General features: G+C 33.5%; 3 protein-coding genes and 1 long non-coding RNA gene across 10 annotated transcripts; all 4 read right to left on the bottom strand.

Moving 5' to 3' along the window:
- Window positions 1-21527: 21527 nt before the first annotated feature.
- LOC131641790 (uncharacterized) lies at window positions 21528-24411 on the bottom strand. Of its 2 annotated transcripts, XR_009295627.1 has the most exons (7): window positions 24254-24411; window positions 24027-24129; window positions 23866-23918; window positions 23436-23763; window positions 22943-23200; window positions 22248-22352; window positions 21528-22146 (listed from the first exon to the last, which is right to left on the bottom strand). It is a non-coding gene; the product is annotated as an uncharacterized LOC131641790 (long non-coding RNA). The 2 variants fall into 2 exon arrangements; XR_009295625.1 differs by having other exon boundaries at window positions 23436-23918.
- Window positions 24412-34702: 10291 nt separating this feature from the next.
- LOC131641794 (uncharacterized) lies at window positions 34703-35816 on the bottom strand. Its single transcript, XM_058912102.1, has 4 exons — window positions 35706-35816; window positions 35269-35619; window positions 34958-35185; window positions 34703-34768 (listed from the first exon to the last, which is right to left on the bottom strand). Exons 1-4 carry the CDS (start codon window positions 35775-35777, stop codon window positions 34703-34705), a joined length of 717 nt encoding a protein of 238 aa, XP_058768085.1. The 5' UTR covers window positions 35778-35816.
- A 1143-nt stretch (window positions 35817-36959) lies between these two features.
- On the bottom strand, window positions 36960-42181 carry LOC131641793 (uncharacterized). Its single transcript, XM_058912101.1, has 7 exons — window positions 41578-42181; window positions 41435-41492; window positions 40058-40974; window positions 38704-39971; window positions 37677-38281; window positions 37420-37487; window positions 36960-37339 (listed from the first exon to the last, which is right to left on the bottom strand). Exons 1-7 carry the CDS (start codon window positions 42179-42181, stop codon window positions 36960-36962), a joined length of 3900 nt encoding a protein of 1299 aa, XP_058768084.1.
- An 879-nt stretch (window positions 42182-43060) lies between these two features.
- On the bottom strand, window positions 43061-51720 carry LOC131641792 (uncharacterized). 6 transcript variants are annotated; one of them, XM_058912099.1, is made up of 19 exons: window positions 51505-51720; window positions 51294-51396; window positions 50919-51040; window positions 50768-50829; window positions 50265-50618; window positions 50095-50188; window positions 49435-49982; window positions 49226-49295; window positions 45760-48378; window positions 45181-45448; window positions 44987-45077; window positions 44759-44889; window positions 44575-44665; window positions 44337-44493; window positions 44091-44248; window positions 43878-43998; window positions 43576-43785; window positions 43422-43475; window positions 43061-43342 (listed from the first exon to the last, which is right to left on the bottom strand). In XM_058912099.1, exons 9-19 carry the CDS (start codon window positions 45778-45780, stop codon window positions 43163-43165), a joined length of 1482 nt encoding a protein of 493 aa, XP_058768082.1. In that variant the 5' UTR covers window positions 45781-48378; window positions 49226-49295; window positions 49435-49982; window positions 50095-50188; window positions 50265-50618; window positions 50768-50829; window positions 50919-51040; window positions 51294-51396; window positions 51505-51720; the 3' UTR covers window positions 43061-43162. The 6 variants fall into 6 exon arrangements, with proteins under 6 accessions (XP_058768082.1, XP_058768083.1, XP_058768079.1 ...); XM_058912100.1 differs by having other exon boundaries at window positions 50283-50618; XM_058912096.1 differs by having other exon boundaries at window positions 49435-50188; window positions 50265-50332; window positions 50490-50618.
- Window positions 51721-72089: the final 20369 nt, after the last annotated feature.

Raw genomic sequence — 72089 nt, 5'->3', positions numbered from 1 at the left:
ACATCATTTGTTAACAAAAATATACAAAAAGATTGTGTTTACTTGTTCCTCAAGGTAGGTGAATGATCAGGAGACTCAGAAAAATTAGGGTTTTGAGGTTCACGAAGGAGCTCAAACATTCTCATGTTCTCAAGTGATTCCCCTTATTAAAATCCAAGTCCAAGTGTGGCTCAATTCAAAGTCAACAACTTTCATTTTTATCTAGTGCACAAATTAGGGTTTTTGACTTAATTCATCTAGGAAGTTGACTTTTAATAAGGATATGACTCCATGACTCAAATCATGATTCAAGGATCTCCAATGCCTCATTATAATCCAATCACATCATTCATTTGATTGGAAGAGCTTGATTCGATTGATACTTACAAGAATGCAATTCATTTGGAAAAAGTCAACTGTTTAAGATCACCTTTGACTTTTGAGGAATTCGGTCAACCATGGACTTTTGAAGATCAAAATCATGAATATATGTTTATTGAAGTCATTTGATCAAGAAAAATTAATAAAATCAATCAAGAATCAAAAGTCAACAAAAGTCAAAGTTGGAAAATTCTAAACACTTAGAACACTCTTAAGTGTTTTATGCCTAGAAAGTTCTAACTTCATTCACAAATTACATCAAGATCTAAGCTAAATTAGAAAAATCTTCCAACATGGAAGTTGTAGATATCAATCCAAAATACAGCTTTGAGAATGAAATTTTTTCCCAACAATCAACCTTTTGAAAGATATGGGCTCATGCAGTTTCATCCAAACACTTAGAAAAATTTCAAAGTGTTTTTGTTGTACCTCAATTTTTGACCATTGAGATCCCACCATATTCCAAATAGTAAGATCATCATAATTATCATCATGCATATATCATTTGTTAACCCAAAAATACAAATAAATTATTGTTTGTTACCTGTGTCCTAAGACAGGAGACTGATCAAGAGGAGGCTGAGCAAATTATGGTTTTGAGGCCCACAAGGAAGTTCAACATTCTCCTATGATTCAAAGGGTTATCTCATAAATATCTAAGTCCAAGGGTAGCCCAATTCAATATCAACAACTCTCAAGATCACCTGATGCCCTAAATTAGGGTTTTGACCTAATTCCACTGGAGGGTTGACTTTGAATCAGGACATGGCTCCAAGGCTCAAACCATGCTTCAAGGGCATATAGATCAATATTATAATCCATTCATATCATTCATTTGAAGAGGAGAGCTTAATTCATATCGAATCCACAAAACTGCAGTTTATTTGGAAAAGTTAACTATGTGAGTTAACCTTTGACTTTTGAGAAAAATGGTCAACCATGAACTTGTAAGGATTCAAATTATCATCATATGACTATTGAAGACATTTGACCAAGAGAAATCAAGAAAATTCATCAAGAATCAAAAAGTCAACAAAAGTCAAAATTAGGGCTTTAAGTGATTTTGACCTAATTTTGGGAATTTCAAATTTTGCCTACACACTAAAAAATCTCCCAACATGAAAGTTGTAGATATTAATAAAAAAATGACTTTGTCTCTACTATAGTTTTCATCAAAAATGATTATTTTGAGAGATATAGAATTTTGAAGATTATGTTCAAAAAACTTAGAAACTTTTTAAATGTTTTCACTTGAATTTTTCCTAACTTTATGGCCATTTTTCTCCATGATTCCAAAGGAGTTTGAGAAAACTTTTAACAAGTGACTTGAAGTATGTAGCAAGGGCTTTCCAAAGAGATCAATAGCATGAAAATCCATGGCTTGAGCTATGAGATATGATTTTGTAAAGAAGCCTCCATGAACACTTGAAGAATGATGAAGAACATGAAGAACCAAATTGCAAATTTGTTCAGATCTGTTGGAATATTCAAAGTACAGCCCCTCTAACTTGTTTAAGAGGTCATAATCAGAAGATTACACACTCTTTAGGTATATGATCCAAGTGCTTAAGCCTTTAACCATTGAATCATTTCATTTTAAGCATGAAGTTCACACTTCCATTTTGAAAAAAAGGCTTTAATCCAACCACTCTTGCATTGAGCCTCTAAACATGTTTCTTCTGAAACAAAAGCACTTCGAACCTCACAAACAACCTCTCCATACTCAGAATAAAGTCATAGAAGCATGCTTGAAGTTGTACCTTGCTCTTGGAACTCCAATTTTCATATAACTTCATGAATAAGCAATGAGGTACAAGTATCACATGTGAACCCAATTTTTTGAGATTTTTCCCTCCATAAACCCTAAATTGTGCCTATAAAAATAGGGTATCACTCCCTTGATCAAACACATCAGAATTCTCCAAGTCACCTCTCACTTGAAATTCTCATTTTTCCTATCTTTGGATTTTTCTAGTGATTTTGAGTTCCATCAATTCTGGGTGTCAACCAAGATTTCAAACAACTTCTAAATACCATTTAGAAGCTATCTAACACTTCCATAACCTCCCAAAACCCCTCTAACCAAAAATCACCATTTTCACCTCCATTAAAGCTTCACAAAGGTCTTAATTTACCAAAACTCAAACCAAACACAAATCTACCAAACCAGGCGTTCAAACACTTTCTATATACCTTATAGAAACTATCCATCATCTCCAAACACTTACCAAACACCTCAAACACAAAATCACTTTTCAACCTCCATTAAAGTACACCTTTGAGCCATGGACTGAGATTTTTCATTTGGCTCGTGTGTTTTCAGACTTTTTGTTTCAGATACCTTTTATATCACATATAGAAGCTATCCAAACACTTAATCCAATTCTGTAACACCTTGGATCAAGAGTTGCAGTCATAAATTTTTCATTGTGTAGGTACTATCAAGTTTGAAATTGCAGAGGTGATCAAAGCATTCTAAGCATTCAAACAGCATCCTTGGAGGTCCCTGAAGCTTTCGAGATACTTGCAGCACTTCTGTAGCACCTCTAAGCAAGGATTCAACCTCCATTTTCAGAGGTATTAAACTCAAACTCGAGTATACTTATTTTGGCATCAAATTGATTGAAACTTGTTACCAATCTGTTTAAAATCATGTAGGAAGTAAAAGCCACAATGTTTTAAGGCTTAATTGTTTGATCTGAGAATTTAATTTGAAAATTGATTTTTAGGGTTCATACGTGTTTTCTAGAAATTCATGAGTTCTAGTTTGAATTAATTTTTAAAAGCTATGTGGTTGAATTCGTGGTACTGTGCTGATCATGTTAGAGTCTTAGTTTGTTAAATTTGATTAAGTTTTAATGATGTTCAAAGTTGGCGCCATTGTTGTTGCTGAAGGAAGAAGATGAAGTTTGAAATTCCATTCATGAAATGTTTTAAAATATAATGTATTGGAGTTATTCACTTAACGAATTCATCGTTACAACTCACTTGGTCACCAACGTGTTCTTAGTCCTTTCATGCCCAGGGTCTGGGGTTCGAATCCCCTTCGCCCCAGACCTTTTTATTTCTTTTATTTTTCAATGTTTTCTAACTTGTTTTATATTATATTGAACTGGACTCACTCTTCTTTCACCTATAGCGCGATGGCCCAGTGGTAAGCTTTTGTGCGTTGAGTTAAAAGGCCTGGGTTCAAACCCTTCTAGGGACAAAACCCAATTTTTTTATCACTTATTTATTTCGTTTTCTTCACAACTTTGAAAATCCATTAATAATAGAAAAATCAACCTTTTTGACTTGTTCTTTTTTGTATGATTGTTTATGTTGTCTATTTTAATGTCATCAATTAAAAAATCCAAAAATATTTATTTTTATCTCATTTAAAAATTAATCAAAAACAAGTCTTTTTATGTATAAAAAATCAATCAAAAAAATATTTTATTTTGAATATTTCTTCAAAGTAGCTTTGTATATTTTTGTAAATATTTGTTTAGGGTTAGGATATCATGTCTCTGATTTCTCCATGTACCCTTAGACCAATTCTCTTTAAGAATTTGGTATTTAATCATTAAAATCAAAAACCCTAGGTTTAAAACCCTAATCCAAAAAGAAACATGTTGATCTTTGCTTATTGATGAACTTGTTACTTTGTACATATACTTTTTGATTTCAATCCTTGTGTTTTTTGTACTTATTTGTTTACCTTAACCATTATCCTTTGTACATATACTTGTTGATTTTTATCCTTGTATTTTTGTACTTATTATCCATTGTATTATCATTTGTATATGCTTTGTTTATCTAACCCACATGCATGAGTTTCATATTCATCATCCATCATTCATTCATATATGAATCCATCCAAAGGTATAAACATCCTTGTTCATTATCATTGATGGTTGTTATACTTACTTGTTTGTCTTTTGTGACACATGTTATCACACACACACACACACACACACACTTGAAGTATCCATTGATTGTTTGCTTAAGTTGTTTGTTGAAAATCCAAAGGCATGGGAATGGTATTGATTAAAATTGTCAAGGTACTCAAACTCTTTTCCAATCTCTTTTATTTAGTGTTAAAGTATTGTTAAAGCTTTTCACTTGTTTTATGGTTTTTTATTGTTAAAGCTTAACCAAACCCTTATGTTTTTAAACCTTGGTACTAAGAGGAGAATTATTCCCAGTGAAACTACTCTTAGTCCATTGACCCTGTATTGTTAAAGCTTGGGCTTTTATTTTATGGTTTTGTATTGTTAAAGCTCAACCACCATTTTTTTGTTTTTAAACCTTGGTACTAAGAGAAGAATTGGTCCCTTTTTATTAAAAACTTGTTAAGTATTGTTAAAGCTTAACCTTTTAAAACTTGTTAAGTATTGTTAAAGCTCACATCCAAAAAGATTTTGGCCAATTCGGGCCCTTTATTTTCCTTTTAAGATGAACTACAAAAGCTCTGACTTCTCTTTTCTTTAAAAGGGGTATGTAGGCCTTAGATGCGGTGTCTTATCGAGCTCACTTTTAAAAACTTATTTTCCCATCCCCACATTCTTTTTAAAACAAGTTCACATATGCTTTTCAAAATACATGTACACAAAAACAATAACATTTTCAAAGAGGTTCCCATGGGATACCATGGATATGAGGGGTGCTTAAAACCTTCCCCTTGTATAACAAACCCTCCGTACCCAAATCTCTGATAAGTTTATTAGTTTTGATTTTAAAAACTTAGGCAAAGTACCCTTTTTGGTCCCTTATGTTAACCTCGGGGTTCATTTTGGTCCCTTAACTTCAAAAAGTATCACATTGGTCCCTTAACTCTTCAAAAGGTGTCATTTTAGTCCTTTTTGTCACATTAGCGACGGAAAAACTCAAAAATCGGTCGCTATTTCCGCCGCTAATATGACAAAAAGGACTAAAATGACACACTTTGAAGAGTTAAGGGACCAATATGACACTTTTTGAAGTTAAGGGACCAAAATGAATCCCGAGGTTAACATAAGGGGCCAAAAAGGATATTTTGCCAAAAACTTATGTGGGTTTTATTCACTCTTTCTCCCATTCCTTTGGGAAACAATAAAGCGCGGTGACGACTCTGTTTAAAACAAATGAGCTAAGTCTTTCTCATGGCTTTAGTCTCACGAATTTCACCGCTACAGTTTTAACCTAATTTTCTTCCGACTTTATGCGCACTTATGCTAAGATGGAAGTTGAATTTGAGGAAACACCAGACATGAAATTTATAGAGCATGATTAGGGTTGTCCAAAGAGTACTAGAACACCTCATAGCATTTATGAGCTAGGATTTTCGAAGGCTTGAAGTTATGAACAAGAAGAAACCAAGTTACAAATTCAATTCAAACTCATCAAATCTGCAATAACAGGTCCATTAACTTGTGAAACTTGCCCTAATCATAGGATTACACACTCTTTTGAGTCATTGTCCAAGTATTTTGAGCATTGTCCAAGTGATCACTCCATTTCAAGGCTAAAGTTAACACTTACATTCTTGAAAAGCTAGTTTAATCACCAACAACTCCTTCTTGGAGCTTCCAACCTGTTTGTTCTGCACTAAAAGTTTTCAAATACAACAAGAAACCACCAGTTCTGCAGAGGAGCCTCCCTAAGTTATGTTTAAAGCTTTGCAAGTACCATTGGAATCATGATTTTCAAGGTTTCTTCACAAAGAAGCAAAACAAGTCAACTTGAGTTTGAAGCAACCTCTTAATTTGATTTTTCCCCCACAAACCAAAAATTGTGCCCATCAATAGAGGCCTTTGCTTCTGAAATCAAACACACAAAAAATCTCATTTTCACTACCTCACTTGAAAGCTCCAAATTTTCAACTTGTACAAACTTGTGCATTTTGAACTCTAAGCAATTTCTGTGTCAAACAAACATCCAAACACTTTTCATACAACTCATAGAAGCTGTAGCAACACTCATATTATATACTTAACAGCTTGATCATCATCCTTCATTTTCACTTATGCCATTTGCAAGTGGATTCGAGTAGAGCAGTTTAAGGTGAAGTAAGCATTCAAATAGATTCATCAAGGTCCAAAGAAGCTATCCAGATCATCAAAGCACTTCTGGAAGTACATTTAAGCACCCTTCGATCTCTAGTTTCAGAGGTATGTTCTCAAACTTGAACTCTCTCATTTGTGCATCCTTTTCAATAAAACTCGATTCTATGATGCTCAGCACAATGTGAGGATCAAAAGCCCTCAACTGGTTGCCATTTATTCTTTGTATAGATCATTTAATTTCATTTTGAAAAATTAGGTTTCTTGAGGTTTTCTGAGAAATTATTGAGTTACAAATTATATAAATTATTGAATGATACATGTCTGAATCGTGATTAAATTCTGAACAACTTTCATGTTTACACATACCAAAATGGTTGAGTTTTGAGTGTGATGCTTTTCTGAGAATCCACGGGCTAGAGGTTGAAGAGTTTTAACTGATTTTAGAACACTTATTTTATTATATATTGATGCGTGTAATTGGTTAACAGTCTTAGCGCATTGGTTCAATGGTAACCCTAAGGGCGTGGGTTCAACACTTATCAAGGCCACAGTTAATTTTTTACCACTAGTTTATTTTGTTTATTTTAGCAACTTTGATAATTTATTTAAAATACCAAATCAACTTATTTTTAATTGATTTTTTGTACACTTCTTGTTTAAATGGTATACTTTGTGAATATATATTTTCAAAAGTCCAAAAATATTTTATTTTGATTAACTTTTAATTAACTCAAAAATGGCATTTGAATACCTTTAAAAAAATGTTCTCCTTCAAGATATTTTCAAATCTGTTTGTCCATTGACTTGTATGCTTTTGTGAATCAAATAGAATTAGGGTAAACTTACCTTGAGATCTTAACATATTCCCTTAGTTAAAACACCTAGGGTTTTGTTTAAATCATATTTAAAAATGGTTAGGTTTAGGTGCACATAACTAAAAACCTTAAAACCCTAATCCTTGATCTTTAATCTTTTTGATCATTTAGCAAAATTATGTTAATACAACTTATTGCTATGATAAATCCTTGTTTATACCCTTGTACATAAACTTGTTAATTTACATCCTTGTACATGTATACTTTGGTTAAGTTATTATCTTTGTGCATATATATATATATATATATATATATATATATATATATATATATATATATATATATATATATATATATATATATATATATATATATATATATATATACACATTGTTTACTAACCCACATGCATAAACTGATTTTGCACCAAGTCAAGACGACTTTCCGATCGGAAGTTACGAATTTTGCACTTGCACCGCAAAAACTATTTTTTTTTTATCTGAACTGTCTCAAAGCAACGGAAACTCTTGATTTTTTCTGCAATTCAAAGCACATTGGAGTGTGAGGACGCTTGCTATGGTAGGGATTTGATTGGTCCTTGATAAGAGAGCTTAATAAAATATGAGGACCGTATCCGAGCTTCAAGAAACTTGAATTCTTGCTCACTGTATCGACTAACAGTCACTTGCTGTAACTCTTGAGAGATGAAACCTTGATCCCGGTGATCAGAGAGCCAATGGCATGTATGCATGCATATGATATAATGCGAAGCGTAAGCCATTTAGAAAGAGATAGGAGTTCAAATTTTGGGGTGCAATATGCCCTCAAATTCTCCTCCCTAGGAATTTGTCTTATCTCAAACTCTAAGAACGTTTTTGACAAACTGAGCACTAGCATTATATGAAGGTATTTCGTCAGCTCTGAATCCTTAGTCTGATATTCTCCTTTTACCTGTTCCATAACAAACTGTGAATCTGTTTTAACCGTCAGGTGAGTTACCCTGACTTCTTTAGTCAACTTATTCATGCGACCAAGGCCTCATATTCAGCCTGATTATTGCTAGCCAGGAAATTGAACCCCAAAGAATATTCCAGTATGAAGTCCTGGGGCCCTTCGAATACAATCCCCGCCCCACTTCCTTTGAGGTTTGACGATTCGTCCACATGAAGGACCCAGGTGCATTCCTCCGGGATATGGGCCGCTTAACTCCACCAAGAAATTGGTCAACACCTGCGATTTAATGTTGGTTCTCGGGTTGAACTATATGTCATATTCGGAAAGCTCCACCTCCCAAGTAACCATTCTTCCATCCAAGTCTGGTTTTTTCAATATTTGCCTTATCGAATAACTGGTATTCACAATTATAAAGTGACCCTGGAAGTAGTGCCTTAACTTCCGAGCTGTGATTACCCATGCCAGTACCAACCTTTTAATCTTCTGATAACACTGCTCCACCCCTTACAAGACCTTGCTAACAAAGTATACGGGCCTTTCTCCTTCATCTCCTTCTTCTTAGACTAGAACAGAGCTCATGGCCCTGTTAGATACGACCAGGTATAGGATCAAAGGCATGTTCTCCCGCGGTCTCGCCAAGATAGGAGGCAAAGAAAAAAATCATTTCAGACCTTGAAAGGCTTCCTCACAGGCTTCAGTCTATTCAAAGTTGGCTGATTTTCTGAACGCCGCAAAGAAATGAATAACATTATCTCTCGTGCATGCCAAAAAATGTGACAGGGCGGCTAGCCTACCCTTAAGTTGATGAACTTCCTTCTTCCAGTCTAGACTTTGCATATCTATGATCGCGTGGCACTTGTCATGATTGGCCTATATTCCCCTGGTTTTGAGCATGAACCTTAAAAATTTTCTTACCTGCACTCTGAAGATACACTCCTCTGAGTTTAATCTCGTATTGTAACTTCTGATGGACGCGAACGTCTCTGCTAGATCTTCTATGTGTCTTCGCTTCTGTTTGGTCTTGACCACCATGTCATCCACATATACCTCTAAATTTCTTCCAATTTGCGTGGCAAACACTTTGTCCATCAACCTATAGTAAGTCGCCCCTTGCATTCTTTAGGCCAAACGACATTACCTCATAGTAATAATTACTCCAATAACTCATAAAAGAAGTCTTGGGTGTGTCTGTCCGGTGCATGCAGATTTGATTATACCCAGAGTAGACATCCTTAAAACTGAGAAGCTTGTACCCAGAGGCCCTGTCGATAAGTTGATCATTCGGTGGCAATAGGTATGCATCCTTGGGACACGCTTTATTAAGGTCCGTAAAGTCGACGCACATGCGCCACTTTGCGAATTTCTTTTTAACCATCACCACGTGGGATACTTGATCTCCCGAATAAACTTAACATCAAGTAACTTCTAGACTTCCTCCCTTATCACCTTCCTGTTTTCCTCACCCCATTTTTGCTTCCTTTGCGATATCGGCCTAGTCTCGAGATTTAACGCAAAATGATGGCTCAAAATGATTGGGTCAATCCCGGACATGTCTGAAGGTTTCCAAGAGAACAAATATACATTCTTTTTCAGTGTTTCCACAATCTCCTCTTCCCTTTTAGGGGATAAGTTGACACCGATGTACGTGGTTTTTGATGGTATCTTCCCGATCTGGATTTCCTTGGTCTTATCGTGTGGGGACAAACTGTCCTTCAGAGGATCATCTCGGGGATCTATGTCGACCAGGTTGACCTTATGTGTGCCCCCTGACTGTCTCCCTCTGACTAACTTTTCTTCTTCAACTTTAAACTATCCTTGTAGCATCTCCTTGCGAGCCCATGGTCTCCTTTTACCACTCATACCCGGCCTTCCCCCAGCAGATACTTCATTATGAGGTACATGGTTGAGAGTGCAGCCTCTAAAGCATTAAAAGATGGTCTTCCTATTATGACATTGTAATGAGGCGCAAGATTGATGATTAGATACCTGACTCAAACTGTTTTTGCATTGGTCCCGCTCCCAAAGGTAGTCAACACAGGTAAGTGCCCCAATACTTGTATCTGTTCTCTAGAGAATTCGATCAAAGTTCCATTGAAAGGAAATAAATCGGTTGTATCAAAATTTATTCCCTTGAATGCGTCCCAATAAATTACGTCAACGGAGCTCCCAAGGTCGACCATGACTCGCTTCACACTCAGATCATTCTCATGAGTGAGGATCCCCATAACATCCTGTTTGGAAAAGCTGATTAGGTGCGGGTCATCCTCATGACTCTAGGCCGAATCCTCAGAGACGTGCATCACCACCCGGGTATACCTTTTCCTTGCCGAGCTAATTTCTCTACCACCACCAAATTCCCCATCGATGGTGTTGAGTATATATCAGGTTGTCTTGGTCTCATGTATCTCCCCGACGCCTTTGCCCTTCTTCTAACGCTGTTTTTCCTAGTCAAGGTTGCCTTTAGGGGCTTCCCTTTTCCCATATTGACTTTCGACATCCCTTACATACATCAAGAGATGCCCCATTCATATTAGTGCTTCAATTTCCATTTTTAGTTGATGACAATCATCTGTGTGGGTACCCCAGATTCGATGATAATTACACCAAGCCCCAGTTTCACTTCCCATCATAACATTCATATATTTTGGACGCCTGGGTTCCGGCAGAAGATTCAGATGGCCAACTTCCTAAAGGATGCCCCCCCTCTGAGTGTTCAAGGGTGTCAAGTCGTCCTCTAAAGGAAAGGGTCGGAAGAACGCTCACAGAAGGGGTCGATGACGGGATGGGGGGTCAAGGTTGCTCCTTTCTCTGTCCCAACCCTTCCTTTTTAACTTTATGCTTCTCATTGTTATCTTAGGAGCACTTTTCTTGGTTGCTCTCGTCACCTTTGATATATCATTTAGCATGATTGATGTTTTCATTCATACTAGAGGTCGGCTTTTGGGCCAGGGATTCGTTGAATTGCACGGCCCGTAGGCCATGCTGGAACGCGCCAATAAACATCTCCTAATTAGGGTGAGAGACTTTATGGTTTCTCCATTGAACTTGGCCAAGTATTTCCGCAGAGAATCTCATTGCCCTTGCCGAACATTGAACAACGTAGTCATCGAGACCTTCCGATGTCTATTTGTTGAGAAACATTGCACTATTTTTTTGGTCAAGTCTGCATAGCTTTTGATAGACAGGCACAATAAGCTCATGTACCATCTCAGGGCCACGTCTTTGAAATTTTCTTCCATGAGCTTACACATAAGCGAATAGGTGGGAGCAATTACTTCCACTTGATTGCTAATAACAATAACATGCTCCTGAGGATCAGTTTTGTCGTCGTACGATGCGAGCGACGGGGCCTTGAAGTTCTCGGGAACCTCATCGTCCCAGATGGTTTATGAAAGCGACTAGGGTTCCAGAAGCTCATTTTTGGATTGTCGTCCCCTTGGCTTCATAGTTGTATAGTGGTTACACTGTCCTACAAGGTTTCATTATGTTGCTTGAGGGCCTCCACCAAGGTCAGTAGTTGTGCCATGTCTAGGGGATCGCCTTCAAACGACATTCTTTCGAATGTAGTTTCTATGTGGCCTAGGCTAGTTTTACCAAAGCCCCACGTGGGTGCCAAATATTGTTGTGAAAAACACTAAACTAGGTGACTTCCCTATAGGAATAGGGTGAGCCTCTATGTGATGGATTTCTATGATATTCTGGGGGATTTGGGTGCTACTATGAGTGTAGTATTGACCCAAGAAGATTTCTTGCTTATCCCTCTGTCGGGAGCCCCTTGTATAACTTTGATCATAAAGAGCCTTATTTAAGAGGCACATATTAGATTCCCCTCCGTTATGCTATGATTAGCAACGTCCGCTGTCAGCCTTAAAGTGGCTTCAACGAACCATCGTGCAACGTCTACATTAATGCTCTGACCACTGACTTCTATACTTCCTTCAATACTAGGCCGCGTTATCCCCATACGAACTAGGGTGCGTATATGTGCCTATCTGGGCTGGGGTACCTTTGTTTACCATTCGGGTAGGCCCAACTACCCGGCCAAGCACAACTTAAACTCTAATTTCATTCCTTAATCTCTCTCTGACTTTAATTCTGCCGGCCATAGGACCCGACCCAACAGAATATTTTTCGAGATGTACATAGGGGGTGTAGCATTGGCAACTATAGTGGATTTAATCAATATTTATCCTTCTATTTTTCCTTCTATTCCAGTTGACAAGCAATTTATTAGAAGTCATAATGTGATATTTATTTATACCAAACTAGTGAAGATTTTGATAAAATAGAGAAGCAAAAATTTGATGCTAGAAGTTACATTGATGTTGTGCCTAAACCTTCTGTTGGAAATTTTGTTGATGTGGGAAATATAGAGGTTGAAGATCTTTACGTGAAGACTTATTTTCTTCGTGGTGATTCAAATTAAGAGATCTATATGGATCAACATGAGGGTTTCGAAGAAAAGTGTAAAGAAGAATTTGTTTGTAGATTAAAGAAATTTTTGAATGGCCTCAAGCAAGCTCTACGACAATGGTACAAAAAGTTTGATTCTTTCATGGAAATAAATGTTTTTGGTAAAAAATACTACAAATCATTGCGTGCTTGTGAAGAAATTCTCTATCAGTGAGTATACTATTCTCTTATTATATGTTGATGACATATTAATTTTTTTATCATGACACTAAAAAAATTCAAAGCTTAAAGAAGAAGTTAAGCAAGTCCATTAAAATGAAGGACTTGGGTAATGCACAATAAATCTTTAGCATTAGAATTTATCATGACATGAATAAAGTTAAATTATGGTTGTCTCAACATGATTACATTGATAAGGTGTTAGAAAGGTTTAACATGAGAAATTCAAAATATGTGAGTACTTGGCTTACAAGTGAAGAAGACAAAGAAGCTACGAAGAATGTTTATTATGCATCTACGATTGGTATTTTGGTGTATGTTATGGAATGCACAAGACCAAATAATGCTTATGATGTTGGTGTTATTAGTCAGTTTCTATCTAATTCTGGTAAGGATCGTTGGCAAGCAATGTAGTGGATTTTCATATATCATATATGTACTTCCAAAGTGTGCTTATGTTTTAGGATCAATTATCCAATATCATATGGCTACATAGATGCAGGCATGACCGTTGATTTTGATTCCAGAAAATTCACCTATGAAAGATGACTTTTGTAGGGGATGTGGTGTCTTGGCAATCAAGGTTTACATAAGTGTGTTTCTTTATCTACTACAGAGGTTGGGTATATTGCAGCAACTAAAGCTTCTAAAAAATTTTTATGGATAAATAAATTCCTAGAAGAGTTAGGTGTTGAGAAAGAGTATCATAAGTGTGTTGTTCTGTGACAAGAAAATTGCAATTAGTCTTGGTAAGATCCCGATGTATCATTCCATATCAAAGCACATTGAGGTGGAGTATCATTCAATGCGAGATATATTGGAGCTAAAGTTATTTTCACTTGAGAAGATTCATACTGACAAGAATGGTTCATATATGATTATAAAGACTTTGTCTGTGACAAAGATGATTAACTGCAGAAAGAAGGTGGACATGATGGAGAAGTCCTTCCCACTTGAGTCGTGAGAGGGAGATTTGCATGGTGAACTCACTCTTAAAATGAGTCTCGCCATTTATTTAGAAAAAGTAAAAAAAAAAAGAAACAAAATAAAATAAAAATTATGTGTATTGTTTATTTAGGCGATATTTGGGAGTTTGGAGGGGAGGGGAGTGAGGGCTTCGAGTATTGATTTTTTTTTTTAAAATAATATAGAGAAATTTTTAACATTTAAAAAAAAAGATTTTGTTTAGAATGATAAAATAGTGTTTATCGTTAATGTATTTTTACTTTTTGAAATATTACAACAACAAAAATTATATTTGAACATTTTGTCTAAGCCATTCAAAACCCTCCTTTAATACAAATTTCGAGTTCTCCCAAATTAGGGGGTTTTTGGTGTTATGAAGAAAACCAAACCCTCCAAACTAAAATCTTTCTATTCTTTTCCCCAATCCTTCATATTTTTCAAAGCTTTCCCCTTCCTTCTCCTCCAAACTCTCAAGTATAGCCTTAGGCAAATCTATTTGGCAAGTGGTTAAAAGGAATTTTTAATCCTAAATCAATGCAACAAAAAAGCAACTAAACAAGAATTTTAGAGAACAACAAAAATATAGAAGAGGAAAAGGCACGCTAGTTGTGAGATTAGAAGAGAAAATTGACTCCGAGTGATAGAGATGGTAAACAAATTTTATTAGCTTGAACTACAAATTTGATATGTTGTTCCTATCACTTAGTTAATTTTATTTATATTTCTCTTATACCCACATTTTCAAATTTAGATCCTCTCCAATTTATTAGCTCCTTCTACCCCTCTCCTACAATATATATCTTTGGATTAGTCTCCCTTTTCAGAGTTGTTGTTTGCAATGTGTTTTTCATATTTATAGTTTATCAATGAAGATTGTTAATGGGCCTGTTTGTTTCAAAACCGTTTATCAATGAATTTTTTCTTTGTATTTTTGAAAATAGATTTTCCAAAACCGTTTTTCAAAATGTTATAAATTTTTTAATATTCATTTTTTCTAAAATGAAACACTAATTTTAACATCCTAGAACATAAACATAGATTATTGAAGACTAAAACTTAGTCAAAATCGCAATTTTTTCAAAAAGTTGTATTTCAAAAATGATTTTTATGAAAATCTATTTGAAATAGCTTAAAAATTAAGTGATTTTTTGAAATTTTGATATCCAAATTTTTTTGCCATAAATAGATGAAATACCTAAAATCACATTTTAAGAAAAACTATTCAAACAAAATTTTCATTTGAAGCTTTTATAAAAAGTTTCTTCGTAAAAAATATTTTCACAAAATTTTGTAACACTATTAAAATTATTTTTAAAAAAATCCAAAACAAACGGGTCCATTATCTAGTGTAATTTAGAAGACTTATATATATATATATATATATATATATATATATATATATATATATATATATATATATATATATATATATAGGAGGGTTATATTTACTCCAGGAGTAAGTTATTATAACTTACTCCAAATCTAGACCATTGATTCTTTTCAATCTAGTGGTTAAAAATAATAAGTAATTAAATGTTGAGAGAGAAAACTATTACTTATTATTTTTAACGATTAGATAGAGAAGAATCAATGGTTTAAATTTGGAGTAAGTTATAATAACTTACTTATGGAGTAAATATAACCCTCCTATATATATATATATACTAGTAAAAGACCCGTGCTCCCGCACGGGTAATTTAATTATGATATTGTTTAAATAACTAAAAAATATATAGGTAGTAATTTAAAATTTTCAAATATTTGTTAATCTGATAATATATGAATGAGTCTTAATGTCATAACATTTAGATAATATCAAATACAAATGTAAGATTTTAGATATAATATAAATTTTGAAATGATTTATTTTTTAAAAAATGAACAGTAATCATATCGATTTAATTATATTAAATAATCATACACAAAGAAGAAAAAATATAATTACGAGATGGAGAAAAAAACAATATTTAAAAATAAAAATTTTGTCTCTTAAATTAAAATAATAATCAATTAAACTAAAATAAATATTGTCTTGTTAGTGACCCGTGCTTCCTCACGGATAAATTTATTTTAATGTTGTATCAATATTTTCTTTAGATATACATATGAAAAACTCATTTTAATTGAGAAATCCAATATATTTAATAACTATAAATATTTATAAATATTACTGATAAGTAATAACTATAAATATTTACAAATATTATATTGATTAAAATAAAAAAAAATTGTGGTATTAGCGACATGTGAAAATAGTAAGTTTTAGTGATAAAATTCATAGGAGTGGCATTACAAATTATAAAATTCATCAAATACCAAAGTTTAGTAGCTATGAGATTTTCCATATCTCTTTAATTATTTTTCCATCTCAACTGCAACTAACCAATATAATTAAGCAAAATTTTCAATATTAAAAAAAAATAAAAATATAATCTCTTTGATTTTACGCCCTTGATTTGAAATTTTTTGTAGTTCTATTTCTTAATTTTGATTTCTATTTTGTAGGAACTTACACTATAATAACCTCATTATTTCATATCCACCTTTTGTCCCAAACTGCTCTGCACTGTTACCAACTTTCAGCGCAAAGTAAACTCGCTGAAACCACACCATCTCGATCCACACAGTGCCAAAACCAACTCAGAAACCCCCGACAACAATTCCAGAAATATGAATTTGAATTAACTAAACTCCAACCAATCAAATTGACTTAATTATGACCATGCAAAGGCAAAAAAAAAGGACCAGGATAGCGCCTACGTCGCATACCCTAACCTAACTGAAACAGAGGAAACTATACTGTTACAAAATGCACCAGGGGCTGTAATCTCAACAAAAATGCATAGTTTGTTAAATTTAATTAGATAAATACTTTAAGTTTCGCATACATTCAATAAAAGGTGAGAAGGGAAAAACATAAGAAGCTATGTACGGTTATCGTATTATGAATGACTTCATAGCACAACAACTAATTTAGAAACACGAATACCCCTGTTCGGTGGTTTTCTTGGCAAGGAGCTCAACCTGATTCACTGAGTTGCAGAACTGATTTATTTGTAGTTAGAAAAGAAACTACTATTATTAGCATCATAATATTCACATATGGCATATAAGAAAATCAAGAGGACAAAGAAAAATCAAACCTTAGAAAAGAGAGTATTTAAGCAGTGGATTTTCTGTCTCTTCCACAAATACATAAAATTGTGTAATACTCTTCAGAGTGAGCTCATCTGTAAGTCCTTCACAGTAACATGATATATTGCTGAAAACATCAGGATTTGACAGTTAGTTGGAAGAAAATGAATCAGTTGCTTAATCGAATGCTAGAACTCTGGGGAGAGAAGCTTATGAGCCTGAGAAACACATAAAGCCATGAAAAACTGCAGAGTGATAAATGCCAATCCATACAAATGCTAGGCTATAACTTAAACTCCAATAAAAATTCATAGCAAACTGATCACACTTATATACCAATCCATATAATGCCAGGTATACGATTTAACTTGATTGAACTAAACTGTTGAAGCTTTATAATTATGGATTAAACTTACCTACTGCAACTTATGTACAGTGAAAGCCATGGCTCCTGTAAATTCACAAGGTTCTGCAATTTCTCCATCATCTGGAAGCCAAAAACTTAACTTTATAAATACAACCAGAAAAGGACCAGAAACTCAAATCAACTATAAGAACAAAAATTCAAAATCAGAAAGACATTGAACTCGGTGTTAATCAAGTTGGCAGCAGAGTTATCAAAAGAGAACGATCCAAAGGCAAGTTTGCAACGAAATCAAAACCTGAAAAACCAAAATAACATGGAAACCAAAATGAATGGAAAAAATACTCTAAGTTAAAGTCCTTATAGACCGCAAAAGGTCCATTAAAAACAGAAGCCTTAATTACCTAAGCATTGACTTCTGAAAAATGAACAAAAGTCATTAAAATGTGTTCTTAAAACCAAACAGAACTTTGTGTTATAACTCTTCAACCATAAGACTAAAATTACCTAAACTCTCGTTCGCATCCATCGCTTCAAGTGTGGTGGGTAAAGATAAGGGAACCTACAATTTGTCAGTGAGAAATTAAATAAAATCAATATATATTTTATTCATAATCTCTTACAAAGAGCAATTGACAAAAGTAACCATAATCAAATACAAATCATTTGAAACAAAATATGATAGTGGTTTCATCAGAAAATGAGATCGAAACCTAGAAAGACCTAGAAATTGAAATCCAAATCGTGGTGATTCTACTGTTTTCCTTCTTCTTTTACTCTGCTCACATCAATAAACAAATAAAAAACAGAAAGCAACTATACCTTTACGAAATCGGCTAGAATCGTGTGACGGCGGCTGAGTGTGCGACAGCGGACAGAGGAGTCCCGAGGCGATCTGGGGGTGCTACGGTGGGGATGAGAGTTTGAGGTTTTTTTTTGCTCAGAAATTTTTAAGGTTCGAGGAGAGAGAAGAGGGAAGGAGAGAAAGAGAGAAACGTGAGAGGGAAAAACGATTTAAATGAGAGAGAAAAAGTGTAAAGATGTGGAGGTTCATTTGGAATGGAAAAAGGATTTTAATTGCCAAATGTCAAATAGTTATTGGAAAGTAGAAAAGTTGTAGTGTTAATTTGTTAGTTACCAAAATATTCTTTTTGTAATGTAATTTTTTTTTTTAGGAAAGGGCACTATTGGTAGTTTGGTCAATTGATTAGTAATAGGTAGATAGTATATATATATATATATATATATATATATATATATATATATATATGAGGAGGGATATATTGACTCCAAGAGTAAGTGTTCAACACTTACTCCAAATCATAACCATTGATTTTCATTAATCTAACAGTTTTAATTGATCCTTAAATTTAATTATTTTTGGAAATATAAAAAATTAATTAAAGCCGTTAGATTAATGATAATGGTTAAGATTTGGAGTAAGTGTTCAACACTTACTCTTGGAGTCAATATATCCCTCGTGTATATATATATATATATATATATATATATATATATATATATATATATATATATATAATATAATAAAGCAAAAGGAGTACTTTGACAAATTTGCCAAGTGTCACTCCCTTCAGGGCCGGCCCAATCAGTTCGGGGGCCCTGTTCTGATTTAAAAAATAGGCCTAATTTTTTTATAAAAAAAATATGGTTTTAATAATTAAAAATAATGCATAGAAAATAAAAAAAAAAATATTATTTAAACTATAAACATTATTTCATACAACCTAAATATCTAACTATTTAAAAAGAGTCTTTCTACAAATACTTTTTAAAGCAAAATCATCAACTAAAAAAAGCAATACAGGATATGTCCATAGAGTCAAATACACATAAAATTCTAGAGTAATATGTACAATTTTTTAATTTTAATTTATTTTTTAATTCATAGTGAGACAAAATTGTTTTCTTTATTCCTTCTCATTTTTTAATCTTTAAAATACTAGTATAACTTCTTTAATATTTATCTTTATTCTTTCTCACTTTTTAAATAGTTTTGTTATTATAATTTCTAAAAACTAAAACTTGTAAGCAACAAGCCAACAACAATCCCATCGTTAACACAACAAATTTGTAAATGTAGAGAACAATTGTTTTCTTTTATCTTTTCTTTTTTCCATCTCTAATAAGTAGCAATTATTTTTTTCTTTCACAGTTTCACTTACTATCTTTTCTTCTTTCCATCACTAACTAGTAGAAGACCCGTGCGTCCGCACGGGTAATTCAAATCTTAAGATGAATAATGTATTACAAACGCATAAAAAAGTTTAAAAACTCGAATGAGGAATCTTAAATTAAGATTCATAAAACATAATATAGATGTATTGAAGCTATATATAGTAGCTATGTAAAAAAAACATGGAAATGCAATAGTCATTCGCGTCTTAGTTAATTCAATAAGGCTAGATTGTTGGTGATATACAATTGTTATTATAAAATTACTAATAACGAAAATTCTTAAAAATAAATATTTATCAAATCACCAACTTGATAAATTTAATATGTCTAATAAATATAAATATTTACAAATATGACTAATAACTATAAATATTTATAAATATTTAATATGTCTAATAAATATAAATATTTACAAAAATGACTAATAACTATAAATATTTATAAATATCACTAATGATTATAAATATTTATTTTATTTTATTGTTTAAGTAAAAATGGTATTGTTGTGATAGTGTCCCGTAAAAATAGTGAATTTCTTTTAATTATAAATTTATAATATTTTGTTGATTAAAATAAAAAATGTATTGTGGTGATAGTGTCCCGTAAAAACTTCTAAGATGAATAATTTTCAATATTAATTAGTATATAATTTATTTTAATGCAATTATAAAATATGAAATAATAAATTTTATTGTGTACAATTTAGGCTATAAATTGTTCCAAATATCTCATATTTTATTCAAATAATAGGAGGAATTGAAAAAATTGAATTTATGATTATAAATGTTTATAATATTTTGTTGTTTAAGTAAAAAAGGTATTGCAGTTATATTGTCCCGTAAAAATAATGAGTTTATGCTAATTATAAATATTTATAATATTTTGTTAATTAAGAAAAAAACGTATTAAGCTGAATGCTCCATGAAAACTTCTTAGATTAATAGTTTTCAATTTTAATTGATATATAATTTATTTAAATAAAATTATAAGCACATACACTGTAGTTGCAAGCCAAAATCTAAGTACATGCACACAGCTTGCTCTAGAAATATATCTATGCAACAGGAAATGAACTATATCTTATATAATTATAGAGTTATAGGGATTCTTGGGTTGCTTTTTGTTTGTGCATAGAACCACACTAATTTGAGCCCTTATCTATCAGTGGCGCCCTAGCTGGGTGTGCAGCTACTGTTGGTTCATATCCTTTTGATCTTCTTCGATCCATATTAGCTTCTCAAGGCGAGCCAAAGGTATGCGCATTAATAAATTTAAATTTGTTATAGTTTCAAAGCAAATTTGTGTCATGTTATAGTCTCAAGTGAAACAAATTAATGGTCTGACATTAAATACTTGTAGCTTTGGCAAGTGAAACAAATTAATGGTCTGCACATACTTTTGGACTGCACCATACACCATAAAGAAGTTAAATATTATATTTACTCAAGGCATTGAACTACAAAACGATAAAGGTGTGGCATTGAATACTTGTAGCTTTGGCAGTGCATTCTTAATCTTAATCTGTAACATTATAGCCAATTAGCCATGTAGTTTAAGGATGAAATTTAAAAATCACGCATATATTAGCATTGTGAGTCAAAAAAAACAGGGAAGCACCTTTCTTGTAACTTTCTAAATTGAGATTTCTCATATTGGTCAGTGATTTCAGCACCTACGGTTGCAATACAAAATGATGATTCAAGGTAAAAATGTTTTCGACAACAATGAAATATTGTGGAAGAAATCCAGATATACATGACAAAATTTATGGCCTCATAAGATGCTATGGGTTCCAAAGCCATGACAGTCACTGAAGTTTAAAAAAGATGGACCATAAAAGAAACTTATACCACTAAGGCAAAAATATCTTAAGACTTAAAAAAAAAAAAGAACACAATTAGCCATACCACTAAGGCAGAAAAATCTTAAGGCCCTAATAGCATACATAACCAACCACTTACTAATTTACTCATTCTACAATCCTAATCAGCTAACACAAATTAACAAACCTACCTTTACACCTTGACATTGATTTCTCTGCTGAACATCAATAACAGCTTATTTATATAGCTGCGCAGATTTTTCCAATTTCTCTGATTTCCCTGATAAGGCTTCAAAAGTTTACATAGATGGACTATCATCTGATACATAACAGGAAACTTTGTCGACAGGGTAATCAACAAAGAGTATAGAAAAAACAGTATTTCCAGTGACAAGAGGCGGCTATATGAGGTGCAAATATCATCTTACATAGTGAAGTCTATCCCTACTATATTTGTAGTCAATTTTGTCCAAAACTTTCAACCCATTAGGAGAGGCAACTACCACTGTGCATCTGTGTTACATAAGAACAAAACTAAATGAGATACACCTTTATATTTGTCATTGTCATATAAAATTTGAGAGAGAAAATTAACGGGATTTTTGAAATGACACCATGGTCGACAACACCATCAACTTTATCAAGGATTTTTTGCAACAAAGAACGCTTTCATATTAAAAGCAAATTGCCAACCAGTTAAGCTACAAGGAACACTTTCATATTAAAAGCAAATATACACCAGAAATAATCAAAAAGCTTATAATTAGCACAAATGCTTGCAGGCTGAATTAAAACTGGAATAGAACCTTCCAGACCACCTTTATACTGGCTTTCTTCGATAATGAACGCTAGTTTATCAGCAGCATTCAGTATGAACTGAAAACAAAAGGAGAAAAAGGTAGGGAAATCAATCATCATCAAAACATGAAAGTCAATTTTCACAAGTAAATTCAAAAGAAAAATATATATCAACTAACCTTCTCCTGTATTATGGATTCCTCACTTTTCTGTTTCCGCCGTCAAATGATAGTAACAAATGTTCCTTCTTCTACACCATCAGCATCATCAAATGCAAAATCGATCTACAACGGAACAATTGCAAATGAATTAAAAAGCACACCTAACTTTACACATCAACATATCCAAGCATTAATTTACTTTTTTTAATTTAACTGTATCAAAACATTTTTCTTAGTTATGATTCTGTGAATGGGCTCAGGTGAATCTGTGAAGTTTACACCATGAGAATTATCATTTCGTGCCTGAACTACCTCAGGTGGTTCTGCTAACATAAATCTTTCCCCATCCACCCAAACATCATAGTTGTTAAAGAATTATCATTTACTGCTGATACACTAAGACAACCGACAGTTTTATCATTAATTGTTGTATTTTTGTCTAAGAACTTTAGGGGTTGATAAACATTTTATTTAGAGCAACATAAATTTTGTTAAACTTAATTCCACTTCACATCTTTCACACTACCTCACTTTCCTACCACATCTATGTTAATTAGTGGAGATATGTAGCTTGATACTGGTAACCGTTTTCGAAGTAATTTTCAGGAATAAGAGAGACGTTATTATAGGTTGACAGACTCGGGAAAGGGGTGCAGTGATTTCCAGTTGGGCTAGAGTACATATAAGATTGGTTATACACATATTGAGGGTACCTGTCAGCAACTCTAGCATAGGAGATTTTGTCTGAAGTAACGCTAGTGACATAAGGACCATATTTGACACCATTAGCACGAGGCCTATTTGGATGAGGTTTTGTTACTTCAGTTTCTTGCTTCTTGTCGGTCTTGGCCTTCTCTAGTTGGATCACTTGATTTTAGAGAGGATCCATAGGATACTGCTCATCAAGCTTATGTTCTTCAATGCATTTGATTACGGCCTTAAGAGCAAACAACTCTTTCATTAACCCTAATCTGAAACAAATAGAAAATTATCAGGAATATTCACAGACACGTACAAACACATTTCCATAATCAAACATCAAGATGAATATTGAAGATATGTTTCATTCTAATTTTGAAGTGGGATGCAACGAATACATGATTCAGTAACGAATACATATAGTCGTAACAAATAACTGATAAAACACTCTTAATTGAGGTTATGTCTCAGGAAGCACTCTTAATTGTTTGATTGAGAAATACACACCTGCTTCACAATTTGTCTTAAGGAAAAAGTTGACATGCCAACATATTGTATGCATTCATTTTCTCAGAAGACCATGTTGCCAACTTTGTTTTCATGCTCAAGCTCGGGGAAGCAGTTGCATTCAAAAGGGAAGTCAGGGGATTTGCCAGTCTTGTTAAAAGTTGGAAAAACTTCATAGTACCAACTGACTCGATTTTCCTTGAATCCCTTAGTCGTTCTAATTGTAATGCAGAAAGTTTCCTATTAACCATAAACTTCATAGTACCATCTGACTCGATTTTCCTGTTATGTGCTACTGCATTGCCTTCATAACCATAAACGCAATGCCCTGCAACATCAATGTCAAACATTATGCACCACAATCCACTAAGATCTGGAAAAAACTACACATGAAAAACTGAGATGCTGCTCCTTTCTAATTTCCAAGTACTTTTGTTTTTCTTGCATCAACACTGAGATGCTTCTCCTTTCTAATTTCTACATCTGGAAAAAAAAGACACATGAAATGCATCTAAATCTAATAAAACACAAATAATCATAAGGAGATAAAAAGATAAGTAAAACATAGAAAGGTCCAAAAAAAATACTTACTACAAATCTTAAACCTGAGATCCTTGCAGATTTCATTCTTTTCAACTCATAAACTCTCACAAAATCAACACTTTTCCTAAACCCTGAACTGGATTCAGATATCCTGGACGAAAAAATACAGATTTAGAGTAAGAATGTAAACGAAATTCTTGAGATATTGAATGAAAACGAAAATGTAAACGAAAATAAAAGCAAACAGATTCGAAACAGAAAGGGGTCGACTTTACCATTTTCAATGAATGAATTCTTGAGATATTGAATAAATTTGCGGTAGATTTGACCGTGCTCATAGTGAAGAAGTCGCTAGGGTTAGAATGGAAAAGAGAAAGGAAAACAGAGAAAAGGAAGAGTTCATGGAAAGAGAGAGAAAGTGTAATCGGTTAAAAGCATGTAGGAAAGTAGAGTATTGAATAGTGAGAGGGTTAAAAATGACAAAAGTGTGGAAAGAGAGTGGATAGAGGAGAATGAGAGGGAAAAAGGAATTTGAAAAAATTAAGTGCCACTTGTACAAAAGGACTATTTTTATTGGTTGAAATTAATTGAATTAGTAAATTACGATAAGGGGCAATTCTTAGTGTTAATTAAAAAGTAAGGAAGGGTAATTTAGACGGTTTGGTGGCATGTTCCATTATTAGTTAGGTAGTTGACAAGTAACCCTTGTTTCCACTTTTCAAATTCCTTTGTTATTCTAATTTTTAAAAAGCTCCACTTTCTTTAACAAATTAAGTAATTAACAGAACTAAGATATAAAGATTATAATTATTATTGACTATTGTTTCCTTAATTTGTGTGTTTACTGTTTAGGTTAGTTCAGAACTTTGTGTTCTTTTCTAAAGCAAAATCTTTAAGATGGAATTTTTTTCATTGCAAAAATCTGTAAAATATAGTCCATTATTTGACAACAAAACTTGAGCTGGTACATGTTGTGAATTAAGATGGAATTTTAAGTGTTAATATAATGGAACTTCAAGGTTTGGATCTTAGTGTATTGAGATTGTTGACTGTGAAGGTTTAACCGGAACCCCATTTTTACGGTGATGCAGTTTGGCGGCAATCAATGGAAAGTTCAACTGGATCAATATCATCACTATCTGTTGGATTGGGACCTAGCGAATCTGTGAGCGGATGCAGGAAAACTTCTTTGATAGTGGTTTTGACTCTCATTCATCACTTATTTGCTGTTCATGGTTTCACTTTATGCATAAGAGCAGAAGGTGAGAATAGTCACTAATTGGCAAGAGAAAAAAGCTTTCCTGTTATTTGTTCAGGCTGCACATGTTAGAAATTTTAGGAATATCAAATTAGGTATTACTATCGGTATAGATGAATATATCGCTTCTTCTCAATTTGATTGTTTTCAAATATGTATATTTGCTGATATGTTTGAAATTAAAGCAGACCGATTTGAAAGAGATTTGTGTTTGGTTACAATTACAATTTTCTTCAAATGTGTAGCTTTGTTGGTCTGTTTTTACATAAGAGTTTTATATATGCTATTTCTATAACAAAAGATAAAATAAAGTCGAGCAATTTTTATATAAGCTACAAGTTATTTTTAGAAGTATTGCTTCTTCTTAGTCATTAATTTCGAAATTAGAGTAAGAAAATTTGTAGGATATTTGTGCATGGTTATCGTTTTTGTTAATGTTTGAATATTTGGATTGAGTAATTGCATCTTTAACAAAAAGAAGTTCATTCTTTATTTCTATAGTGCAGTAAATCCATGTTAGTATGTCAAATAGCAATGTCATTCTATTTAGTGAGCAGCGTCATACCAACTTATTATCTAAAAAAGTTCATTCTTATTATGAATTATGAATGGTTTTGGAAACTAAATAATTACTACTTTGTGTGAATGCAAATAACGGAAAATGCTATGTCAGAGAGTGCAGAAGAATGTTTTGCTAATAGTATGGACTCATTTCTATCAAAACCTTTGTGTGCATGAAGATGACGGCAAATGCTTTGTGAGAGAATGCAGAAGAATGTTTTGCTAATGTATCAAAACCTGTGAGTTTATAAATATTGAAAGAGTGTATTGAACGATATACTTAAGGTGATAATAACTTTGTAGTTTCTTCTTTTGTACAAAAGTGTAGTATGAGTTAAGCGAAATTTTATAATATATGAATCATAATTATCCTTTACAAGTTCCTACCTATTTTATATATCTACCCCCATTTTATCATTATTGGTGAACTGTCACAAATGTCTGATAAAAGTAACATTGAATCAATAGAATTATTATGATCTAGATAGATTATTGCATAGTGAATACTTTCTAGACAATGTGTACCTGAAGAGGCCTTAGCTCATAAGTCATCATAAGTTGCAATTTTATTTACACTGTTCTTGAGTGTGTGACAATCCAAGTCTACAATTTTATTTCCACTGTTCTTGAAAATGTAATATCCTTACCAAGTCGTGAATCCATCTGCATATTAAAGTAATTGAATTATTGTTTAACCAAATAATTTTGTTCTGACATATGAATCTTACCGCCAAGATTTTAGGAGTGCTATGTAAGAAATCCCTACAATGAGAAACAGACCTCAAAAACTAATAAAGCTAATAAATTTGTGAATTGTTGTTGTGTTATTTTTTTTTAATATTAATTATATTGTGATCCAATGCATTGAGGTATTTAAATAATTTTATATTTTTAATTATTTATAAATATTATATATTTAAAAATAAATATTAGATAATCATAAGGGAAATTTTTTGAAAAAAAAGTTAAATATTGAATAATGACAAGTGAAAAAAATCATCTTAAAAAAATAATTAAATTTTTTTTAACAGTATTGACATAGTTTTTAGAGTTCATCTTTAATAAATATATTTTTAATAAATAATTATATTTTTGATTATAAAATAACTATATTATTGGTAAAGATTTGTAAATTGCAAAAAAAAAAAAAAAATTTTTAAAAAAATTATGTGAAAATATTATAGATAATTATTAAAAGATAAGAAAGTGCATATTTTATCTCTATTAGAATTAATTATCTTATTTATAAAAAACTAAAATAAATTATTTAATATTTACAATATATTTTATTTTAATTTTAAACACGTGTAAATCAATTAAAATAGAGTATAATTTTTAAAAAGGTGGTGCTAAGCTAAGGGGCACTGGATAAGAAGTTATAAACGATCTTTAATCACCTTTTTTTTTTTTTGGAAGATTTAATCACCCTTTTATTCATTTGAAAAGTAATAATAATTAAATATACTTTATTATTTAATCACTCAAATTAATCTATTCATTCATTGAAAGTAAATGACATCACGTGGTTCAAATATTATAACTCATTTCAATATGCAAGTGTTTTACTAGAAATAAATTAAATAAAATAAAAAATATTAAATTCATAATAAATTTACAATAAAATATTATGGTCAAAATGATTCACAATTTCTTTTGAATAATTATTCTCTAAAAAAATTCTTCTATTGGAATTTCATTCAAATTAAATTTTTTTATATTAAAAAAAAATTGTTTATTATTTACAAATAAAAATAATATAAAAATAAGTTATAAAATTCTATTGAAAGTGTCGAAAAATAAAACAAATAACATAAATTTTAAAAAATAAATAAATCATATTTCACAAAAATAAATAAATAGATAGACATCACACAAAATAAATAAATAAATATCATATCCCAAATAAATAAATAAATAGAACATATTTTAAAAATGTCAACAACATGCAGGAGGTATTTATAAGCAACAGAAAGTAAAAATGGAAAATAATAATGTGTAACATCTCAGTTTTTTTTTTTATGAAATAACACTTTCAATAATTTCCTTTTTTTAAATAATATTAATGGATTAAAATGATGCGGCAGCATTTCTCTTTTTAAAGTGTGCTATTTTACTATAAAGTAAATATATTATTCGTAAAAATCTAAAAAATGCAAATGAGTTTAAGTTATAAACTAGAGATAAATTAATATTTTATGTTGTATTTTAATATAAAGAAAAAAAAACCATGGATTTATAAATGGTGAAATTAAATCAGTCAATTAAGTATGATTTATTTTATTAATTTATGAAAAAAACATGAGACAATTATGATTAGTGAATACACATATTTTGCATGTCTCCCAATATTTTGTTTGATTTTCATATTTTATTTTTCCAAAATGTAACACATCACAAAAACACACAAGTAATATCATTATTGCATACACCAATAAATATCATTATTGCATACACCAATTACCTAGGATGATAAATTAGATTTACAGAAACACACAAATAATATGATTATTGCATACACCAATTACTTAGGCTGATTAATATGATTACCACATACATATACACCCATTAACTATAAAAATAGGAAATTGTTAGAATTTAATAAAATAACAAATGAGTCTTTTGATTTGGTCTTTGTTTTTTTAGCTAATTAAGTTAATTAAATTATTTAAAAATAATAATTAAATATTTTAGAATCCTGAGTGCTCCTTTTCCCTTTTGTCCCGTGCCTCGCACGGGTTTACATACTAGTAAAATTCTAGAGTAATATGTACAATTTTTTAATTTTAATTTATTTTTTAATTCATAGTGAGACAAAATTGTTTTCTTTATTCCTTCTCATTTTTTAATCTTTAAAATACTAGTATAACTTCTTTAATATTTATCTTTATTCTTTCTCACTTTTTAAATAGTTTTGTTATTATAATTTCTAAAAACTAAAACTTGTAAGCAACAAGCCAACAACAATCCCATCGTTAACACAACAAATTTGTAAATGTAGAGAACAATTGTTTTCTTTTATCTTTTCTTTTTTCCATCTCTAATAAGTAGCAATTATTTTTTTCTTTCACAGTTTCACTTACTATCTTTTCTTTTTTCCATCACTAACAAGTAACCCTTGTTTTCACTTTTCAAATTCCTTTGTTATTCTAATTTTTAAAAAGCTCCACTTTCTTTAACAAATTAAGTAATTAACAGAACTAAGATATAAAGATTATAATTATTATTGACTATTGTTTCCTTAATTTGTGTGTTTACTGTTTAGGTTAGTTCAGAACTTTGTGTTCTTTTCTAAAGCAAAAAGGATGAAGCTTTGACAGAAATGATAAAGTATGTTGAGATTATTTAATCAATTGCAAATTCTAGAATGGTTGAAGAAAGATTGAAAAGAAAAATAACATGCCACATAATAGAGAAATGGCAACTAGAGGAATCAATACATTGCGTCGACGCCGCTTTCGTTGTTCCGTATCTCCGTAAACATCGCCGTAATTTCGTAAACTTATGATGGATAATATTGCAGTGTTATGTTAGGATAGTGCGCCATTTCGTTATGCTTACGGTGGTCCAGTTTGTCAGCGTTTTGTTTCATTGGTGGTGGCGTTTCGTTTTTTAATGTCCTTTTTAATGGCAACTCATGAGAGAGAAGATAAACAGGGCAGCCTATTTTTAGGTTTTAATTTACATTGATTTTTGTTTTTATATTGGATAATAATAATAATATTTGGGCCCCAGGATTGTGAGGCCCAGTGCTTCAGCACTGCCTGCACCTGGAGAGGGTCGGGCCTGACTCCCTTATGCATTCTATCCATTTCTTTCCATTCTATTTATAGTAAATTTTATTACTACTTCTTTATTTATTTATTTTATTTAATTATTTGGTTATATTTACTTAATTATTTATATAATAAAAATGGTTTGAAAGACGTGGTTGGACCATTGGGAAGATTAAACATAACTCATTTGCAATTTTCCAATCTTATCTTAGGTTTTGTTTTGATTCTCACGTTTGGAATTTATTGGGCCAATAATTAATCAATGCAAACCTACCCAAATTCACTCATTCTTCAGGCTATAAAATCATACCTTCACTTCCTTGAAGTCATCTACAATTCTCATAACTGTCATCTACTATTCTCATAACAAACCTCTGCCAAAATCCTCCATACGTACAAATATGAAATTCGCTCAACCAATCCTTTCTTTTTTTTGTTGTAGAAACCTCGCCACAAACCTAAATTTTTTCCTTTTCGTTTCCTTCGATTTTGTTGTCGATTTTGTTTTTGTATTTTAATTTTTGCATCCGCATCAAGCCATGTAATTGTAACAGTAAAATTATATAATGAATTTAACCAGTCCTCTCTTTTTTTTGTTGCAGAAACCTCGCCACAAACCTAAACTTTTTACTTTTCGTTTCCTTCGATTTTGTTGTCGATTTTGTTTTCGTATTTTAATTTTTGCATTCGCATCAAGCCATGTAATTGTAACAGTAAAATTATATAATGGATTCAACCAGTCCTCTCTTTTTTGTTGTTGCAGAAACCTCGCCACAAACCTAAATTTTTTCCTTTTCGTTTCCTTTGATTTTGTTGTCGATTTTGTTTTCGTATTTTTATTTTTGCATTCACATCAAGCCATGTAATTTCTATTATAAAATTATATAATGGATTGGGGTTAAGATTTCTGTGGGTTAAGGGTATTTTAGTTGATGTTTTGATTGTTAAATCGTAGAGAAGAGAGAATCAGAGGAAATGGGTGCGCGACACGTTACAAAAAGAGGATTTAGTTTTATCATTAAAATGAGAAGAAAAGTTTATATCATTATTTGAATCTTAATTGATATTGGTATAAAATCAAATTTATACAGTAATAATTTATATAAAAGCAAAAAAAAATATATTTATTTTTATTATGTTCCAGTTAATCTAATTTAACAATTATTTTTATGGGAAATTGTCCATTATTTTTATGGGAAATTGTCCATTATCAACTTAATGGGAAATTTATAGAACAAAATTTGATGGAAAATTTTAATTATTTAGAGGGTTAATATTGTTAATGATTTCCTATGAATTATGACAATTTTCAATGTATCTTTTGGCATATTATGAATTAAGACAATATTTAAATATTAATGAATTGTTATTTAAAATAAGTTATAAAAATTAAAAGAATAATAAATAGAATAAGGGTAATATAATAAAAATGAAGCATGTTTCTTCTTTTTATCACATTTTCTTAATCCGTATGAAAAGCTCAATTGCCACAAATAATATAAAACGGATTGAATAATAAATAATATTAATAATTAATTTTAATATTGAAGCAGCATAGTAATTATTTATTTAGTAAAATATTTTTTTATGATTTATTATTTACAATATAAAATCATAAGATAATTTAATTTCAAATTCATATAACTTATTAATAAAAAGTCTTAAATTTTTATTTGTCACATTCTGATTTTTTATTTAAGGAAATATATTATTAATTTTAACGTTAATGTTGTATTAAATTTGACAATAGTAATTTTATAATTAGTATTTTAAACAAAAAAAATATACTGATTAATAGAATAAAAATATATGAAACAAAAAGATCTCATTTTATTTAATACAAACTAAATAAGTTATTCTTACAATTGTTATGATAAACAAAAAAATGACTAAAAAGATATTAATAATTATTTTATTAGCTTAATTGAGAAATTTATTAAACGGAAATTTACGAGTTATATATAAAAAATGGTAACATTTTGTTTTGCTGTTGTGAATGAAATCATATATTTTTATCGTTAAATCAACTTTTATTACGTATTATTATTACATATTAATATTACCATTATTATATATTATTATTTATAATTAATAAAATATGGTTAAAAAATCAAATTTAAAGGAAAAAGATTTAAAAAATAATGTGGAGATTCTATGGTGCATGAGTCTTCTGAAATGGTAACATTTATACTAAAAATTGATATAATATTTGTTTTAACAAAAAATGTAAGATAATTATGATGTATAACTTTCTTATGAAAAAAATAAATGGATAGTTATATATTTAATTTATTTTATTATGTATAAAATATTTATAAGAAAGATGAATAAATGTAAATGTATAATATATGAATTTTATATTCATATGATATTTTTGTTAATGTAAACTAGTTGGAAACCCGTGCGTCCGCACGGGTTCTGGTGTCGGTTGGTGTATTGTTTTGACTAAGAATAGAAAATGTAAATAATATTAGAATCCTTTAAAAAAATATAATAGGTTAATAATATTTTATTTAAAAATATAGAGTAAATGAAAAAATGTTATAAAAGGGAGTTATTAGTAAAAAAAATAATGCAAAGAAGATAGGTTGGTAGTTAAAATGTGTAGAAATAAATATAATAGGATGATTGTTTAAATATTATGTTATAAATAGTTAAAGTGAGAAATAAAATATTTATAATTTGCATATAGTGAAAATAAGTAAAACACAATAGTCAAAACGTGATAAAAAAACGAAATAGAAAAGGGCAAAACATAAAACAACTAATAGAGTTAATAATAAATAGAGTTGACAACACAAAGTACGAAAGTCAATTTTCCCAACTTAGTAATGTTTTTGATATAATAGTTGCAACAGAATTTGTTTTTGTTATAAAGGACAAAAAAAGTACTAAAGTTAATGGGCCCAAGATAAAGACATTAGGATAAATATAGTAGTAATGGGCCCAAGAAATATACATGCAAAAGAAGGAGGTATAAAGGTTGGGATCATAAGTTAACAGAGATATTTTCCCAAAACGTTAGGGTTACGTTCCGGTGAGCACCAGTTTATCGACGGAGCAAGCATAACTTTCGCGGTGCAATGACGTACTTCGGCCCATTTAACATTCCCGATCGGTGAGTTGCATGTAGTTTGAATGTTCTGATAGTCTATTAGTTATGCAGATGTTGTTGAAATGTGAACAGATGTCAAAGATTAGTTTTTTTATGAGTTGAATGTTCATTGTTGTCGTTTTTAAGGTTATCATTTGTGGTTGCAATATCAGGACGAAAGACCAACTTGGATTGGAGAACAGTTGGGAAAGGCTTAAGAGGGAGGCTGAGATTCGGCGAGTCTTGGAGCTGGTTAGTGTTGCAGGTCAATGGAGGAGAGTTTGGGAGAGGGCTAACCGCAGAAAGTGGAAGGGATGCCTTTGGAAACGCGAAACTCATTTTAGGGTTATAATGGCAGCTCTTGAGAAACGACTTACTTCAATACAATGGAAGGAAGCATGGCAATCCGCCCATTTTGGTGCGTGCGTAAAGGGTTCTGGAAAAGCTGAAGGCATGGCTGTAGATCAGGTTGTGATTGGTTCTGGGGAAAGGAAAAGAAAGTCCAGAAGAGAGGCAGAACATAATGTCATTGTATTATCTTCTGATTCTGAAAGGTAAAACCTATACATGATATATGTTACTTAGATACGAATGCAAGGTGATATTTATTACACTTCTGTGAGTGAAATATGAAGTAATGTAACTGTTGGATGTATCTAAGAAAAAAGATGACCTTAAGTAGGTAATAAATAAGGATAAAAATGGTGTGAAAATTGTTTAAATGTTTTGATACAATAGGTTTTTGTTGTTCTTCTGGATGCAGGGAAGAAAAGCATGGTAAAGAATTTGATAAGTGTAAGAAGAGGCAAATGATTAAGAAAGGACCAAGTTCAATTGTTAAAGAAAGGTAAAACATAGAGTAACTATTTGGTAGTTACAAATTTATTGTTTGATAATAATGTTATGATTAATGTTAAAAAATTAGGAAGAATGGTTTATTGCGTTTCTTCTTGTTGTAGGGAAGAGAGGGATGGCACAAGATGCAATAAGCCGAATAAGAGCAGAAAGAAGCAAGATGGACCAAGTGGCATTGTGAAAGAAAGGATCTCGGACTGGAAAGGAAAAGAAGTAATGGTAGAGGATGAAGATGACCACATTTCAATTTCATCCGATAAGGAAAGGTAAATATATTAATTTCTGTTATATATTTAGAAGCTAATTCCTAAAAAATGTGAGAACCTAAATGTTTTAATTGATTTTATAAATCATAAAAGGCATTACAACCTAAATTCTGACAACCTATTTTGTTTTAGTAATATAATATAGTTAATTATAGAATAGTTTTAAAAGTATATTTGAAATACAGCCATGATGATGAGTTTGTTGTAATCGAAAATGAAAAAAGCTGGATTAAGGTGGTTACAAAGCCCGCAACAATGGGCACGCAGGTTCTTGTAAGTTATTTAGTAAAACACTATATTTGCATGATATTAATTGAAGTGACCGAAAGTTATTCCTGTTGCTAACTCGAGTAATGTATAATTAATTGTAGCAAATTCCTACTGAGGTCATCACTGGGTGTGAAATGGAAGGCAAGACTACCATCAGGCTCTATGACACGGACAAACGGAAGGGCTATAAATGTGTCCTCAAGAAGAGAGATGGTAAGACTGAAATGTTTCTGTGCAGGGGGTGGTATGAGTTTGACAAAAGCCGAAACTTCAAGAAAGGTGATATTTTGCATTTCACCATTAGGTACCCACCTGTTGATGAAATTCTGGTTTCTGTTGGCCGTGGGAATCAGTGAAGAATGCGATGTCGATAAGTTGTGTTTTGTTTTGGAAATCTGTGAATGTAGTTGGGTGATTAAGTAAGTTTTAATTAATTTTGTTGTAAAATATTTCTGGACAACCAAACATGATATGTGTACTCTGGTATTGGTAATTAAGTAACTTCAGTTGTAATTTGTGTGGGTTATATTTATTTGCTTCGGTGATATTTATATATTCATGTGATTGGAGTAATAATTTGGAAAGAATTTAAATGTTGTTATTTAGATGGTGGTTTTTTTTGGTAAAAGTAAACATGACCGAATTTTTTATTGGCATATAGATGGTGCGCTATTGTCCTTAAGCAGCACAATGTGGTTGTATTCATTTGCAGGCTGTTTATATAAAGTAACAATGTGCCAGTTTGTGTAAGCGCAATTTATATAGATGGTGCGCTATTGTTATTAAGCAGCATAATGTGGCTGTTTGTGTAAGCCCAATTTAAATTTTTGAACAGGAAAAAAAAACTAAATATTGTAACATGGAATTAAGACAAATATGATTAATCAATGGATTTTATATACATGACGTTTTTTATTTGGAGACCTGATATCAAATCTAAACCTAATAGTGTCACCAACTTTGAACATATTGGTTTGACAGAATTCTTCCCAGTCGGGTCCTAGCTTTGTCGGGTATGTAGTGTTTATGTATGCCAAATCCAGGATTGTCCTCGTACCATTATCACAGCACAAGTTGAGACAGTTGTAGTTGTAATCTTTTAAAAGTCCAGCAAAGTCCTCCTCCAATCTCTGTAGATAGTAGCAATAAAAAAAATCAAAGCATAAGTAGTAAAAAAAGTTTAAAGAAACTACAAAATAACATTTTTTCTTACCAACTTGGTTTGACCTAGTTCAACATTTGTTAGACCGAGGTCGAAAACCATAATGTTGTCTGCGCCCCAAAACCTGCTATGGTAAAAGGTCAATTGCTCAATATCCACTATATTTTTGATGTTGAGGATGCTAAAATTGTCATCCATATAGTAACCCACCTCAAGAACAACATTAGAGAGGCAATTATAAAATTCTTCAACGTCTTTCCATCCACTAATTATAAGTGGATGAACTTCATCTTTGTTATAGATTAGGACGTGATGCACACCTTGGTTGTTTAGGATGGTCCATGTTTTTGTTATGTTGTTGCTAAAACGACCTATAAATGTGGGATCAATTTCTGGAAATTTCTGCCAATTCAGATAGAAGTTATTTAAATAGGTGTGTTAGGAAGTTATAAAAGAATGAAAAAAAAACAATTAACAAAAGTTGTAACCTGTTCAGATAACTTTTCTATTGTGAAGGAGTATTCCAATTCACTGTGACAAAGTTTTCCTATCAAAGCCATATGGAATTGGTGGTAGTTGTTGTTGGGGTAGAAAATGAGACTTCAATATTTGTGATTTATCTTCCCAACTTGAGGAATCATATTTAAAAGGAAATGCATAGGATACCATAGTTGAATAGTCCCCCCAAATATTGTTAAATGTTGTGCATAGGATTCCATTTTTAATAGGAGGGATACATAGTGCATGGGACCCTAATAATGAAAAATATAGTACAAAGCATTGCATGTGAAAACTGGTTGGACCGGATATGCGGTGATGGTAAGAGACAAAGAATATATTCCATTAGCATGTGATATGTTGTGGGCCTATTTTGCATAGAAGTTGTTGTAAATATAATAAAAAACTTGCTGGCAGAATATATTCCAACAGGATGTGACCATGTGCTGCCAATAAAGAGTCCCACGTGAAAGTAAATTTGGAAAGAAACAAAGGATGCATTATTGAAACCTTATGATAAAGAAAAAAACGGAATCTACACCCAAGCGGAAGAAAACAGGAGATAAAGTTTCAAGCTTTGCTATGGCGAGAAGCATTGAAATTCATAGTGTAGTCTCAGGTAAAACAGTTATATTGTTTTGATTATAATGGCTTGGTTAGTGATGATAATTGGAAATTGATTGTAGTTCTAGAGCTAAAAATAATACTTTATGTTGCGGTTGAATGTTTTGGTAGGTGTTTGTAGGTTTATATTTTTTTATCTAACTGACATATTTACTGCAAATGAAGAGCAAAACAAACATAGATTCAAAATATAAAATAATGTTGGCAATGAAGTTGCTACATATAGAACATAACAGTTAAGCGTTTGTGTTCAAAAATGTTGGGATCCTCTGTCTTTTGGATGATCTGCACAGGAAGGTAGGTTTGATTAGAATGCAAAATATGGTAATTTAAAGTATATATAAACGACAGTATGTATAGTATAGAAAATGTTATCAACAATAAGTGATAAATATAAACTGGAAAAAAGATATATACGTACCGTCTATATGTTGTTAAAAACTTCCTTATATACAACATTACATGTTGAAAGCTTTGGGATGTTTTTATCATTATGTATCAATATCTTGATACCTTTTTTAGTTGTAACTCGTGAAACGGCAACATAAATCTGTCCATGTGTGAAAACATCCCGAGGTATATAGAGTCCAACCCAATCCAACGATTGGCCTTGTGATTTGTTAATGGTCATGGCGTAGGCTACAATAATCGGAAATTGACGTCTCGATAACTTGAATGGCCAGGGAGATTGAGACGGGGAAATCCATTCGCGGGATATATATAACCTTCCCATTATTGTTATCACCCATCAATTTGGCCTCAAGCACATGAGCAGCCATATTAGTTACTATAAGCCTTGTCCCATTACATAGACCTTGGGATTGATCAATGTTTCGCATAAGCATGATTGGTGTTCCAACCTTTAACTTTAAGTGATGGTTGGGTAGGCCAGAAGTTCTTAAAGAGCTGAGGAATTCTGGGCCAAGCACCTGAAGAATGTTGTTGTCATGGATTTCTGATCGATCAACTGAGTTAGAGCTGTAGTAATCTCTTATTTCCCCTATAAAATTATCCATTAGAAAAGATATAACAATCTAAAGTGGATGCAAGAATAGGCCTATAATAAATGCAAAATTTTACCTGGCATCATCGCAAGGATATGGTCATTGATATTGTCAACAATGTCCAAAGTGGAAGCAAGAATGGCCCTATTTTTTAGATAATCACACGATTCGTAAAAATTTAAGAAATCAGGATATGTACTCTCCACGATGGCTAGAATAGGGTCATCGAAGTCTGTTATTAACAGTTCGGGCGGTATGTCAATGTTAGCATAACCGTTGTTAGGTTCTTAAATTCTTCCCTCTCCTATCTTTAAAAGCCAATATGAAAAATACACAATTTCTTTTTTATCTTCTTCAGTTGGTCCGGAGGATAGACGCATGTTTTTTGTCAAATTTAAGACTTTAACATAATGCCAAATGTAAGAAGCGTTAATTTTTGAATGGACAATGTCAGAACGGCTTCCTCCGGGTACAACGGGTAATATCTGACGAAAATCCCCACCAAAAATCACAACCTTCCCTCCGAAAATAGTTTTGGAGTTACTGTAATTACTTATGACATCCTTCAAAGTCCTGTCCAACGTTTCAAAACAATATTTGTGTGCCATTGGTGCCTCGTCCCATATAATTAGCTTTGCCTCCCTTAGAAGACCAGCGCTAGGGTCATTGAAATTAATTTTGCAAGTTGAGTTCTCAAGACATGGAACTGGCAACTTGAACTTTGAATGAGCTGTACGACCCCCTGGCAACAAAAGAGATGCTATCCCACTTGTTGCAACAGTAAGACAAATCTCATGCTTAGATCTCAATGCACTTGCAAGTGTTCTCCACATATATGTCTTACCGGTTCCGCCATAACCGTGCAGGAAGAAGACACCACCTTGTTGTTTGTTAACGGCATCCATGATTTGGTCGTGAATCTTCCTCTGTTCATCTTGCTAACACCATAATAACAAACAGTATAAAATGACATACAAGCGTAAATGATACTTGTTGACATTTGTTTATATAACCATGTAAATTAGTAATAAGAAATATGTTAATCTTAGATTTCATTACCAGTGAGACATTTGAATAGGTTATCAAATTCCGCCTTCATGTCCTGGATATTGTACTGTCTTTCATCGTATATAAGCCAGTTTCCCAGTTGTTGAATAACATAGTCATTCGTATAAGGAATGGGCTTGAAATCATGTAGGTTACGATGGTTCAGTTGTAGCATTTTTTCGATCTCTATCAATGTCAGCTGCTGGATTGCGTCATCCGGTAATGTTAAATTTGTGGTCCGTATGAAAAAGGCGTCGTTGTAGTAAGATCACAAAACTATGTTACATTATGCGTAAAATTGTTATTGTATTACGTGGTAGTTAAGAATATAAATAGCATGGGATGTTAAAGTTAGTGTACCTGGATTGTTGGCAATTAGTTTTTGCTCGTACAAGAGACCATCGGACAATATAATCCATGATTCTTTCCATACATGGGCAGGACGGTTTACAGCACCTGATAGGAGCATAACAACAAACAAATTTCTAAGATAATGACATGTCCCCCAAGCACTTGCCTCCTTTAACGCACATATGTGTTCTCGATCGTCATCTAAGAATCCCATTGCAAAGCATGCTTCTCGAAAGGTGTCATATTGTGTTTCACCGACCTTCCTGATATCTTCGTAGCAAGTTGGTCCCTTAGCCACCGTCAACATCATCCGCAAATAGAAAAGTTCCCCGGTTGTCGGTGGAACCCACACCAAACGTCCGATAGTGAACCCTTTTTTTCGTGGCTTCCACAATCTGTTTCTCTTAACATAAACAAACTTTGTAACAAATTCACCGTATGTTAATGACTGGGCTTCCTCATATGTTGCATTTGCTACCAGCCAAGACGTGAACATAGATTCTGTTACGCTTGCACTCTCTAAGACATGCTCTATTTGTTCACAATATTTATAATAGACAGCCTTTTCACCAATGAGATGGAAAAACATTCGCTCAACAACAGGTTTCCTCCCATGAATCTTGTATGAAAATATTAGCCAACACGCCTCACTCAGAGAAACATACCTACAATCGAGATATTGTTTGATCTCATCTACACATTCATGCTGTAGTCCGGTCTTTGACTTAGAAGCAACCACACTTGCACCGATTCTGTCATATCCTTTGTGAATGTATTTGAATAGATACTTGATAGAAGTGCATTGGTTACACCATTCCATATTAATATGTGCTTGATATTTCAACAATAACCGAGTGTTATAGGGGACCACATTTCTATTATCCAACTTGATATTATTTTTTGTAATTACATGGGTGTTGGATCTTCTTCTATATAATGGATAACCTTCAGCATTAACAACTGTATCTTCGATGAAATTTTTTGGATAATATTTAGAACATTGTTGATTTCTCATACATTGTGAATTAGGCCATGAAAGACCGCACGGTCCATGTATCATATGTGATTTTACCAGTGCGTATAAAGCAGGATGAAGTACAGGATCAGGAATCTCGGCACAAATGATGTTATCAATGTCGGACGACGTTGGATACTTGCTTTGGGGGTGCAAGAAGATCAAAATGTGGGCATGGGGTAAGCCTCGCTTTTGAAACTCAATGGTATACATAACTGCATAAAAAAGTTATAAAGAATTGGTAAATGTGAATAATAAAGAATAGTGAAGAGTTAGAAACGTAGTGGGGAGAAAAACTTACATGCCAAAACTTTCCCAAGAATATGTATTTTTGTTAAATCAACCATAAGCTCTTTAAACTTGATGTTGAAAACTTTGGCAACAATGTCAGGCCTATCATGAGGTTTTAAATTTTTTGGGGACAGCAACCGTGTAATCTCAGGCCAATTTGGGTTGCATGTGAAGGTGATAAATAAATCTGGGAACCCCAATCTGCTTGAAATTGCCATACCGTCGAAGTAAAGTTGATCCATGTATCGTTTGCTACCCACAAAAGAAGATGGTAGAACAACACGTTTACCTTGTTTGTTACCTGGATTTTGGTCTCCTTGCTCACACCTTCGTTGCAAATTATTGTATTTTCCGACCCTTAACTTGGATTGATTTTTTTGCAACCAATTGAGACGTTCTGATTCCATCATAGCGTAACCATCAACCAAAAATTGTTGGAAAAGTTTCCTTGAGTACAATAATGTTTTAGGTTCATCTGTGCGTTCTTGGAGACGAAAACACAGCCAATCCTTGATAGATTGCCTATTCTTCCTTGTAACAGTTGTCTCATCTTGATACTTGTGAAGGATATTATTCCGGTATCCATCTTCACCGTAGCAAAAAATCAATGGGTATTGATATGAAAGATAACTTTGATTGAACTCATCTATTCTTTGTAATTTACCACTCCGGTATTGAACCACAATGTCTATCATTTCACCTGTGTCAACATCTCCAACAATAAGGGCAGCAACTTCCGCAACGGTTGGCATATTATACACACGACCATCGTCATGTCTGTCACTGATAAGTTTCAGCCGCAATTCGACGTATGGATTGGCCTTAAACATATCACGTGCCATTCGAAACGCTTTGCCAAGAACATTAACTTCATCTAACATACTCTTTAACTTTGCTACAATAGATGTTTCAATAGATGTATTGTCCCTGAAATACATAATAGCAAACATAGTGTTATTTGTTTAAGTAATCGTATAAACACTTAGGTAAATTTAGGAGAGGAAACCTCATTACTTGAAACAACGCATTCTATTTGTAATCTCGTGGTCAGTGTCGTAAATGTACAATTGGGCATATTGTGGTAGTGCACCCTTTGGTGGTATAAGACTGCCTATCCGGTGACATGTTTGACCGTGTAGGCGCATTGTTGGAGGACCTCCTCCCTTGGGAATCTTGGTGTCAAATTTCATTCCCGGAGATGTAAACGAAAACATAGCATTGTATGTTCGTATATTGGCTTGAAAGTTTTTGCTCTCAGGATCAGTTTTGTGATGAAAACAGTAACGGTGGTTGTTTCATGTAGGGCAAAACAATTTTACCGCTCCTGCAACACAATTCGAATTTTGGAACAGTAGTCTGTTTACTCATATTCTTGCGCTCTGCATACCACATGCAAGCTTGGCAAATAAAACATTCCCACACAGGGTCACCAATGTCAGAATAAGCTGCAGAAAAAAAAATATTTATTGATTTCAAACGGGTAGCAATTTACGCAGAGATTATGTCAAGAGAAGTTAAATAGCAACTTACACTGGTTGTGTTGATCATGAATATCATCCGGTTCTACGGAGTCATCTGAATCAGAGTTGTGTCCAAATGAGTCGCAATCTTCAGAATCTCCATTGGTATCATCGGAGGAATAATCTGTTCTACTTACATTAGGATTAGGAGGAGAAAAATATTGTGGGTTTGATATTTTAGGAGAAGTGTGGAAATTGTTAAGAGCAGCAGGGGTTGTAATTAGTAGTTGATTTTGGGTGAATTTTTGCCGCTTGCCGATGTTTGATGATTCACCTATATGGAACGATGGAGATGTTTCCACATTGTTGAAACGGCTGAACAGATTCACCCCATTTCCGGCAAGAATTCTTGATCTTTTTTTGTTTTGTAAAATGGAAACATGGTGTTGAGATGGTAGAGTGTGGGAATCGTTAGAGATAGTAGGCTGGAGAGGAGATCTTGTTGCAGTGTCCCTGGAAGAGGCAGCGAATGTCCTAGAGGTAGGTGTGGATGTTGGCTGGTTTTCCTTGTTATGGCCATGGTTAGAGAGTTTATATTTTGACAACAAAATCCTCCTCCTTTTTCTTGCAAGAGTTGTAGTGGAATCATTTGCATCAAAGGGGTTGCCATCCATTGAAAGTCACTTAATTGAAATGAAGAACAATGATTGTATGAAGTGTAGCTTAAACCAACAAATGGATGGACCTTGATTATATTTGAAAACAGAACAAATCTTACATATCAATGATTTGAACAAAGGAGGGAACTAATTGTTCCTTCATCAAAATAAAAAGAGAGGGAAACAGGATGTCATTTTAAAAAAAGCTGGGAAATTTGAAATTTGAAATAAGGGCACATATGAATAATAATATAAAACAATTCAGAATATCCTCTACATAAGAAAACAAAATAAGAAAAAAAATTTAAAAAAAGTAGGGCAAGATTATAGGCACTAGGAGGCTGTACTTTATCATATTTTAGGGAATCATTGTGCAGGTTTCAAGCCAAAATCGATGGAAGTGAGACATGAAAGGGGGCTACCTAGACACAAAAGCCAAAAGCAAACCAATTGACTCAAGTAAGGGTCTAATCAATGATTATTTAAAAAGTATGTTGTACTACTTGATAAAAAAGTATAAGTATTTGTAATCGTACATACTACTATGTTTCCTCATTTAATATTCCTTATTAAGTTAGTATGTAGTTTTTATTGACATAGTTTCCAGTTTGTTGTTAGGCAGAAGTAAAGTAGCAAAATGTGAGGCCGTTTAAGTACTTTATCATACTACTTATATACTATATATAAAAGCTATAAAGTTTGGTGATGATATAAAGAGAAATTTGGCTGTCTCATTTAAACAAACATTTGTTTCATTCATGTAATAAAACAACCAAATAATGCAGTCGAGTAACGATGTTAAAATGGTGGGACAGTAGTATAATACCGAAAGCATACGTTATATTGATTTCACAGTAGTATGATACCATAACATTCGTTAGATTGATCGAACAGTAGTCGAATAATAATGTAATATTACAACAAAATATGTAGTTTCCAAATAGAATCCCTACATATAATGACCCAAAATAATAGCAGCCATGACAATATTATCAACTATTTTTCAATCTTCACTAATTTCCTAGTGATCCTGGTTGGTTTCTTAAGTTTAGTCGAAGACAAATCTCCTTCGCTGTGTGTTGCATGACTCGTAGATTCAATGGATGGATCCGGGTTCTGTCTTTTTGCCGTAGGTGTGACCGGTTCACCGTGCAATTTGGAAGCAATTTCAGGATCCTGCAGTTAAAAAGAAGTGAGAAAGAAGTACATTGATGGAGGTAAATAAGTGGCATTTGTATAGGTCTCAAAACCACACCGTAACAATGTCGGAATCATCAACAGGAACAGCCTCATCAACACTCTCCTTGATCTATAAACAAAAATGAATAAAAGAAAATCAGAAATAAAAGTCGACATTTTTTCAACTAAGATAGAAGGAAATGTTAGACACAGCGCAAGACAAATGTTACATGGTTCACAGGGGCGGAAAGCTGTTGTGAATTAACTGTAGTTGCATCCACCCATTCAACTTTTAGTTGATCCACAATAGGTTTATCTTTCACTAACATGATGACAGAGCAATTAGACCAATCTGGTTGCCACTTGACTTTGAAGGCAAGTTCCTGATCCAGGAGCTTGTCAAGTGCCAGCGGGAAATCGAGGGGATCAAATATTCCAGCCTACATAAAAATGAATATATACACCATGAGTTATTATATGCAGTGTTGAACCGGTATGTTTAAAAAATCATTTGTGATATTTTTGTTGATACCTGAAACATTGTTTCGCGCATATGAGCAGCCGACACCTCCAATAGTTCCTCACTCTCTTTGTCCCACAAAACAAACTTGCATTTTGTACCAGCATGAAGATCACCCACCTCTATTTTATACCTAAGTTTGTACCCTTAAAAATGTAAGCTCACATTTCACAGATAAAGTTGGTGTGAAAAATAGTTGATCAAATAAATAATTGGCGTTTATACCTGAATATGGCAGTTTCAGTGTCATGTCCCTTTACACATTTGTAGGGAGGTTTATCACCAGTTACTTTATTTGGGCATTCATGGCATGCCTGGTAGTACCAGCCATATTTTGAGGCAAAGATTTTTGTAATTGTAGCAACCGTAGCACATAAAGTAGTCTGAGTTTACAAAAAGGTGGTTAACGGAAAATCAAATATAATAAGAGTTAGACTATGGTTGCTTAAACAAAAAATGAAAGATTACTACGTCTTTGAGTTTAACTATTTGCTCAAGAGGAAGAAGAACAACATTAGACAACAATTTTTGGATAGGTGATTGGCGAGAAGTGTATGAGTTTTGCGACCTGCCCTGAGACTGCTGACTGCGAAGGCCCGAGACAACCATTATAGTATCCTGTGTAAGCCTGGAAAAAAAATAACATAGTCAGAGTTAATTATGAAGGATGATACCAAGTGCAGGATATTGTAATAAACCAAGTGAGTACATTTTGGCGAATTGTTTGATTGTCTCCATGTCTTCATTAATAGCCACTTTGGTGACATTGTAAGTATTGGTAACAGATAGTGGATATTTGCCTGAAAACTGAAAATAAGTTAATAACAATATCTACTTGAAAACATAAAACACACTTTATGAACCGTAGGAACCAGTATGGGAGTAATATATACCAAAAGCTTCTTTGACTTTTGCATATTGAATCAGAATCACAACCGGAATGGCAGTATCGACCTGCTGTTCAACGTAGTTGATAAACTGCACCGTGTACGCCTCCCATAACGTAACCGTTATAGTGTTGTTGCTACAAAAATGCACATTTAAACTACGATATCAGACAAAATATAAGATATAAAGGGCTACCATTAAGATGTATGCAAGGTAACAAACAAACTTTCAACCTCAAGTCGCGAATGACAAAGTTGACCTGTTGCTTTTTACTTCCAACCTGGGCCTGTGTGTACCCAATTTCATCAACCACTCCGATAACATCTGTATAAGTCATTGGGAAAACGTGCATCAGGTTAAACGAAATATCAGATGCAGAGTGCTACATAGAAGATGAGATTGTCCCAAAACGTAAATAGAGTTTGACCTAAAAGTTGATCTTTATTCCATTTCCCAATTAAAATATCAAGAAAAGGAGTGAGTCTGCAAGCCTTTTCCTGAATCTGATGCACGTTTCTATCCCCAACTTTGGTCCCACCAGTAAATTTAAGGAGGTACTTGTGAGCAGAAGGTTTGAACAGCAGATCATTCAGCTTAACTTGGAAGTTTGCAATAGTGTAAGTATCATTAACAACAAAGAGCGAATCAAAACTCTGCCTATACACGGGAGGCACGATAACATGGATATCACTTCCCTATCAAAACCAAAACAAACAAAATCCATCAATATCAAATAAACCATAAAATATAGACTACAGGCAACGATAAATAATAAAAAAAATTACTCTTTAACACCTCCCTACAACCAAATATAAACCTATTTGAACGAAGACACACTGTTTGAAAAAAGAAAATATGAATACAAAATCTTCGTCATTAACACCTCCCAACAACCCAATCTTAACCTTCCAAAACCAAATATATTGTATGAAAATATAGAAAATCACGAACAGATTCAACGAAAACAACAAAAATAATGGCTTTTCGTAAAAATGTTGAAACTAACCTCAGAATCATAAACAACCATCTCAAAATGTTCCTTGTTGCTAGAGATGACACTCCATTTGTGATGTATCTTAACAACAACTTTCCAAAGTTCCTTTTCATCGTTAACATCAGCGATTTTTTCCAACGGTCGTGCAATTTTCTTGCTTCAAGTTAGGGTTTAAACTATGACAACAGCTTCGGTCGCAGAGGAAGTTGTATTCTCAAAAAAGTGTTGAATGGTTTGCAAGGGTTTGAAAGGTATAGGTTGAGAGAATAGTGAGTGACGGCAGAGGAAGAGGGAGAAAAACGAAAGATTGCATATGGGATTGTGATTGGAAAGCAACATTGGGAGTAAGGAAAATCTGTAAATGGGTACAGATTGTCTTTGGAGGATGACATTGCCTCACCCGGTTCAGTTAGATTAGAAATAAAAGGACAAATAGTACATAACTTGACCAATAGAGAGAGCAACGGAAGAAACTAATAGTTAGATTCAAGTCAAAGTCAGAATTTAGTCACAAAAAGTATTATTTGGACACATTTTGACCCTAAAATTAATAGGTGGAATTTTCTTAACAAAGGGCATATGAGTATTAACCAGGTACTTGTGTTTTCTTATTTTATAGATTCATACTATATGAATCTTTTGTACCTTTGTAAAAAACAATTCTTAATTTTAAAACTTGAGTCGATAAATAAAAATTATTTTTAATATTTGAAAAATTCTATCTCAAAAGTTAATATTTTTGGAATATAAATGAATTATCAAATATTTTTTATTGAATGTTTGAAATGAGAGAAAATATTTTTATTATGTATAAATTTCTATTGAATCCTTTTATCCCGTGCCTCGCACGGAGACGATCCAAGGTCGTGGGTATATTCCTAATCATTATATAATTATTTTGAATTTCATTATAGTCATACTGATCGGAATCAATCATACTAAATTTAAACCCGTGCCTCGCACGTGTATACACCACTACTAGAAATACTCGAATTTCCTGCGGATTTACCTGCGGATTTTCCTGCGGTTTCTCATCCCCAGCTAAAACCTTCGTGGGTAATATTTTCGGCAGGAAATTCCGTAGGTAAATCCGCAGGTAAATCCGCAAGAAATATATTTCTTAAATAAAAAAAATCTACATTATAATTTGCTCCCCTAGCAGTATTTGACGGAGGGGTGTACCCTGTGGTGTTGGACATATCTCATCTTCTCAATCAAAGAGGATATTCTAGTATAAATTGGATCAATGATCTATCATGTTTGAGAAATATATAAGAATAAACAAAACTATCCTTAAATAGACTAAAAACTTTTCGTGCTAAGCTGGTTGTTATGTCTACATTCTACGCTGTACCAGGTCCACCATTACTCAAAAACTTAGAACCATATTGTATTGCTCTGCATATCTTACAAGTTCTAGGTTGATTTTCAATTCTATCTTATCATTCATTATGAGTGTGTCAAGATCTAGGTTGTATGAATACAAGCCATGATTACGAGATAGACACAAAAATACAAATCATGATCAGCTTTCATTCTCTGTCAAGACTACATAACCAAACTATCCCGCACCTGGCAACGATCCCTCGAAAATAAACGGCAAGTAACCAGTAGCTTCAGTGTCATACCTCATAATATAACACAGTGTAACAGGCATATCATGCGCATAAATGATTGATATATTCTTACCTCATAAATGATTGATATATTCTTACAGAAATCAATTGAATACTTTCAGATGTCATAAAGCCTTGCAAAAAATATTGAAAGATCAAACTGCCAAAGATCAAATAACAGAGTGTCACTTAATCTAATCTATTTAGTCCAACATATTGCTTACTCTGCACATAATGCTCTTTCTGCACTGATCGTGACACTAACCAACCGGATTTAATTTTTTCCTCCGGATTCTTTGTATTCTTAATGGTGAGATCAAGATGTATGGCAAGGAAGTTTTGACCAATTCGCTCTCTTATGAGGAGTAGATAATCATTTAAGAAAATTATATGTGCTGATGTTCATAGTATACATGTAAATAATATCGTGTTCTTTTTATCTTATAGATGTTCCTCATTTTACTCAAATTCTAAATTAACTTGTTCTTCTAGGTTGGATTTCAAAACCCAGTTTTAATAATCAAGTTACTTATACCCTCACATAGAGTAGGCATCAGTTTTGGAGGTACTAGTATGATATAGTGAACTAGGCTTTTCTAACTACTGTTCCATCCGTTTAAAGATATATCTATATACATAAGCCACATTGCATACCAAAAGAAAGCTCTTTGAGGTTCATGTCTCAAGGAAAAAACACATTAATGGTCTCTAGGTCACTCTTAGATTAACAAGCCATCAATTAAGAAACTGGTATCCAGACATACTTACCACACTCTCCACAATTCTAGTCAAAATAGCAGTAACAATAGAGATAAGGGATCAAAAGTCCCTTTATTTTTCATTTCACCATAATTGACCTGATTAAAGTGCCTCAGCAGCACAAACCCCAAGTTAAAATAAATTATGTAAAGAAAATAGAAGGTCATTATATACCTGAAAACAGCATGTCTAGTGCATGCATAGACTTCTCTTGCCCCTTCTTGATGCAACAGAGCTGCGCCTTTGGCGATGGTCCCTATAAGACAATTTCACAATTTATTGAGAAGAGCATTGATAAGACTTACTAATACCAAGCTGTAGCGAGAGAGAATTGACACAAACAATCAAGAATCTTAGAAGTATAAATCATCCCTAGTGGCACCAAAATACAATTTGTTATAATATAATTAAATAAGAAGATAGTTGAGCTGCATGAATTGAACTCTTGATCACTTGGTCAATAGATGCATTGATACCATTATAGTTTTTCATATAGGAAAAAACTCAATATCAAGAAAAAGGGGAAGTCAAAGTACAAACAAGGGTAATTTGGACATAAGAAACAAAAGAAAATCAGAATAGAAACTTGAAAAAAAAATCAAGAATAAGCAAAGTGTGCAGTCCCAAAACAAATAAAAATGACAACTCTTTTAAAAGAAAATTCATCAACTGCCAAGCCAAGTCTAGAAAGTTATTAATTGAAATGTTTTTCCCACAAGAAACAGTGATGCAATCCAATGTAGCATTAAAAAATATACTAATACATCTATTTCTAGTAACTTTCATCCAACAAAACAACTCTAAGGTTTAAAATAATCATATTTAATAATCCAAATCAAGCATGCTAAGTAATTATCAGAGGATGGGGACCCATTTTAGTGAAATTTGTATATACCTTTCTCTTACAAGTCTTTTTTATGACTAAGGACTCTAAGTAACAATACCAACTTAGTTGGTTAAACAGATAAATGGTAAACATAAGACTTAAGCACTTTTATTGATCAGAATTGTGTAAGCTGAGTCCCTATTCTAACTGATTATAAGGTCACAAAGACAAGGTATCAATATTGCACTAGCACATCAAGAGTTTTTCACAAACTCACCAGCAGTATCAATCATGTCATCTACCATAACTGCTACCTTTCCCTTTACATCACCTATCAAATTCATCACCTGCAAAATGAGGTTCAACCAATGAGAAAAACCTAACGTTTCTTCAATATAGAATATAAATATGCTTCATTAGATAAAAGGGAAAAAAGAGTCTTAAGCAGCCAATCCTGAGTGATCTGAAGAAAGTATATTAACATACCTCGGCAACATTATGCCCATGACGCCTTATGGACAAGCACATACAACCCTATGAAAACTATTGAGACTACAGTGAAGTTAGCAAAATACTGCACTGCCAGCTTCCAATCTGACTGCGGCTCTGCTTGTAAAGATGCCAATGCTTGCTCCTTACTTGAACTAAGTTCTGTTAGATCAACAGGTTTGACATCCTGGGATAATAAACTGGCATACTGTTCAAAACTCTCCTTCATACCTTGCCGACCTCCACGATTACCTCATAGCTCCGCCGCACCTCTCAATCTCGACTTCCGCGGCTCCACAAACTGAACGTGACGTCGGAAACGTCCCCCAGCCGGAATCCCGTCACCCCGTCATCCATATTTTTCGCTGTTAATTCCTTATCATTCATAAGACTACCACTATACAACAAAAAGCCACCACCAAGTCTATTGGATGATGAAGCTTGCAAATAATTCACAGGCCCTTCATGTCCTGTTATAACCCCAACTTTACAAACTTTACCAAAACACTCTCTTTTCCAAATACCTATACTTTTATCAGCTGATCCTGTACATAAATACAATTGGAGGAAATAGAAGCAGTGACTAACAGTAGGCAGTATTGGAAATGAAAAGAGATAATGCACCAATAATTTCTCTTGTATTGCTTCTACTCCCACCATCTCGATGAAGACAGAGAGCAGGCTGGTATTAGCACATACATTCCCACCTTTAGAAGCTTTATATAACAATTTTAAGTGTTTGGAGGTTCAACTGCATAGCATAAGTTTACCTTTGTCAGAAAAGTAGAAAATAAATATGAATGAAAGGACTAGATAGTAAGACTTACGAGAGTTCTTGAAATCACCTCTTGCTTATGCGTTTTCCTTTCCAAAATAACTTTGAACGAACATGAACCTTGGCAGCAATAAACATTCCACCAACATGAACCAACATAAGACAATACTCAGCCGGAAAACAAATAAGAAGCAAACACCAAATCAGCAAACAAACAAATTATCGACTGTTAACATCGCAATAAAGTATTAAAGTATCATGAATTCCATAATAGTACCTAATATTCTCGTCTCTGCAACTGCCTTGGCTACTGCTATGTCAAATTTCCCTCTAAAGCAAAGATCCTACCCCAAACCCGAGAAGAACTTCACCTCGAATCTTATTGTGCTTCCAAGGCCTTATTACACTGTTAAATTAATTTACTAATTTATTTGAGTTTGGAAAGAAACTTTCTAAAATTAAGCAATCTCAGTAACAACTTAAAATTTTTATAAAGAATGAAACTTGCTAAATAATATAGACTATTAATAAGATGGTGGTACACTGATGTCTCACCAGCTATCCATGTTCTAATATCTCTTGTATGCAGCCATCCCTCTTCATCAATGACTTCTCTCCTGGTCAATTTAATGAAAAATCAGGAACACTGTAAATACGCCATGGTAACTCAAATTAACAAGAACCATAGAATAGGCGAAATGGTTACGTTTGAACTTCATCTTTGTAATATCCTTGAAAAATAATGGGACCCCTGATACAAATTTCACCATAGGGGTTCGGCTGATCATCAGATGTATAGTTCATTTCCAGAACACCTACAAGTTTTACCTTTGAAAAAAAGAAACAATTAATCTCTTGGTACTGGGAGTCAACATATGCTAAGTTTCATAAGAGCAATGATGTGCATCGATGTTACAAAACAGAATTTCAGAATAATTCTACATTTGTGGCATTTCAACAAACACCTTGTTTACGAGTTATACTCAAAATTAACCTAATAAACTCATTATGCCATTTCAACAAACACCTTGTTTACAAAAATCAGCTAAGATTATAATCAATCTAACTTAAAATCAGTTACCGAGTGTTCAGATTGTTGCAAAGAAGACTAGTCGAGGTGGTATGGGTGATGACTTTCTCAACTCCAAACGTGACCGATGCTCTAGCGATTCCGCAACTCTAAACTGTCAGAAACAAACAACCCAGGGTTAAAATGGAGTGAAGTAGGGGAGAAGAATAAATATTTACACTTTAATCTGAGTAACAAAATACGCAATAGAAAGTTAAACAACCCTAGAATCATGAGATGCTCGAAATGGATGTGACATCGGCGACAATGAGGATTCACGACGTTGTAGAAGCGCTTAGCTTAACGGTGATGATACACGAAGATGCAGGAGCATTCAACATAGAAGAATCGCGATGGTGGATAGAAAGAGATTCAGCACAACAGTGAGAAGAGATGAATAAAGTTTCAGAATGAACACGATTAGGTTTTTCTCTCTCTATTCTCTATGTCAATAATTTTTTATTTGTAACAATAATAAGATCAAATATTAGTTTCCAACCAAAGTATAAATTTTAATATTTTTACAAGAGTTCAAATATAATTTATAATTTATAACACATTATTCTTATTAGAGTAGGATTTCTAAAATTAAAACTTTATAATAATTAACAATAGAACAAATATAATCTCTATAACATAAAATGTATATTTAATATAAGAGATTAAATTTAAAATATAGAAATGATATTAATAGAGAAAAAAATGATATTAGAAGAAAAATTAATAAATTTAAAATATAATGTTTTAGGTTACCTGTGTTTCTTGTTTAATACTTTGTATGAAAATGTATATATTACATAACTAATATTTATTTTCAAAATAGAATTTACATGAGTATCATTCAATCATATTTAATATACTCATTTTATTTTAATTTTTAAAATTAATTTATTACTTAAACTAAAATACATTATTAAAAATATATTAAATAATATAATATTCAAATATACTATTAATTCACGTTAATATATATAGTTGGCAGGATACATAGGTGGTGTAAAAATAATTAACCAAAATATATTTAATTTAATTTTATACCTTTTATTTAATTAAAAAATTAAGATGAAAAATAAAAAATAACACAATTCACATTAAAAAATTATTTAATATAATAATATTAAATAATTAACCATTAAATATAATGATTAATTTTATAAAAAAAATTAGACAAAAATTACTATTAGTTTAAGAAAATAGTTAAATTGGCAGCAAAATCCGCAGGAAACTTTCCTGCGGAATTACCTGCGGAATCTTTTATAATAGTTTGGTTTAATATAACAGATATCCGCAGCAAAGTTCGCAGGAAGTTTCCTGCGGATTTACCTGAGGATTTTGCGTTATAGTTTCGTATTCTATTTGAAATATATAAACGCAACAAAATCCGCAGGTATACCTGCGGAATTTTCTGCCAATGGTAAATCCGCAGGAAACTTTATTTAATTTAAAAATGTCCCAGGAAAATCCGCAGGTATACCTGCAGAATATTTTCCGCAGGAAAATCCGCAGGTAATACGTGTATTTCTAGTAATGCACACTAGTGTATATATATATAAGGGAAGATTTTGCTAGATTATGTCATGTGGTGCTTATTCTGTCACTTTGAGAAAAAAATTTCACACATTTAAGAAAAGTGTTCCAGTTGAAAAATATTAAAACTATTTGACTATTTTCCAATATATTTTATATAATAATTGAAAAAAGTATTTCAATTTTGATTGTCTTTGGGGAGAAAACCTATAAAAAATCAGTCTATTTAATTATTTTTTCTTTTAAACAAATCAAACAACACCTTATTTAACTTCAAAACTTTGATACTAAAATATAATTTTTCATAAGATTAGGAAAGCTAGATAGAACCTATGTTTAACCAAAATGCGAAAGGTGTCATCTTTGTTTGATGTTCATTCATCATTGGTATTAACTATAGTAACCTAATAACGTTTGGAGATGCTAAAGGAGTCACCATCTTTTGGGTTCCTTTTGCTTGTTCTTTACTGTTACCATTAATTGAGCATCTAGCATATTAGCATGCTCACTTTTTCAGTACATTGGGTCCCTTTTTCGTTGCGTTCTTGTTTTTCTTTTTTCACCTCAATTGTTGTACTTTTTCTTTACGAACGTCAATGTCTCAAGTTAATGATTCCCCAAAGCACAATACTTATCTAATTAAGGTTGTTGGTGATTTTCATGCTCACCAAGTCTTCTTTACCATTTGCTTTCATTTTCATATGTCGTAGTAATGCAATTTAAAAGTAGTAGTAATTAGTACACTAAAAAATACATCGTATAAATCATCGGCCATAATGTAGAATACATAATCAAAGTAACGTACATAGATAAAATCAAAATATAGATATAAAAAAAAAACATGCATCACTACTGTGTATGTCGGACATCATCATGTGCCTCTCCTCTGCCTCTGGCCCCGCCTCCGCCTTTGTGTTCACTGCGCCGTCTGCTGGCTACTTTGTCTCTACCGTCAAGTGCCCCACCTGTCTTGGCACGGTTTCTACGGTACAAAAATGTCTCCTCTGTCACCCTAATGATACCCTCAACTAGACACCTGCTATCAGACCCCTCAGGGAATAAACCATCGGCAATGCCTACCCGCGCCATGTCAGCTATCTCACGACACCAAGGAAGAACATCCTGAGTGTGGTCCATCTGAGCCTGATGAGTCCGCAAGATCTCCTCGTGGGCTGGTCTGGGCAGTGATCCAGGTGTGGAGGGAATCATGTATGGTTGGACACTCTGTAGTACCAGGTGATGTACTCTTCGACGCAGCTCCAGTCAACCTCTAATATGGTCGCCCGAGCCTCGGCAGGAACCATGTGGTGCTCCTAGTCTTCAAAGATCTCATCTAGCTGATGACGAGTCATGGCGATAAGAGCAGAGTCAGAAGGGTGGCGGGGTATCATCAGCTGTTAGCCAAATTGACGCATGGCGCGCTCTAGAAGATAACGAATAATAATGGTCCAACTAGCAACCAACCATCCAAAATATGGGGAGATGTCATCCCACGGAACCGTCTCACGGTGATCATCATAGCAGTCATATTGGATGTCCTCAGCGGCCATGCGGTCAAGACAACGCCTGTAAGGATCCGACACCTGGTTCCCTCTAAGGGGGATAAGGCTCTAGCACGTGATTTGGCCTCCGACACCTCTCCCCAGCCAATAATGTTAGGGAAGTGCTGTAGTATCCAACCCTAAAATAAAAACACGGTGATCAAACATACTATCACAAATATATAATATACTTTGAGAAAATGTATAAGGATATAAGATTGTTACCACTAAGAGGGTGCAGCTGCGAGCCACAGTCCTTGCCTTCCACATGCATCCCTCTCCGAGTCTGTTGTAGGTGTACGCCAGTGTAACCGCTCCTCAATTGTACTCATGGACAAGTGCGATATCCGATAAGTATGTTAGGTAAATGACATATGTGTCCGTCGAGCTCGTGTCCACAAAGAGATGAGTGCCTATCAAATATAGGAAGTAACATCTCAACACCCGCTCTCTATGTATATCCGCATCTGCCTCGTCATCATATATCTGCCTCGTCTCCACCTCCTCCAGCGCGTCAACAGGATCAACCACTAACTCCTCAATCAACATCTCTATCGCTTCTTCCTTTGTCAGCCTACCGTAACCAAGGAGGGTACCCCTGATAGATATATGCAGGAGGCATGCAATGTCGTCAAAAGTGATGGTAATCTCACCGTGAGGAAGATGAAATGACAAAGTATCTGGATGCCACCTCTTTGCAAATGCCATTAGCATCCCATTATGGATCGTCTGGAAGCCGACCTAATAGAGGTCCCTCAGTCCATAAGCTGCGAGTGCATCCTGGAACCACGGCTCGTCAGACTGCGCGAGAGCGGCAATCTTCCGACCGTGGTTGTAGAACCTTTATGGATCCCTATCCTTAAACTTTCCAAAAAACAATGTTATTAATAAGCAAAGTCAGAAACTGAAGAAAAAAAGTAATAAGTAATAACCAAAGAAAATTTACGTCCCTCTCCCAAATATGCCTGGCTGAATGATCTACATACCCTTTCAACAGGGATGCATCTATAGGACCCCCCGGGTACTAGACAGGCTCCGACACCAGATCATACTCGTGCACCTCAGGATGGGCACTGAAGATCCATCATCGGCCATCACTAGCACAGGTACAGAAGGAGAAAACTATTCCGTCGACATCTGTGGGCGTATGGCATCTGTAAGGAACCCTTAGCATCATCCCGAGACCTCTGTGATGAAGTAGTATACTGAGAAGGCCCCTCAACTGGAACAGATATAGAAGGCCCGACTGAACGGGTGTAGCACATACATCTTCTAGAACGATAGCTCCATCAATCACCTGTGATACTACATGCATCTATTCACGTCGCACAGATGCATGATGTGCAGTCCTCCTATGTATAAGTATGTCTGGATGGTCGGCCATAATTTCTACATTGTGATACAAATAAAATCGATTTAGATACTATGCAGTTATAACAAGAAAAAAAAGAAAGAATAAAATAGTTTCTCTTTCGTATATGCATCTATGGAAGTACCTTACGTTTCAAAAAACTGGGTTTCTTCCGTAGATGCATCTACGGAATGACCCAACGTTGCATTCTTCCGTAGATGAATCTACGAAAGGTTCTAAAATCTAAAAAAATGCAACAATGGCTTCTTGTCACTATTGTAGAGGGTTAAAAACCCCATTTTGGTGGCTTGATTGTTCGTTTTACACATCAAACATTACCTACATTGTCTCTAAACTATATTTCTAAAACTATCCAATCATTTCTACACATAAAAATTGAATTCTAACTCTATTATATGAAATACTCAAAAATAACTCGAAACGTTGAAAACTTACCGATTAAATTGATTTTGGAAGTTGTTGGAATGTGTTGGTAGTTGATGTTGACGTTACCGACCGAACTCAAGAGAAAGAAGACAATTTTGTGGAAGTTTGATATTTGAGGTTTGGAGAGTTTGGGTGTTTGGAAATGAGAAAGTGAAGAATGGGGGAGAGGAAGAGTCTGGCGCGGATATAAAATCAAATACTTCCGTAGATGCAGCTACGGAGGCTTCTGTATAGGGGTGTTCGCGGGCCGGTTTGGTTCGGTTTTGAGAGAATCCGATACCCAAACCGATTAAAATTAAATGGATTGGTTTGGATTGGATTTATAAATTTTTGCGATAAAGCCCAAACCGAACCGATCCGAGAAACAACGGATTGGTTTGGGTTGGATTGATCGGGTAGATAAAAATTGCAAAAATATTTTTAAAAAATAACTTATTTACAAAAATTAATTTTTCATAATATTATAAAAAATATAATATTAATAGTGTTCAAATTTAAATATTATACTACAAATTTTTCTCTAATAGATTCAAAAATATCTCACAAAAATAATATCTAAGATTAAGACTTTTGAATCTATAACTAGTCACTTGAGTTAATATAATAATGAATGTGTTTCATAACTTTATGTTCATTTATCATATTACACTATCAATTTTCTAATAACAAATTAAAATAGCATAACTTGTCCACACACAACATTTTATTTTTTTCTTATTGAAGTTGAATGCTTTGTAGTAATTTTCGTGATAATTAATTATGGTTGGTTTGGGTTGGGCTTGCGGGTAGAAAGTTGAAAATCCGATGCCCGAACCGATTGTCATTGGATTTCATTGGTTTGGTTCGGTTCTTGCCTGAACTGAAAAAATATCCAACCCAAATACTATGGTTTGGTTCGGATTCTGGTTTGGTTCGGATTTACCCGAACCAATGAACACCCCTACTTCTGTATGTACATCTACGGAACAAAACAACGTTAAACAAAAAAAAGGTGCTTCGGGAGGTACATCAACAAAAGCAGTGGGCATTTTAGGCAACTCGCATGATGGGTGAGAGATCCAAGGGGGGGGGGGGAAGATATTCTCTATATAAATCCAGAAATTGCTTTATAGAAATTGCTTTGTATTTTTGAAGGTGTTTATTGCAAATTTGATTAAGTTGTGCAAAACATGTGTGTAGTATGAATATACAAGATAAATTTATTAATGGTATGTAATATTAGAGTTATTGACATTGATGATGGTGCTCGAAAACAACAATTATGGCTGGCATTGATAGTGTTGTATAGCAGTCTCAGTTGATAAAGCCCGGCGGCGTTAATGGAGTTTATTGAACCATGTTTGATCAATATGCGTCTCTGAAGAAGTTCATATGTGAGATTCCTGATGATATGTTTCCAACCTTGGTAGGGATATTCTATTCCAACGTCAAATATGTTGGAGGGATCCTCACCAACGAAGTAAAGAAGCATCAAATCAAGATGTCACATCAAGAATTTGTTGAGATCTGCAATCTCTCATGCATATAATCTCAAGCTGAAGGTAATAACTATTCTTATTTACCTATTGTCATTACTATAATGCTTGATCCTAGTTCTGGTATTCCTACCTCTTTCGAGGTGAGGGTAGTGTTCCTTGATATTCACCTTTCCTAATATATGGCCTCTCATATCATTTCCCCAAAGAAACACAACATTTGGCAACTATCCAGAGTCAAGGTTACCATAGTTTGTAAAATTTCCAACAAAGTGGAAACAAATTGGGTAAGGGTTGTAATCGCCGACATGGTTGAAATCAAGGAAAAGGCTTTTTGGTTACCATAGAGTGTTGTGATGACAAACATTCTATAACATACCGGGTTCAACTTTGAGGGGGGAACCATACCAGAAGTATATTGCGATAGGAAATGGAGCACTAAACCAAATGGAAATAGATGTAACATCCCGATTTTATTAATATTTTTATTAATTATATTGGTAATTATACTATTTGGTATTTTTAATAATTATTTATTTATTTAGTTATTATGTGATATAATAATTATTTGAAATATTTAATTGTATGTGTGTTTGTGTAATTTGGGTTAATTAAGTTGTATGAGAGATATAGTTAATTGGGCCTTAGAGTTGGAGTCTCATAACTCATTTTTAGGGAGAAAGAAAAAATAGAAGAGAGAAGAGAAACAAGGGAGGAGCACTTGAGAGAGAAGAGAAACAAGGGAGGAGCACTTGAGAGAAGAAGAAAATTATGGAGGAAGCCTTAATTTTTGCAGCAAGTTTCAGCATAGAGTCACATCGGCAAATCGGGCATATCTCTCAATCCAATAGTTGGATCATTATGGTACTTGGACACAACGTTCCTGACTCATAGAAGTAAGTTCTAACTGGAGCGATTTTGATTTTGAGGGTTTTAAGTTTGTCTGATAAGCTGATTCTCGAACTGGTGTTTAGGTGTGTCTCCAATTGATGTTAGAAAGGATTTCTTTTGGAGAAAACTTAGAGCTATGATGAAAGAGTCCATATTTACCAAGGTAAGGGTGAGGGTAGAATTATATAACCAAGAATATGATGATTGTATGTGGGATTAAGGTGTATGAATTTTTCCATGGATTATTTGTTGTGATTCTGTCGTGTTGATTCGATGAAATTAGTTGTTGTTGTGGTGATAATTATTGTTGTTTTATGCAAAGTTGAAGGATGTTTCAGTGACGATGTATATCTCTATTTATTGGTATAGCGACCATATAGGCTTATGCCTTTGTGACGATGATGTTGTTTGTTGTGTGTGTTTGTTGCATTCATATACATACGCATTTTTGGCGACGGCCTGGATTGGCAAATTAATGACGAAGGCTTATGCCATGATGCCTCTGTTAACTGGCAATTGGCGACGGGGGATGAAGCCCAGGGTACCACATACATGTGCAATTATAGAGTCTCATTATATGTGGCATGAGTGTGATTTAATTGTGACGTGATGTGACTTGAGTTGTTGAATATGATGATGTGAAGTAAATTGTGATAATGTGAAGTTGTAATTATAAGTTGTTATGCTAATGACTTGTTGTGACAGGTACCGTCTGGAAGATGAAAAATAGTTGTTATAACTATTATTATGTTGTTGTTGATTTTGTTATTATATTAGTACAGTTTTAAGTTGTTGTTATAGCTGTCGTCTAAAAGTTTTAAAGTGATAATTTTGTATGATTTAATTCTAACATATTAATTATCATACTTTTTTTATATTTTTCGATATCTCACCCCTTCTGAATGATGTTTCCCTTACCGTAGGAAACTGACAGGTACTCAAGATAGCGGTGGAAGTTTTGAAGTGATTTTACAAAGTCTTTAGTTGCTGTTAGTCGAGTTGGTGTCTTGCTCTGATACGTAGCACTCGGGGGGATAAAACGATTATTTTAATTATTATTTCTTTTGCTGAATTTTTATATGGTTTTGGTTTAAATTGTAACTTAAAGTTACCGTGCAATGATGCTACGACTTGAATTGAATATTTATGAAGTTTGTTGATTCCGCTGCGAGTTAATTATTGAATTTAAACAAAGTGATTTTAAGTAATGATTTGATTATCGTTTTAAATTTTTGTGCTATATATCTATGTGAAGGCAAATAAGCCGTAACTGTTTTTGAAATGACGAATATGTGATACCTCAAATGAACTTGTTTGGAATTTATACTCTGATTTTCCGTATAATTTATCAGGTAGATTTGGGGTGTTACATTAGTGGTATCAGAGCAGATCGGTCTGTTTGGCCAGAGTTTTCTAATTGTTGTTTATCTCTTAGTACGCGACAAGTTTGTACAACACTGTCGGTACTTGTTGTTTTTGATTCCTTGTTACAGGAGTTGGTTTGGAACTAAGTGAGGGAGAAGCTGTGCTTCTCGGTTATGCTTCGGTTGTAAGTTGTTGGTGCTTTGGTAGTGAAGGACACCTGAATATGGAAATAAGAATTGTGCATGCATTTGGTGTGGAATAGGTTGCTGAGGATGATGAAGTGTGATTGTATAACCAGATGTAAGCAAGTGGTAGCTATTGCTACGTTGTAAGATGTTTCAAGATATTGCTAAAATGGTTGGCAAGTTAGTAAGGATTATGTTGCAATCGTATTAGAAGATTGATGGTATAAGTACTAGATTTAAACCGTGACCGGACTTTCGTTTGATCGAAGGATTGGATGTGAAGGATGTGTTGAGTATGGTGATGTCGTATATATTTTCGAGGACGAAAATATTCTAAGAGGGGGAGAGTTGTAACATCCCGATTTTATTAATATTTTTATTAATTATATTAGTAATTATACTATTTGGTATTTTTAATAATTATTTATTTATTTAGTTATTATGTGATATAATAATTATTTGAAATATTTAACTGTATGTGTGTTTGTGTTATTTGGGTTAATTAAGTTGTATGAGAGATATAGTTAATTGGGCCTTAGTAGTAGAAACATAATAGATGGATTACGGGTTAAGCCCATTAAGAGAAAAGAGATAGTAAGAGTAAAAAATTAGGGTTTTAGAGTTGGAGTCTCATAACTCATTTTTAGGGAGAAAGGAAAAATAGAAGAGAGAAGAGAAACAAGGGAGGAGCACTTGAGAGAAGAAGAAAATTATGGAGGAAGCCTTAATTTTCGCAGCAAGTTTCAGCATAGAGTCACCTTGGCAAATCGGGCATATCTCTCAATCCAACCGTTGGATCGTTATGGTACTTGGACACAACGTTCCTGACTCATATAGGTAAGTTCTAACTGGAGCGATTTGGATTTTGAGGGTTTTAAGTTTGTCTGATAAACTGATTCCCGAACTGGTGTTTAGGTGTGTCTCCAATTGATGTTAGAAAGGATTTCTTTTGGAGAAAAACTTAGAGCTATGATGAAAGAGTCCATATTTACCAAGGTAAGGGTGAGGGTAGAATTATATAACCAAGAATATGATGATTGTATGTGGGATTAAGGTGTATGAATTTTTCCATGGATTATTTGTTGTGATTCTGTCGTGTTGATTCGATGAAATTAGTTGTTGTTGTGGTGATAATTATTGTTGTTTTATGCAAAGTTGAAGGATGTTTCAGTGACGATGTATATCTCTATTTATTGGTATAGCGACCATATAGGCTTATGCCTTTGTGACGATGATGTTGTTTGTTGTGTGTGTTTGTTGCATTCATATACATACGCATTTTTGGCGACGGCCTGGATTGGCAAATTAATGACGAAGGCTTATGCCATGATGCCTCTGTTAACTGGCAATTGGCGACGGGGGATGAAGCCCAGGGTACCACATACATGTGCAATTATAGAGTCTCATTATATGTGGCATGAGTGTGATTTAATTGTGACGTGATGTGACTTGAGTTGTTGAATATGATGATGTGAAGTAAATTGTGATAATGTGAAGTTGTAATTATAAGTTGTTATGCTAATGACTTGTTGTGACAGGTACCGTCTGGAAGATGAAAAATAGTTGTTATAACTATTATTATGTTGTTGTTGATTTTGTTATTATATTAGTACAGTTTTAAGTTGTTGTTATAGCTGTCGTCTAAAAGTTTTAAAGTGATAATTTTGTATGATTTAATTCTAACATATTAATTATCATACTTTTTTTATATTTTTCGATATCTCACCCCTTCTGAATGATGTTTCCCTTACCGTAGGAAACTGACAGGTACTCAAGATAGCGGTGGAAGTTTTGAAGTGATTTTACAAAGTCTTTAGTTGCTGTTAGTCGAGTTGGTGTCTTGCTCTGATACGTAGCACTCGGGGGGATAAAACGATTATTTTAATTATTATTTCTTTTGCTGAATTTTTATATGGTTTTGGTTTAAATTGTAACTTAAAGTTACCGTGCAATGATGCTACGACTTGAATTGAATATTTATGAAGTTTGTTGATTCCGCTGCGAGTTAATTATTGAATTTAAACAAAGTGATTTTAAGTAATGATTTGATTATCGTTTTAAATTTTTGTGCTATATATCTATGTGAAGGCAAATAAGCCGTAACTGTTTTTGAAATGACGAATATGTGATACCTCAAATGAACTTGTTTGGAATTTATACTCTGATTTTCCGTATAATTTATCAGGTAGATTTGGGGTGTTACATTAGTGGTATCAGAGCAGATCGGTCTGTCTGGCCAGAGTTTTCTAATTGTTGTTTATCTCTTAGTACGCGACAAGTTTGTACAACACTGTCGGTACTTGTTGTTTTTGATTCCTTGTTACAGGAGTTGGTTTGGAACTAAGTGAGGGAGAAGCTGTGCTTCTCGGTTATGCTTCGGTTGTAAGTTGTTGGTGCTTTGGTAGTGAAGGACACCTGAATATGGAAATAAGAATTGTGCATGCATTTGGTGTGGAATAGGTTGCTGAGGATGATGAAGTGTGATTGTATAACCAGATGTAAGCAAGTGGTAGCTATTGCTACGTTGTAAGATGTTTCAAGATATTGCTAAAATGGTTGGCAAGTTAGTAAGGATTATGTTGCAATCGTATTAGAAGATTGATGGTATAAGTACTAGATTTAAACCGTGACCGGACTTTCGTTTGATCGAAGGATTGGATGTGAAGGATGTGTTGAGTATGGTGATGTCGTATATATTTTCGAGGACGAAAATATTCTAAGAGGGGGAGAGTTGTAACATCCCGATTTTATTAATATTTTTATTAATTATATTAGTAATTATACTATTTGGTATTTTTAATAATTATTTATTTATTTAGTTATTATGTGATATAATAATTATTTGAAATATTTAACTGTATGTGTGTTTGTGTTATTTGGGTTAATTAAGTTGTATGAGAGATATAGTTAATTGGGCCTTAGTAGTAGAAACATAATAGATGGATTACGGGTTAAGCCCATTAAGAGAAAAGAGATAGTAAGAGTAAAAAATTAGGGTTTTAGAGTTGGAGTCTCATAACTCATTTTTAGGGAGAAAGGAAAAATAGAAGAGAGAAGAGAAACAAGGGAGGAGCACTTGAGAGAAGAAGAAAATTATGGAGGAAGCCTTAATTTTCGCAGCAAGTTTCAGCATAGAGTCACCTTGGCAAATCGGGCATATCTCTCAATCCAACCGTTGGATCGTTATGGTACTTGGACACAACGTTCCTGACTCATATAGGTAAGTTCTAACTGGAGCGATTTGGATTTTGAGGGTTTTAAGTTTGTCTGATAAACTGATTCCCGAACTGGTGTTTAGGTGTGTCTCCAATTGATGTTAGAAAGGATTTCTTTTGGAGAAAAACTTAGAGCTATGATGAAAGAGTCCATATTTACCAAGGTAAGGGTGAGGGTAGAATTATATAACCAAGAATATGATGATTGTATGTGGGATTAAGGTGTATGAATTTTTCCATGGATTATTTGTTGTGATTCTGTCGTGTTGATTCGATGAAATTAGTTGTTGTTGTGGTGATAATTATTGTTGTTTTATGCAAAGTTGAAGGATGTTTCAGTGACGATGTATATCTCTATTTATTGGTATAGCGACCATATAGGCTTATGCCTTTGTGACGATGATGTTGTTTGTTGTGTGTGTTTGTTGCATTCATATACATACGCATTTTTGGCGACGGCCTGGATTGGCAAATTAATGACGAAGGCTTATGCCATGATGCCTCTGTTAACTGGCAATTGGCGACGGGGGATGAAGCCCAGGGTACCACATACATGTGCAATTATAGAGTCTCATTATATGTGGCATGAGTGTGATTTAATTGTGACGTGATGTGACTTGAGTTGTTGAATATGATGATGTGAAGTAAATTGTGATAATGTGAAGTTGTAATTATAAGTTGTTATGCTAATGACTTGTTGTGACAGGTACCGTCTGGAAGATGAAAAATAGTTGTTATAACTATTATTATGTTGTTGTTGATTTTGTTATTATATTAGTACAGTTTTAAGTTGTTGTTATAGCTGTCGTCTAAAAGTTGTAAAGTGATAATTTTGTATGATTTAATTCTAACATATTAATTATCATACTTTTTTTTATATTTTTCGATATCTCACCCCTTCTGAATGATGTTTCCCTTACCGTGGGAAACTGACAGGTACTCAAGATAGCGGTGGAAGTTTTGAAGTGATTTTACAAAGTCTTTAGTTGCTGTTAGTCGAGTTGGTGTCTTGCTCTGATACGTAGCACTTGGGGGGATAAAACGATTATTTTAATTATTATTTCTTTTGCTGAATTTTTATATGGTTTTGGTTTAAATTGTAACTTAAAGTTACCGTGCAATGATGCTACGACTTGAATTGAATATTTATGAAGTTTGTTGATTCCGCTGCGAGTTAATTATTGAATTTAAACAAAGTGATTTTAAGTAATGATTTGATTATCGTTTTAAATTTTTGTGCTATATATCTATGTGAAGGCAAATAAGCCGTAACTGTTTTTGAAATGACGAATATGTGATACCTCAAATGAACTTGTTTGGAATTTATACTCTGATTTTCCGTATAATTTATCAGGTAGATTTGGGGTGTTACATTAGTGGTATCAGAGCAGATCGGTCTGTCTGGCCAGAGTTTTCTAATTGTTGTTTATCTCTTAGTACGCGACAAGTTTGTACAACACTGTCGGTACTTGTTGTTTTTGATTCCTTGTTACAGGAGTTGGTTTGGAACTAAGTGAGGGAGAAGCTGTGCTTCTCGGTTATGCTTCGGTTGTAAGTTGTTGGTGCTTTGGTAGTGAAGGACACCTGAATATGGAAATAAGAATTGTGCATGCGTTTGGTGTGGAATAGGTTGCTGAGGATGATGAAGTATGATTGTATAACCAGATGTAAGCAAGTGGTAGCTATTGCTACGTTGTAAGATGTTTCAAGATATTGCTAAAATGGTTGGCAAGTTAGTAAGGATTATGTTGCAATCGTATTAGAAGATTGATGGTATAAGTACTAGATTTAAACCGTGACCGGACTTTCGTTTGATCGAAGGATTGGATGTGAAGGATGTGTTGAGTATGGTGATGTCGTATATATTTTCGAGGACGAAAATATTCTAAGAGGGGGAGAGTTGTAACATCCCGATTTTATTAATATTTTTATTAATTATATTAGTAATTATACTATTTGGTATTTTTAATAATTATTTATTTATTTAGTTATTATGTGATATAATAATTATTTGAAATATTTAACTGTATGTGTGTTTGTGTTATTTGGGTTAATTAAGTTGTATGAGAGATATAGTTAATTGGGCCTTAGTAGTAGAAACATAATAGATGGATTACGGGTTAAGCCCATTAAGAGAAAAGAGATAGTAAGAGTAAAAAATTAGGGTTTTAGAGTTGGAGTCTCATAACTCATTTTTAGGGAGAAAGGAAAAATAGAAGAGAGAAGAGAAACAAGGGAGGAGCACTTGAGAGAAGAAGAAAATTATGGAGGAAGCCTTAATTTTCGCAGCAAGTTTCAGCATAGAGTCACCTTGGCAAATCGGGCATATCTCTCAATCCAACCGTTGGATCGTTATGGTACTTGGACACAACGTTCCTGACTCATATAGGTAAGTTCTAACTGGAGCGATTTGGATTTTGAGGGTTTTAAGTTTGTCTGATAAACTGATTCCCGAACTGGTGTTTAGGTGTGTCTCCAATTGATGTTAGAAAGGATTTCTTTTGGAGAAAAACTTAGAGCTATGATGAAAGAGTCCATATTTACCAAGGTAAGGGTGAGGGTCGAATTATATAACCAAGAATATGATGATTGTATGTGGGATTAAGGTGTATGAATTTTTCCTTGGATTATTTGTTGTGATTCCGTCGTGTTGATTCGACGAAATTAGTTGTTGTTGTGGTGATAATTGTTGTTGTTTTATGCGAAGTTGAAGGATGTTTCAGTGACGATATATACCTCTATTTATTGGTATAGAGACCATATAGACTTATGCCTTTGTGACGATGATGTTGTTTGTTGTGTGTGTTTGTTGCATTCATATACATATGCATTTTTGGCGACGGCCTGGATTGGAAAATTAGTGACGAAGGCTTATGCCTTGATGCCTCTGTTAACTGGCAATTGGCAATGGGGGATGAAGCCCAGGGTACCACATACATGTGCAATCATAGAGTCTCATTATAAGTGGAATGATTATGATTTAATTGTGACGTGATGTGACTTGAGTTGTTGTTGAATATGACGATGTGAAGTGAATTGTGATAATGTGAAGTTGTAATTATAAGTTGTTATGCTAATGACTTGTTGTGACAGGTACCGCCGTCTGGAAGATGAAAAATAGTTGTTATAACTATTATTATGTTGTTGTTGATTTTGTTATTATATCTGTACAGTTTTAAGTTGTTGTTATAGCTGTCGTCTAAAAGTTGTAAAGTGATAATTTTGTATGATTTAATTCTAACATATTAATTATCATACTTTTGTTTATATTTTTCGATATCTCACCCCTTCTGAATGATGTTTCCCTTACCGTGGGAAACGGACAGGTACTCAAGATAGCGGTGGAAGTTTTGAAGTGATTTTATGAAGTTTTTAGTTGCTGTTAGTGGAGTTGGTGTCTTGCTCTGATACGTAGCACTCGGGGGATAAAACGATTATTTTAATTATTATTTCTTTTGCTGAATTTTTATATGGTTTTGGTTTAAATTGTAACTTAAAGTTACCGTGCAATGATGCTACGACTTGAATTGAATATTTATGAAGTTTGTTGATTCCGCTGCGAGTTAATTATTGAATTTAAACAAAGTGATTTTAAGTAATGATTTGATTATCGTTTTAAATTTCTGTGCTATATATCTATGTGAAGGAAAATAAGCCGTAACTGTTTTTGAAATGACGAATATGTGATACCTTAAATGAACTTGTTTGGAATTTATACTCTGATTTTCCGTATTATTTATCGGGTAGATTTGGGGTGTTACAATAGACATCCAAGATGAAGTGTTATCCTATAGATCCGGCAAAGAAAAGGAGAGCCTTTCTAATGAGTCAGTTCCTTCACAACTAGAAAAGTCAGCTATATTGAAAGAATTTGATTTTGAGATTCGAAAAACTACTCCTACTAAAGTTCTCCTTAACAAAATTTTGAAGAGGCATAAATATATGGATATGAAGATGAATTCTCTGATCCAATGCTCTTAGAAATTTGATCTTGTAGGCCTCCTAGAGTATTCACCGATGATGACGATGATGATTCTGAGTAGATTTTCTTAGTTGTGTTTTAGTGGTTATTTCCTTCTATAATGATTATTTCTTAATTTTTTCCCGTTTGGTATTTGAATTCAGCTGTCTCTTAATTTATGCAGTATATTTTTCCTTAAACGCTTGAGCATGCCTTGGTGATCTATGTGTTAGAACAAGATTGAGAATCTATGTTCAGAATCTAGTTTTGATGATAACAAGCATATATTTTGTGGACAACAATTTTATTACTAATGGTTTCATTTAGTGTGCAGATATTATGATACAAACCTTATACAGGAATCATCAGAAAAAGAGTACAACGACTACATCAGAAACTGGCTCAGATTTGAAATCAAACATCCAGAAGATTGATGAAGCTAAACATCATTCATCAAATGTTCTGAATAAGAATACGTCAAACAAGCCAAAATCAGAAAATCAGAAGTAAAGAAGCAACAATTAAGAACAAGATCATTCAGAAGAATATGCAACAACAATAGTATCACAAGGAGCTAGAATTCAACAAGAAAATCTTCAAAGAGTTAAACATAAATATCAACGATTACACACAACAAGCACAAAATCAGAAAGTACATCAGAAGCTTCAAGGAAAATGAACAAATCAGCTACAAGAAGCTTTGCAAAATCAGAAGATCACGCACATAGAAGATCAGAAGTTCTGAAGTCACAATTTCTGAAGCTACAACGTAGTGACATACAAAATGCAAATAGTCACTTGTGAACCAATGAAGAATCTACAGCTCAACATACAAATTGAATAAAATACCAAGAGCTTAAAATCAAAGGGAGAGCCGTTAGAAACATCATCACATGCAAAACGGTTACAACAATTTAATGGAACAACTCCCAAGAAGAAGTAACCCACATGCAGCGCGTTGGGAAGACAAGCTAATTCAAAGAAACACGCCACCAACTATAATCATCATGTTGAAGATAAGGTTCTGCCAAGAACAACATATGTCACAAAAGGCTCAATCTAGACGAAGCATTCAAAGCCATATTCAAACAAATTTCAACGGCTAGATTCCAACGGTAACATACCAAACTCTATAAATAGACCAAGCTTCAAAATGTGAAGGTACGCTTCCAAGTATGCATCCAGAGTATGCATTCAGTGTATGCATCAGAAAATGTATCCAGGATACATTTACATAATGAAGAACAAGAAATATCTTAGGAAGAAAATCTGTAGTGAGAAACTGAGCATGAAAGTATGAACGAAGAAATGTTGAAGACATGTATCAGAAGTTACACAAGAGGCAACATACATGAAGTGTATAATGGAACAAGAATGATACTAACACCAGCCTACTAGAAAAAAAGCTCGAGATAACACAGACAGCTCCTGCTAATTGAGCAATATGCTTCACAGGAGAACTGAACAGCACACTCATAAAAGATGCATCAAAAGTTCATGTTGAAGACAAAATCAAAAGATACAAGGGTTGTTGCTCCCTATCTGATTCTGGGAAAAGAAGATGAAGATATTCCTGAAGAAGCAATCAATTCCACGAGCAATTGCTAAACTTATGCTTAATCAGAATTAAAGGAGATGGTCTTACAAGAAGGAGTGATTGCTCCAAAACTTCAACCTCCATATTCAAGGAAAGAATATCAGAATCAAAGAAGCAAATCTACGTAAGAGTCATTGCTCTTAAACTTCTTAAAGAAGAATGAAGGTGAAGATCATATTGAAGAAACAATCATCAAAGAAAGCAAATATTCTAATTCTTCTTATTAATCAGTAAAGCGAATATTTCATCCAGAAGCTGAAGACAAGAAGACTGCAAGACATTTATTTCTTGTATTTACAATGTAAAACACATAGAGCTGTTGCTTGTATTGTGTTATATCTTAGATACTTCTGATAAGATTGTTTAGGCTCCAGAAGTGAGTTCTAGTCAGTGAGTCGTAAACATATGTACTTAGAATAGGAGACAATCTGCTTAATTAAGAAACACACCTGTAATCTCCAGAAGATATATGAAAGTTATATCCAGATAGGATCACTGAACGGTTCATCATCTAAGGTTAGTCACAGTGGTTTGCTGTGCAGGGTTAGTCACAACAGGTTGGTTGTGCAGGGTTAGTCATAGCGAGTAGACTGTGCAGAGTTCCTGAGTCAATGAACGTTATATCTTGTGGAGATCACTGGACGGGTCATTGTCCAGATGGTTAGTCACAGCAGTTGGCTGTGCAGGTTGTTAGTCACAACGGAGGATCGTGCGGGTGTAATCATGATTTGGTTATAGTGGATTAAGACCTCTGTTGAGAGGCAAATCACCTGAAGAAGGTGGACTGGAGGTAGCCTTAGTTAGAAAGTCCTTTACTTTCTGTTCATTTCGTTTTAACTTAGAACATTCAGCAAACGCCTCTCAGAACTGCACTGAGCAAGTCATAAGTTCTGATATCCATTAGAAGTTAAAATGAACATCTTATTAGTTATGCAGTTTTACATCCTCATGCTCCCGCAACACCAAAAGCATAATCTAATAGATGAAAGAAAGAAAATACGTAAAAGAAAAATAAAGGGAATTTTAATTTGATAAAGAACACAATTCAATCCCCCCTTTCTTGTGTTTTTCTCCACCTTCACTTTGTGCTTGAATTCTTGTTATATCTGTTTATATATTCCATCCTTTTTTATAATACAAAACAGGGATAAGTATACTCTTAGGGGGGATAGGGTATACTTTTTTCATTTTTCTAAGGGTCCTTAACCACTCCAAGTTTATCAAATTTGTTTCTTTGTTTGGCCACTTACTTAAGAGATAAATTATCATCATCAAAAAGAGGGATGATGTGGACCCTTTGCTTGAAGGTATGACATCTGTAGCAATTTATTTGGTTTTGATATTGAAATGAGAAGTCTTCATCATTTTTTAATGGATCTTCAATTGGAGAGATTAAAATTCAAATAGGCGTGAAGCAAGGAGACGCCCCAGCTCATTTCCCTTTTCCTCCTAGTTGTAGAAGGCCTTAGTGGGTTGATTAAGAGAGCCTTTGATATCAATTTCTTTTCCAAGTTTAAAGATGGTGTTTTCTTGGCAGTCTCTCATCTTGAATATGCTAATGACACTTTAATTTTTCGGAGCCTTCGGTTGAGAACTTATGAGTTATCAAGGTATAGTCTCTTCCTTTTAAATATCACAGTCTCTTAGTGGGAGTCAATCCTTGGTTGGAATCTACATGGGAACCCCTTGTCAACCTGATATGGAAATGTCATTCCCTAATTTTTTCCTCTAAGATCCCATCCATAACATCATTTTCATAATACTCTACAATCATTCATTTCATGAATTCCTAAGACATGGGATCAATAGCTTTCTTGTGATTTTGGTTTTCCCTATTTAAATGTGTATTCATTTGGTTCCTAAGAAAATAGTTTGAATTCACATCATCATAAGCATAGCTATTTGTCAAGAATCATCAAGATGTTATCATCTTCTTCAAGATTTCTCAAGTGTATCAAATGCTTAAGGTTTCAACAATGTTTCAATTAAGAATGCCATGAGTCAAGGTTTGGTTTCTTCTCAACATCTCAAGTCCCTTATTCATCAATTTGCATCTCAAAGTCAAGAGGGTTAAGGTTCATAAGTGTGTGTGTCTGTGTAAGATGTTCAAGATGGTTGATTTTGGTCAAAGTCAACTTAAGGTTGACTTTTGACCAAAGCTTGATCCTAAGGTTTGAGTACATATTCAAAGGATGCATATATGTCTTATTGATTCATTGAAATGAATCAAATTGATGGAAATATTAGAAGGAAGTAGATTAATTCAATTGAAAAAGTCAACAAAAGGCCTAAAAAGTCAAAGCTAGATTTTAGGGTTTTTGGTCAATCATGGTATTTCAAGTCAAGAGGTCAGTGACATGATGAAATTGATGATTAATGTTAAGTGAAATCATGAAAAATCAAGAAGAATGGTGAAAAGATTAAAAAATGGAGAATTTGAAAATTTCACTAAGTACAAAATGAACAAGTGAAATAGGGGACTTTGCAAGCACTTTGTGGTTCCCTCAAGCATCTGATTTATGCAAATAATTTTTGCAATTAAAGAGCATATTTGATACAACAACATGGTACAAATATTAGATTCAAAATCAAGCAAGAGAAGGCTAGAAAATCATGTTGAACATGATGCACCAATAAGCAAAAACACATAGAAATATTTTGGGTTACAAGGCAGTTTTCAAGCATGAATTTGGCCTCAAGATAACTGGTCATATAAGCCTCATACCATACAAGTCTCAACACAAAATTTGAAACTTGCCATGTCCTATTTCATTTGACACCAAAGTGAAGCAAAATTTTTCATTGAACCTTGAGTTTGATTCATGAAAAACTAAATGCATATTTAATTTGTGATCTACATAAAAAAACGAGGGAGATGATATTCTTGTTTTTTATTTATTCAGATGAATCCATCGTCGTCGCCCTCACGTGGCGATAGGCGCATTGGTGTTTGGTCTGAGAAGATGAAGATGAGTTTGGCGCCATTTTTTGAATGTTTTTTTTTTAATTTGGTGAGGTGTCAGCACCTCATTGGTTCATTTGTGTTTTTTATTTTATTTGTAATACTAATAGGATCAATAATAATAATTGAAAATAAAAATCAGAAAAATGAAATAAGTTGGAAATGGTTTGGGCCTGAGCTATTGACACCCCCTGTGAGGCCCATGATGCTTGTTTTTTGTATGAATTGAGTTATTTTTTTTTGGACAAGCTCTTGGACTAGGCCTGGATCAAATTGCTTCTCCATCCATCC

This window comes from Vicia villosa, unplaced genomic scaffold, assembly GCF_029867415.1.
Source record: "Vicia villosa cultivar HV-30 ecotype Madison, WI unplaced genomic scaffold, Vvil1.0 ctg.004079F_1_1, whole genome shotgun sequence".
Lineage (NCBI taxonomy): Eukaryota > Viridiplantae > Streptophyta > Magnoliopsida > Fabales > Fabaceae > Vicia > Vicia villosa.
The sequence above is the reverse complement of the archived record's forward strand: the minus strand, read 5'-3'. Positions and strand labels throughout refer to the sequence as shown.

Excerpts from the sequence above, each read along its gene's own strand:
- LOC131641793 (XM_058912101.1), bottom strand. The coding sequence starts at position 42,181 with ATGGATGGCAACCCCTTTGATGCAAATGATTCCACTACAACTCTTGCA. Across the intron at positions 37,488-37,676 it reads GAAGATAAAAAAGAAATTGT|GGCCATTCTTGCTTCCACTT; the intron begins GTATTTTTCATA and ends TCTAAAAAATAG. Across the intron at positions 37,340-37,419 it reads TATCCTTGCGATGATGCCAG|GGGAAATAAGAGATTACTAC; the intron begins GTAAAATTTTGC and ends ATAATTTTATAG.
- LOC131641792 (XM_058912095.1), bottom strand. The coding sequence starts at position 45,780 with ATGGTTGTTTATGATTCTGAG. Across the intron at positions 45,078-45,180 it reads GAATAAAGATCAACTTTTAG|ATGTTATCGGAGTGGTTGAT; the intron begins GTCAAACTCTAT and ends TGACTTATACAG. Across the intron at positions 44,494-44,574 it reads ATCAAACAATTCGCCAAAAT|GCTTACACAGGATACTATAA; the intron begins GTACTCACTTGG and ends TTTTTTTTCCAG.
- LOC131641794 (XM_058912102.1), bottom strand. The coding sequence starts at position 35,777 with ATGGCTTTGATAGGAAAACTTTGTCACAGTGAATTGGAATACTCCTTC. Across the intron at positions 35,186-35,268 it reads AACTAGGTCAAACCAAGTTG|AGATTGGAGGAGGACTTTGC; the intron begins GTAAGAAAAAAT and ends TACTATCTACAG. Across the intron at positions 34,769-34,957 it reads CTCCAAATAAAAAACGTCAT|CCTGCAAATGAATACAACCA; the intron begins GTATATAAAATC and ends TTATATAAACAG.